Source organism: Trichosurus vulpecula, chromosome 1, assembly GCF_011100635.1.
Source record: "Trichosurus vulpecula isolate mTriVul1 chromosome 1, mTriVul1.pri, whole genome shotgun sequence".
Taxonomy (NCBI): Eukaryota; Metazoa; Chordata; class Mammalia; order Diprotodontia; family Phalangeridae; genus Trichosurus; species Trichosurus vulpecula.
In genome coordinates this window covers 2,863,732-2,935,820 of record NC_050573.1, presented here as the reverse complement: position 1 = coordinate 2,935,820, position 72,089 = coordinate 2,863,732, and the positions used below count along the sequence as shown (strand labels likewise).

General features: G+C 42.5%; 2 protein-coding genes and 1 long non-coding RNA gene across 4 annotated transcripts in view; all 3 read left to right on the top strand.

The window, feature by feature from the left end:
• LOC118854523 (zinc finger protein OZF-like) overlaps nt 1–19,033 on the top strand; it is a 35,754-nt gene extending 16,721 nt beyond the window's left edge. For both annotated transcript variants that reach the window (XM_036764892.1, XM_036764898.1), the window contains exons 4-6: nt 5,388–5,514; nt 6,960–7,055; nt 17,421–19,033. In XM_036764892.1, coding sequence (XP_036620787.1) covers nt 5,388–5,514; nt 6,960–7,055; nt 17,421–18,583 — 1,386 coding nt within the window. In that variant the 3' untranslated portion in view covers nt 18,584–19,033. The remainder of the gene's footprint in view (nt 1–5,387; nt 5,515–6,959; nt 7,056–17,420) is intronic.
• A 13,387-nt stretch (nt 19,034–32,420) lies between these two features.
• On the top strand, nt 32,421–39,072 carry LOC118854555. The gene is made up of 3 exons (XR_005010726.1): nt 32,421–32,443; nt 33,938–34,033; nt 39,008–39,072. It is a non-coding gene; the product is annotated as an uncharacterized LOC118854555 (long non-coding RNA).
• A 29,245-nt stretch (nt 39,073–68,317) lies between these two features.
• The window catches only part of LOC118854469 (zinc finger protein 260-like), a 14,891-nt gene continuing 11,119 nt past the window's right edge, over nt 68,318–72,089 (top strand). Inside the window, exons 1-2 of the mRNA XM_036764835.1 lie at nt 68,318–68,398; nt 69,549–69,732. Coding sequence (XP_036620730.1) covers nt 69,700–69,732 — 33 coding nt within the window. The 5' untranslated portion in view covers nt 68,318–68,398; nt 69,549–69,699. The remainder of the gene's footprint in view (nt 68,399–69,548; nt 69,733–72,089) is intronic.

Sequence of the window (72,089 nt, the reverse complement as noted above, 5' to 3'; positions counted from 1 at the left end):
AGCTGCTTTACCCCTTTCTTTTGCTGCTCTACATTCATTTTATGGTGATTTTCTGTCTCTTTGTTGAGAAAATCTGGGGAGCCTGGAAATTCCTGACCTATACTACCATCTTCCCTGAATGTATCCATTGGGTTTTTTTTCTGGACATGATCTGTGAATTCTTTGAATTGAAATGTCCATTTCCATATGCAGAAGTCCTGGCCAATTCTCTTTAAATATTTCCTTCATGGGGGGCGGAGCCAAGATCGCAGCTAGAAAGCAGGGACTAGTGTGAGCTCCCTGCCGAGTCCCTCCAAAAACCTATAAACAATGGCTCTGAACCACTTCTAGAACGGCAGAACCCACAAAACAGGAGAGGGAAGCAGGGCTCCAGCCCAGGACAGCCTGGATGGTCTCTGGGTGAGGTCTATCCCACACGGAGCTGGGAGCTGGGAGCGGAGCAGAGCAGAGCCCAGCGTGAGCAGCGCGGACCAACCAGACCAGGAGCCGGGTGGAATGTGCCCTACCACCCTGAATCAGTGAGCTATGGCAGTTACCGGACTTCTCAACCCACAAACACCAAAGACAGCCGAGAAGGTTAGTGGGAAAAGCTGCAGGAGTGGAAGGAGTGCGGGGGTTCAGCTACCAGCCCCGGGGGCAGCGGAGGTGGGGCAGCTACAGCTGCAGTTGCTTCCAGCCCCAGGCCCACCTGGTGGGAGGAATTAAGTGGCGGATCAGAGCAGGAGTGCATAGCCTGCTGAAGATCTAAGCCCAGTCCCGGTTGGGAGTTCTTGGGGAAGGAGCACTGCTGGTGTAGCAGAGCTGGCACATCACCCCCAAATGTGGAACATAGAACTCTTTAGTCTACAAGCAGTCATACCCCACTGAAAAATTCAAGGGTCAAGTCAGTTGGTTGGGAATATGGCCAGGCAGCAAAAACGCACCCAGATTCAGTCTCAGACTTTGGATTCTTTCTTTGGTGACAAAGAAGACCAAAACATACAGACAGAAGTTAACAAAGTCAAAGAGCCTACAACAGAAACCTCCAAGAAAAACATGAACTGGTCCCAGGCCATGGAAGAGCTCAAAAAAGATTTGGAAAAGCAAGTTAGAGAAGTAGAGGAAAAATTGGGAAGAGAAATGAGAAGGATGCAAGAAAACCATGAAAAACAAGTCAATGACTTGCTAAAGGAGACCCAAAAAAATACTGAAAAATACACTGAAGAAAACAATACCTTAAAAAATAGACTAACTCAAATGGCAAAAGAGCTCCAAAAAGCCAATGAGGAGAAGAATGCCTTGAAAGGCAGAATTAGCCAAATGGAAAAGGAGGTCCAAAAGACCACTGAAGAAAATACTACTTTAAAAATTAGATTGGAGCAAGTGGAAGCTAGTGACTTGATGAGAAATCAGGATATTATAAAACAGAACCAAAGGAATGAAAAAATGGAAGACAATGTGAAATATCTCCTTGGAAAAACCACTGACCTGGAAAATAGATCCAGGAGAGATAATTTAAAAATTATTGGACTACCTGAAAGCCATGATCAAAAAAAAAGAGCCTAAATGTCATCTTTCAAGAAATTATCAGGGAGAACTGCCCTGATATTCTATAGCCAGAGGGCAAAATAGAAATTGAAAGAATCCATTGATCACCTACTCAAATAGATCCCAAAAAGAAATCTCCTAGGAATATTGTCGCCAAATTCCAGAACTCCCAGATCAAGGAGAAAATACTGCAAGCAGCCAGAAAGAAACAATTTGAGTATTGTGGAAACATAATCAGAATAATCCAAGATCTGGCAGCTTCTACATTAAAAGATCGAAGGGCTTGGAATACGATATTCTGGAGGTCAATGGAGCTAGGATTAAAACCTAGAATCACCTACCCAGCAAAACTGAGTATCATGCTCCAAGGCAAAATATGGATTTTCAATAAAATAGAGGACTTTCAAGCTTTCTCAGTGAAAAGACCAGAACTGAATAGAAAATTTGACTTTCAAACACAAGAATCAAGAGAAGCATAAAAAGGTAATCAAGAAAAAGAACAAGAAAAAGAAATTGCAAGGGACTTACTAAAGTTGAACTGTTTTGTTTACATTCCTACATGGAAAGATGACATGTATGATTTATGACACCTCAGTATTAGGGTAGCTGAAGGGAATATGCATATATATGTTTATATATATATATATATATATATATATATATAAGTGTGTATGTATGTGTATATCTATGTGTGTGTGTGTGTGTATACATACATACATATATATATAGACAGAGAGAGAGAGAGGACACAGGGTGAGTTGAAGATGAAGGGAAGATATCTAAAAGAAATAAAATCAAATTAAGGGATGAGAGAGGAACATACTAGGAGAGGGAGATAGGGAGAGATAGAATGGGATGGATTATCTCGCATAAAGGTGGCAAGAGGAAGCAGTTCTGTGGGAGGAGGGGAGAGGGCAGGTGAGGGGGGAATGAGTGAACCTTGCTCTCATCAGATTTGGCCTGAGGAGGGAATACTATACATACCCAATTGGGTATCTTACCCCACAGGAAAGAAGAGGGAAGAAGATAAAAAAAGGGGGGGGAATGATGGAGGGGAGGGCAGATGGGGGTGGAGGTAGTCAAAAACAAACACTTTGGAAAGGGGACAGGGTCAAGGGAGAAAATTCAATAAAGGGGGATGGGTTGGGAAGGAGCAAAATATAGTTAGTCTTTCACAACATGAGTATTGTGGAAGGGTTATACATAATGATGCACATGTGGCCTAGGTTGAATTGCTTGACTTCTTAGGGAGGGTGGGTGGGAAGGGAAGAGGGGAGAGAATTTGGAACTCAAAGTTTTAAAAACAGATGTTCAAAAACAAAAAAAAAGTTTTTGCATGCCACTAGAAAATAAGATACACAGGCAATGGGGTGTAGAAATTTATCTTGCCCTACAAGAAAGGAAGGGAAAAGGGGATGGGAGGGGAGTGGGGTGACAGAAGGGAGGGCTGACCGGGGAACAGGGCAACCAGAATATACTTCATCTTGGAGTGGGGGGGAGGGTAGAAATGGGGAGAAAATTTGTAATTCAAACTCTTGTGAAAATCAATGCTGAAAACTAAATATGTTAAATAAATTTAAATTAAAAATAAAAAAAAAGAATATTTCCTTCATGATTTTGTCCAACTTTTTTTTCCATCCAGTCATGTTGTTCTGGGAGACAATGATCCTTGGGTTGTCTCTGCACAATTCAGTATGTTTTAAATTCTTGATGTTTGCTTCCTTACTCTTTCTTGGCTATCCTTCATTTTTGTTTATTTGCATTCTCTATTGTACTTTCTTCTGTTGTCTTTAAGGCAGATTCCTGGTTTTCTTTTCCCTTATACTCAAGATACAAACAATTAACTAAAGAAGGCAACAGGAAAAAGAGAATTAAAAGGGGGTCAGGGTGGGAAGCAAGTGCCTGATTCAGGGGCCTGGGGGAGAAGTCAGTCAGAGAAGTCCCCAGAAGCAGAGCCAGATGAGAAATGAGGAGATGGCTGAGGTGAGCTTCCTCCTTAACCCCAGGTTTGGAGTTCACAGCCCCACCCTGTGCTGGTGAAGGGGAGACCTAGGAGGTGCTGGAGAAAGAAGGAGGTTTGGGAGAGCTTCTGTAGGGTGTGAGTTAGGGAACCAGTTAGAGAGCAGTTATCCATCAATAAACGGACTGCCTCCCCCACACTGAGACTACTGTGCAGTGAAGAAGAGCCACTCCAGAGAGCTCATTGGAAAGGGAGATTTAGAAATTGTTGGGAATCTCAAAAAGTGGAAAAGCAATAAATTCCTCAATTGTTCAGACATCGAACAGTAGACTAAAGGAAGTGAAAAGGTGAAATGTGGATTCCAAAGAGACCCTAATTTGGTTGTTTTAAAGAAGAACTTCCAATGATGAAAAATGAAAGGGCACTTTTACGCCCGGGATGGAGGAGAATGGGTCCCAAATATCAGAATCTCTGATAAAGTGAAGACTTTGCTCATGATGGGAATGGAAGAGAAGACCATCAGATTCCAAGTGCATTGGCCACACATATGCTTTCCATGTAGCAGGTTGGAAATAGAGATGACCCCTTCCAGGTATCAAGGAATCAAGGAAGCTGTCTCTTACCACTTCTAGGCAGCTTCAAATTAGTGTGGAAGCCTCTTAGACCTGATTGTGGGGATTCAAATTGTCCAACTCACAAAAAAAGAGACAGAGGCAGAACTCGGAGCTGATGGCACTTTATTAAAGAGCACATAATTCCCTCTAATAAGTGGACCTCATATCTTCCTCAGGATCTGAGATTCACCCTTCTTCTGGGTTTTTATAGAATTTGATACCAGATTTGTTCCTTGGACATTCTAAGGCAGCAATATAAAATACAAAATTCATTGGTTGACAAGACTCTTTGGCTAAAAGAAGTAAAAATGATATGTCAGCATGGTCACGAGTTGGATGAAACAGGAATATCTCCACTGACTAGGGGGTCGCAAGATGGATGGGCTCCTCCTTCTCTTAGGCATGAGGAGATGATCCAAGTTATACACATGCTACAAGAACATATGGTGGAGAGCAGGGCAGGTGGGCAGGGGGGTGTGTGGCTTGGGGAGGATGGCGTGGCTTTCCATATCATGCCATCAACCATGCTTGGTTTGTTCAGGGAATTTGAGCAAAAGAAGATAGAGATATCTTTGTCAGCATTCTTGTGGTTGTGCAAGTAAGTTCCACAGCTGGTAAACAAGTGAACATTGCTTTAATGTTCAATGCCTATTATGGGGCTCTTCTATTAGAATCTATATATCTATGTGACATAAAGCATGGATTAATGCATTACTTATTCTTAGTTCTAGTATTTGGTGATTGACTAGATGAATATATTAAAATGATTACTAATAATCATTACCCCTTATAAAATTCTCGTGGAGGAGAGAACATGGAAATCATTTTGTACATATAACAGTTATTTGTTATATAAAGTATTATCATGCTTTCATGTGCATATGTGTATATATACATACGTCTATACCTGTGATATATAAATTTGTGGCTTCCTCTTCCTCTGATCCATATATTCTCTACTTTGGTCTCTGTGTCCTTTGGTTTTAATTAAGTCTTCCTATAATTCCATTCAGTATGAAAGGAAATAAATTCTAGAATTTGATTTGGATGTGCATGTAAGAGATTAAAAAATAATATTTCAAAAAAGAACAGATCACTTATATCAGATGAGGAAGATATTTCTTAATGACCATGGTTTTAGGAGTTGACTCTGATTCTCATAAAGAATCTGACCTTTCAGCAAATCCTTGCTCTGTGTTTCAATTTTGTTCTGTAAACTAATGAGGGTTGGGTTATTTAAATCTGAAGTTTCCTTCAGCTCTACATCCTGTGACTTAATGATTTAGGGGTTGGTGACATTCAAGGACGTGGCTGTGGACTTCACCCAGGAGGAGTGGGGCCTCTTGGACCATCCTCAGAAGGAGTTGTACAAGGGTGTCATGCTGGAGAATGCCCGGAACCTGCTCTCCCTGGGTAAGGACACGTCTTCTAATAATGCTGAGTCTGCAGTCAAAGGAATATCTTCATCCCCTGGTGCGCAGGGTTAGGAGCACTGATCAGTTATTAGAGAGAGAAAAGCGTTGCTCTCCTGTCCTGCTGCCTGGAGTTTCCTATAAAAGTCTGTGCATTGTGTGACAGGAACCTGAGGGTTTCCTTGTTGCTCCTGAAGCTGTCTCTCACCTCTTCTAGGCAGCTTCAAATTAGTGTGGAAGAATCTCAGACCTGGAACTAATGTCAGGGGTCATTTGGCCTAACCCCCACTTGGCCATGAAATCTGTCTGCCAAGGCTCTGAAAGCTGCTCAGGAGGCTTTTCCTTACAAGCCTGTCCTCTCTGGGATGGGTCTGGGATCTGGAATGTTCTTCTTTTTAACAGCATCATTTTGTAGCTCCCAATTTCTGCTCGTCCCTCGTGTAGTGAGTTCGTCTTTAATCTTCCTTCCTATTGCCCTGAAATTCCAGCACAGATGGTGGGAAAGGAAGGGAAGGGAAGAAGCATTTATTCTCACTTAGTATTTGCCAGGTGCTGGGCCTGGGGCTTTCTTTACAATATTATGTGACCTTATCCTCGCAATTGGGTGATACTATTCTCTCCATTTGACAGTTGTGGAAACTGAGGCAAATGGCGTTTTTGTGACTTGTCCTGTGGCACACAGCTAAGTAACTGTCTGAGGCTGGATTCAGACCCTGGCATGCTTCACTCTAGTCCCAGGGCTGTCTCCACAGCACCATCAGCTGCCTCTAATTTCTAGAGAATGGAAAGTGTGCAGTGAGTCCATCCTTCTATGGAGAAGGTGCACCAAGACCAGATTTTCTGATTCCAACTTGCTTTCCTGATCTTCTCCCCAAAGCTCAGAGAAGAAATGATATCAGACTATCCTTCAGGAGTCCTGGGAACCACCCTAGAGTTCTTACTTATATGTCCCTGGCTTTGCCAGGAAAAAGAGACTGGCCTAGAAATAGAATTTGGAACAACTAGGTTTTCTTGAGTTTGCCAGCAGGAGACTCTCACTTGAAGAGGCAAAGATTTCCCAAATGAGCAGTACACAAGGTTTCTACAGGTTTCAGGGAGTGAGGAACAAGGGAGGGGGACAGTATAAAAGCTGGCTGATCTGGGTCCTTGTTCTGGGACTCCACAGTCTGGTCTTACATAATAAGCCTTTTTAGCCTGCATTGGAATGGGGAATTTCTATCAGAATTGGGGAGCAGAGGTTTGGCTCTTTCTCAGAACAGGTTGTACAACAGGGTAACGTGACACATCCCTTTTTGGGTTACTTGCATTACAAGCACTAATGGGTGAGTACAGGCTCGTGTGTGAATCTCACAATGGAGCGGCTCTGGGTCTGAACACCTTTCCCTAAACAGAACTAGATGACAAGTTCATCTCCATGCTCATCCCTATCTCACTCCCCATGCCCAGGGCTGCCAGTTCCCAGCGAAGACGTGATCTCTTACTTTGAGCAAAGGGAAGCCCCATGGATGCTGGAGCAAGAAGGCCTGGGGAGCTGCTGTCCAGGTGAGTGAGGTGAAAGCAGGTCTATGAGAGCTGGGATTACAAGAGGCTGCTGTTCGTTGTTGTGAGGCAAGTGCTAGATCTGGGGGCAGGAAGGCCTGCCTTGGAATTCTTTTTCAGCTATTTCTCAGCAGTGGCTTCATGGGTCAGTCACTGAACCACTGAGCCTCAGTTTCTCCATTTGTAATAAGAGGGGTTTGGAGTCCATGGCCTTTCCCCTTCCTTCCAGGGATAAATATATGATCCAAAGTAAAGTCATTGTTTGTAATTTGGGGGCATGAAATTCTCCTGAGAGTATAAAAGGGGTTAGGCTCTCCTATATGAGCTCTTTCCTAGACCTTCTTCAAGTCAACCCACTTCTAAGGGCCTGCTCTGTTCCAGACCTGTACAAAGCACCAAGCACATAAATCAATGCAAGAGACATCACTTGCTCCCATGGAGCTCACAGTCTGGTGGGGCAGAGAACAGGGCAACAACTATGTGTAAACCTACTGTGGACAGGATAAATTGGAGCTAGTCAAGAGAGGGAAGGCCCTGAATTTAAGGGAAAGGTGTGAACAACCGTGCGATTGTGTGGATGGAGTAATGAAACACAAAAAGACAAAGACATGGGGCTAGACGAGTTGTATAGTCAGGCTGTAGACAAATTTTAATGGAGTTACTGACAGTACTCTATACAGGCTAATTGCTGAGTCATCCTGACTCTCAGAAGAGTACAGTGGAGCACTGGTTAATATTTTTATCTCTTTGTTCCTGGAAACAAGACTCTAGTCTCCTACGGGCTAACTGAATTGAAACATTTCTGTTCTTTCCCATGTGGATAATCAGCTACGAAGGTGGGTTTTCTTTGCCACATCTTCTTATCCTAAACATGGCCTTTTGCCTTGCATAGACCCTTCCTCAATTGATTCTGCCATGCAGAGATCTAAAAAGGCTGCTTTGCAGAGGTCTAGTGAGGCCTAAACAGGATATAGCTGGCTCTCCACGTCTCCCCCCTTTTTATTCTGTAACTTCGCTTCATGGGTTATTGCTAGAAGTGCCTGATCATGGTGTTCATTATCCTAAGGACACAAGGTAGACAAAAAATCAGTATGATCAAACAAAGAATAAAAGGTAATATGTGGAAAATAGTCAAAAATACATTATTAAATGGGTTAAAATTTTTTGAAAATATCAATAATTGTTTTTGCTACCTTCTCTTGATCAATCGCAGGAAGAGGGGCATTTCACTATTTCAGCATCCCAGTCCATCCCCCCCCTTTCTCTTTTGTAGGCACTTCACCATTATAGATACATGTGAATTCTTCCCCTTAACCATCACCCATTTAAGTAAATATGGGAAGGATTGATCGACACATTGACAAATCAAAGGGGGCCGTCCCCTTTATGAATATAGATACATAGACTCAAAAGAAATAAAAAATGCAATTGTCTCTTTAAGATTCAAAAAATCCTTTCTTATATAGCTGTTTAGCAAGGAACATCGGCAATGAAATCCTCTGGTCCTGTTATCTGTTCCACCATCTCCAGTACAGCATCTTCTTCTTCTTGTCTTCTTGTAGGAACCAGCTTTCTGTCCATTCTGCTACAAGAGTGATCTTAGCACAATTTTAAATTACCATTTCTGATCCTTATAACCCTGATCATTTTTACAAACTCAAAATTTGAACCATGGCAAATTGTCATATTTAAGAAATTCACATCAGAAGCCAGTGTCTTACACTTTACATACATCTATTATTAATTTCCTCACTAGGAGGATGAGATATCACTTAAGGAATTAATAACAGGCTTCAGTACATACATAGTCAATTTTTAACATAATGCATATAGAATCTTAACCTTTTAGTTGTGCCATGTTTCTTTGATGGCATTTACAAAATAAACCACAAACCATTCTTCTTTTTAGCGTTATTAATTGTAACAAAACTTTAAACAAACAAATAACAAAATAACATTCTCACATGGCTTAAGGAATATTTACAAAGTGAGCCCTAAGTGGTTCGCATACATTTCTACCCTTGTTGATAAAAGTTTACTAAGTTGGTGAAAAAGTCCTTAAGTAACACTAATTCCAGAGTATTGTAACAAAGTTTCTAGTTATTGCAGAATTCTTAGATATGACAAAGTTTCTTAGTCAAAAAGGTGTTGTCATGGGATCTCACATTGGTAGCAGTAAGAGAGTGATCATAGGAGAAATGCTACTGCTATTAGAATCCTTTTTATACAAAGGGAACATCTTAAGGTGAGTCTTAAGCAGGTTCTATAAACTTCTGCACTTGTTCTAGTTCTAGATAAAAATAAGATTAGATTGCCCAGTAAGATAACAAAAAAGAGCTTATATCTTATACTAACTACTTGTTCTGATCACAGAAATTTGCTGTAGAAGGAAAAAGCAGGAACATGTGACATATCCAATATGATAGGACAAAACATCTTTGCTTTATTTAAACTCAGATATAGTTACAGATCTTCAATGCAGATAACTATACCCAAATTCAAACTCAAAACAAAATTAGTTATGGTCCTACGTGCCTTTTGCCTTAAACAGCAAGTTTCACCAATCACAGCTTAGAGCCAGGTACAGAGCTGCAATAAGCAATAAAGATTTAACATTTTTCCTTCTCAACTTTAAACTTGTCCTGGTGTAAAAGTCAAATATTAGAATCCTTTCCATCTGTTGTACATAAACTCGCAATTTCACAGCAAGCCAAGTTCTTTATTTAGAATTTACATAAGTCAAACAAGTTCTTTTTCTGGGGCTGATGACCTTGCCTGTGCAGATAGCTTCCAAGGGCCTTGGCAATTTTACAAAATAAGGAGAATTAACAGGGATCTCAGGAAGGGGTTAATAGAAAAACCTTGGTCCTGTCTGCTATCTTTTGCCTTTTCTCTGAGCACACTTATTCAAGGTTGAGACTTTCTAAAAATCATGCAAAGGAGTCTACAAAACTTTTCTTCGTAAAAATATTTCCCTTTCTCAGAAACAGCTCACAATTTGTCCTGATATTATTATTAATTCCTAAGTATTAAACAGTTCTTAAATTTGATCACCAAACCTTTTCCACATAATTGAAGAGAAAAAAAGGAAAACTAAACATAGTTTTATAAATACTAGACTTAAGCTTAATTAACAATCTCACAAATTTCCTAAATGATAGCAAAACAATTAAAGACAAACCTTGGTAATTTGTGATTTTTTAAATTACAACACTACAAAATATTATAAGACATGGTCAATTAGAATGATTTAAAAGTTTTCTAACTCAGTACAATTCTTAGCCTAACAACATTTAGATTATAAAAGAAATTGCTTTTCTGACAACACAAAGTCTCAAATTTTACATACATAAATATATATATATGTATATATATATATATATATATATATATATTTTACTGGTATTTACATTAATGATAATAGTAATGGTCTCAATTAGTAAATCACAATAATTATGTAATAATCAGTAAGTCTCAATAGTTATGTCATAGTCTCAATAGATATCCAATATTACCACAATAGAATTTTCTTGGGGCTATATAGTTAATAAATTTCTCAATGCCAAATAACAATATGCACCCCTTTTTAAAATTATTCAAATATAGATTTCTAAGTTCCATTCACATTTTTCTTGGGAAAGTTTTACAAACAGTTTGGAATCACCTATTATAAGCGGGTTGGTTTAAAATGTGCTGGGCTTTGGGAAACTTGGAGCAAAAATTCCAGGTTCTGGTGGTGTGGGAGCAAGCACTTGGGGGCTTGAGAAGAGAGGTTCTTCTGCTTGCCTAGAAGTGTGGGCGTCAGGGCCTCCAGGGGTCCAGGGCTGTTGTCAGTGGGGTATGAGAGGGCAACAAAGTAGAGAACAGGTAGTAGAGCTTTTGCTGCGACATGTATTTTAATTTTCGTAGTTTCAATGTTATAATTTAATTTACATTGAGACTTTACGTGAAAAAGCATCAAAATAAAGGGCCTAAATAAGAAAAAGCAGCTAGTTAACAAGGCACTTACTTTGAAAAGGAGCCAACTCGCTGTTGTATATTCACAGCTGAATCACTTTTTAAACTTTCCAAGTAGCAAACATAGGAAAATCACGGCAAGCTAGAAATATATCTATTGAGATAGTTCCTATTCTAAGATGTATTTTTGTTTCTCAGGAATATAGTAAATAACAGTCTTTTGAGTAAAATATGTTCAGATTGGCTCTCATTCTCTGCTTATATTTCTCTGTTTTGGAAGCTTTAACCCACTTGTTTCAAACTCAAAATAGGAATGAGGGTCACTAAATTGCACATAATGTAGTTGTATATGAAAAAGTACTTATTAACGCTATAGATTTATTTAGTGCCTTTATTTTATTAAATGTTTTCCAATTCTATTTATAGGATCATTACTTAAGTTCTTAATTCTAAAAATTGGGAAAGCACATTCTAGATTTTTTTAAAATCTTTTTTCCAGTTTTTTATTTATACTAGTCTCATGGTGATTCTTATTAACCACACATGAATTGAAACATCTTTGTATATACTTCTGACATTGAGCTGGAATTCTTAACCCCCACCCCCTCAAGGAGTCTATAGATAGATTGGAGGGGGATATAGAAAAAATATATACTTTTTGTCACTTAAACTGAATTTTCTTCACGTTCATAAGTCTATTATTATTCTGAAGAAAGTTTCACATGCTTCACCAGATTATCTATGGTTAACAGAATCTGCTAAAGAATTTTTAGCTGCTCTAACATTTAGCGCAGCCCTGGCTCAGTCCGAGCTAGGTGAAAAGATCTTAATGGTTCTAATTTTAACTCGAGTAAATTTTACTTCTGTGTTCACTCCTTAAAAACTTATTTGAAAGTGAGAACCTTGAATTCTCCAGCCAAGGTGAGTGGGACTCTAGAAAAGATCCAGTGGCACCTTGTCCCTTCTCCCCCATACTGGGAAACTCAAAGTGTCTCTTTTTCAGATCTATCCATTTTCCGAATTTGCCTTAGTGCCAAAGAGCATAATAAATTCTGACTTTTATCTTAAACATCAAATTTAGGAGTAACACATTTCACTTAACTTTAAGGGGGAAAAATCCCCATTTTCTTTCTTATCTCTCCTCATATTCCAAATTTGGCCAGAATTGGCATGAAGGGAGAAAGAAAGAGCATTTTCTTATTTCAACAACTTTAACAACAAAGAGTCAAATAACACTCTCTTCACACAGAGACATATATGTGTTGGTAAGCAAAATGGGCTCCTTAGCACTTAGTTCAACAAGTGCCCTTGAAGAGTTTGGCTTTTATTTGCTTTGAGTAATTCAGTGTATTTCATTGAGTCTTACTAAGTGCTAAGCCCCAGGCCCAAACCCCTATTAGGTGTAAAACCTTAGTGGGTGTGGATTGGCAACTAAGGTGGGGCCCAAGGTGGGGCTAACTCCAGGGAGGGCCTAGTTTACTTGTCTGGGAGAGCAGAGGCTTTTAGACCACATGGGTTTAGGTTGCCTCTTTGTGACGATTCTAGGTCACGTGGGTGAGTCGCATGTGTGACTCACCCCTGACCCTGAAAAAGATATAAAAACCAGGGGTTGGCTGTCTCTTCTGTGGAGCTCATTCCCGCAGCAGTGGTGGCACGTGTGACTCTGGGCCAGCCCTTGTTCTGAGCTCCCAGGCTGAACCTAGATGTTGGTAACTATGAATTGTATTGGGTCTGTCTGTTGATGTTTGTAATTTGCTCTGAAGTTCAGTGTGCTGATCTCTTCCCCTGAACTAAGTGAATGATATTTGTATGCTGAATTAAAGTAAGCTTGTCAACCCCTTCACCTTGCTTTCCTTAGTTAAGCAGATCAAAAGAACCTGTGCTGTTGGCAGCTTTCTGGGTGCTGGCTGTGGGTGGATCTTATACCCCCACAGAAGCTGCTAGCCGGATTGTTGAAACAACATAACACAAAACAGATACAGACAGAAAATGACAGGATGCACAGAAAGGATTTCTAGAAATCCGGCATTTTTCTTTTCCCTTTCTACTTTGGTAACTCCCAATTAGCTAGTCTGTCCCCTAGTGGGTTATTGTCACCCATCCCTGGGCTGAGGCTCACAAGATCTCAACCCAACCCCAATATCATGCTTAACTGATCTTTGTACCATAGGAACTTTTCCTTCTGGAGTAAGACATATTTTTAAAATGTTCCATGTGGAAAAGGCTGACATTGGGAAGTGTTCTGGTCCATCCTCTCTTAATCTTTCACTCATTTGCTTTCCAATAATCTCCCATCTTTCTAAATCGATTGTACCTTCTTGGTTTTGCTCTTCTGTTATACAAAAATCTCTGTTACAGTTTTTTCTTAATACTTGCAGATACAGATCCCTATCCTTAAATTGTATCTGCCTCATATTTAAGTCTCTAAATCTCTAAATTTCTGAATCTCTGCAATCCCCCAGTAAGCCTCGTGGTAATTAATCCTCTTACCCCTTATGTGAATGTGCTCCAGAGCCTGTATTGGTAAGACGTTACTCCACCTCTTCCAAGTCCCGGACTTGTGGTCCCTGTTCCAGGCGCCATCTGTGAACAGCCGCATGATTGTGTGGATGGAGTAATGAAACACAAAAAGACAAAGACATGGGGCTAGGCGAGTTGTATAGTCAGGCTATAGACTAATTTTAATGGAGTTACTGACAGTACTTTATACAAGTTAATTGCTGAGTCATCCTGACTTCTCAGAAGAATACAATGGAGCATTGGTTAATATTTTTTTATCTCCTTGTTCCTGGGAACAAGACTCCAGTCTCCTACGGGCTAATTGAATTGAAACATTTCTGTCCTTTCCCATGTGGATAATCAGCTACGAAGGTGGATTTTCTTTGCCACATCTTCTTATCCTAAACATGGCCTTTTGCCTTGCATAGACCCTTCCTCAATTGATCCTACCATGCAGAGATCTAAAAAGGCTGCTTTGCAGAGGTCTAATGAGGCCTAAACAGGATATAGCTGGCTGTCCACAGAAAGGCTTATTGTGGTAGGTAGGCTCTAGCTGGGGATTCAGGCAAGCCAGCAAGAACATCCTAGGCAACAAAATGGATGACAACAAAAACCTCACAAAGTCTGAAGGTGGAATGACTTATTCCCAGAACAGAAAAGAGGCCCAAACAAGTGGATTGTAATATATATGGAGGAGGGGAGGGTGGAAGGGAGAAAGGAGACTGGAAGAGGATGTGAGGTTTAGGAAATGAAATGCTGTCACAGGCCTAGAGAGGGTTTTTATATTCCATTCTTTTGCTGGAGAGCCATTGGGGGCTGTTGAGTACGTGGTGACATAGTCAGGTGAGAGCTGAAGGAAGATGAATTTGAAAACTGGATGGGGGATTAGACACAACTGAGGGGAGAATTGAGGCAGCTGGACCAACCAGCAGGGTCTGACAAGATGTCAGTTATGGGGTGTCTGAACCAAGAAAATGACAATATTGAGACATAAAGTGGTCTATGGAATGATGTCATAAAGGTGGAATCAACAGGCCTTTGCAACAGATTGAACATGAGTGTCAGGAGTGTGAATGTGTGAGAATTGGTGAGGAGTGCATGACATTTCATTTCTGAGCCTAGACTATTTATTGGGAGGATGCTTTGGATAGCTGGGAGTTAGAGACCCATAGGTGTCCTATAGCAGGAGACTCTTAAGGAGCCTAGAAAGAAGCCTCTGTAATCTTCAGTATTGGTTCTGGTTTGGTTCCATTAGGTTTAGAACCTGACTAAGGTGATAACTTATAGGTGATTGAGTACAAGAAAGGGACAGAAACAGGGCTGAGGCCTGAACATGCATTCAACAACTAGGGGAGAGACTAGAATGCAGGGAGTAGAGGTAGAGGCTGGGGACTGCTATCAGCCCTGGGTCCAGGGAGGGAATCAATAAGCATTGATTAAGTACCTTCTCTTTTAGGCACTGTGCTAAGCCATGAGGACACAAAGGAAGGCAAAAGACAGTCTCTGCTGTCACAGAGTTGAGAATCTAGTTTACAAACAAATGCTAATACAGGGAAGAGAGGGTGTTTTAGAATGGGAATACATTTAGTTCAACAAAGAAATAAGGTAATGAAAGGAGTGAGGATGATACTGGTTTAAGAAAGTGGGAGGAAACAGTCAAAACCAAATGAAAGTAATAGGTAGCATTAATACAGCAGCCACTATGTGTCATTCAGTATACAAATATTGTCTCATATTATCCTTATTAGAATCCTAGGAGTTAGATGCTATAATTATGCCTATTTTGTAGATTAAAAAATAACTGAGGCAAGCAGATGTCTTGTGACTTCCCTAGGGTCACAGGACTAGCAAGTTTCTGAAGTAGGATTAGAACTCAGGTCCTCCTGATTCATGGCCCAGCATTCTGTCCACTGCACCACCAGTTGTATTCTGGTTATTTAACAGAATATGTTGAAAATGTTCACTTATGGATGAGGTAGAAAATGGAAGGTGAATTTGACAAGCTCTTTCCAGGTGATGGAAATTCTTTTTTTTTTTTTTTTTTTTTTTAATGTATAACCAGTCACAATGAATTACTCATTACTTTGTTAAAAATTTCTTTTTCTATTGGCTCTTGGCAAGTACCACTTTAAATGACAGATGCACTTGAAGGTCGATTGCAAATGTTGCTTTGTTGCTGTTTTTTTAAATTTAGTGTGTATATATAAAACAACCTTAGGAAGGATAGGATTTCTTCAGACATGACTTTATTATTTCTACCAGTGGTAAAGTGACACTTCTGAAACTCTACTGAATGACTAACCCATGTTGCCACCAAAGTCCTTTGAGAAGTTACCAGATAGGAGAAGAGTAACCTGAACAGAGGAGAATTTCAGATTAGAAAACAACCTCAGCATTTCAATGAGTGGCATTTTAAAGTCTGTTTTTGTAGCAAGATTGTGGTGATCTGTGATGGTTTCATAATGGACTCTACTGTGCATGCCTGATGATGATGGTTTTCCAATAGCCTGCTCTCACTGCTGCAAGAATGCCAACCCAAGTGAGATCTTCATCTGGTGATTTCAGGTTTGATGAGATGTGGTTACAAGGTAGAACAAGAAGGAGAGAACTCCTCCAGTGCAGTGATAGACAGCCACCGAGGGTCTTTGAATGCCAGTGACCATTTGCACATGAATGTATAACCTTCCTGGAAGTTTGGAAACAATTTGATGTCAAGTTGAGAAACTCAAAGTATATGTAGCATTTTATCAGAACCAGTCAGAGTTTGAGGTACTCACTGCATGATCCCCAAAAGCCATGTATTCCTGATCATGATAGTTTGGAATCACTACAAAAAGACAGCTGTTAAGATTGACAGTATGCACATATTTCTTTTCCCAGAAGATAAATATCTTTGTAACCAAATTGGAAGATTATTTACCACTTAAAATGCCACCTGCAAATTTTTAGCTCAGACCCCTTGGACAATTCTCTCATTCCCCTAAGGGTTTGTGAACCTTTAAAGGGGAAGGGATGCAAGATGACCGATAGTGAAACATGCTGTCCGCTTCCATCCCAAAGGGTGATAGACTCTTAATTCCTGTTTCAGACGTATTTTTCCAGACGTGCAAAGCCATGCATTTTTTAAAAATTATGTTCCGTAGAAGGGTTTTAATTTTTTTTAGTGAGCATAGGCATTTAAAGATAATTTTTAAAAAGAAATAAGTAATTGCTATCTGAAGAAATTAATGGGTCAGAACAAAATCCCCTCATGCCTTAGTTAAATACAAAAGAGTCTTGGTATTCTGCATGTGAACTCAGATAATGCAACAGAAAGTATAAGGTTGAAAATGATCCCTAGGGAAATTAGGTTATGGTTACTGGTAAAATAGATCAGGAAATAATTTGAACATTTAGTATATGTGCACCAAATGGCATGGTAGCTATGAAGAAAGGATTGAACATGTTGACAATGAAAGGGAAAGAGAAAGAGAAAGATTGAAAGTGAAGATAATTTGTCAAGTACTCTGGTCAGAGCAGACTCATTCACTGCATTTGGATTCCAGTCCCCGCTGCTGAGATTTGAGTCAAGTCACCCAGCCATTCTGAGCTCATGGTTTGAGTTGTGAATGTGATAAGAATTATGGCTCCACCTGTGTCACAGGTTTTTTGTGAGGATCCAATATAAATTCATGCATGAAGCTCTTTGGAAATTAAATTATCCTTGAGATGTGAGCTAAGAGCATGTTGGAATGATTGTTTCTTCCCTTTTAAGATGTTTTTCTGCCCGGGGAAATTGTAAGTAACTGAGTTTTTGTTCTGCCTATGGAACAAAGAAGATATTTGTGTGTGTGTGTGTGTGTGTGTGTGTGTGCGCGCGCGCACGCACGTGCATAGCATATTTGTTTTATTGTTGGATTTTTTTTTTTTCAGAAGGAGAGATCAGTCTGGAAATGAAGGAAACTGCTGCAGAGCTAACTCTTTCTGTGGAAGAAACTCACAAGCAAAGATTCATGAATGATGGTCCCTCTGACCATTGGACAGAAGTCTCCACAACACCTGAGAATATCCATACTGCAGAGAAATATGACTGTAAACAATGCGGAAAGGCTTTTAGGCACATGAGATCTCTTAATGGACATCAAAGAATCCACACTGACAAGAAACCTTATGAATGTACCCAATGTGGAAAAATATTTACACAGAAGGCCTCTCTCACTGTACATCAGAGAATCCACACTGGAGACAAACCTTATGGATGTACCCAGTGTGGAAAGGCTTTTAAAAAGAAGTCCTCTCTCACTGAACATCAGAGAATTCACACTGGAGTGAAACCTTATGAATGTACCCAGTGCGGAATGGCTTTTAAACGGAGGGAATGTCTTACCCACCATCAGAGAATCCACACTGGAGAGAAACCTTATAAATGTTATCAGTGTGGAAAGACTTACAGACAGAAGCACATTCTAGTTGAACATCAGAGAATCCACACTGGAGAGAAACCTTATAAATGTAATCAATGCGGAAAGACTTTCAGAGGTAGGAAGGCTATTGTTGATCATCAAAGGATCCACACTGGAGAGAAACCTTATGAATGTAATCAGTGTGGAAAGGCTTTTATACAGAGGGCTCGTCTTATTATGCATCAGAGAGTACACACTGGAGAGAAACCTTACAAATGTAATCAATGTGAAAAGGCTTTTACATGTAAGGGCAGTCTTGTTGTACATGAGAAAGTCCACACTAGAGGGAAACCTTATGTATGTAATCAATGTGGAAAGACTTTTACGTGGAAGGAGAGTCTTATTATACATGAGAGAATCCACACTGGAGAGAAACCTTATGAATGTAATCAATGTAGAAAGGCTTTTATAACGAAGTCCACTCTTATTCTACATCACAGAATCCACACTGGAGAGAAACCCTATGAATGCAATCAATGTGGAAAGGCTTTTACTCAGAAGCCCTCTCTTACTCTACATCAGAGAATCCACAGTGGAGAGAAACCTTATGAATGTACACAGTGTGGAAAAGCTTTTAAACGGAGGAGCCATCTTACCCAACATCAGAAAATCCACACTGGAGGGAAACCTTAAGAATGTAATCACTGTGGTAAAGCCTTCAGACTGAAGTCAGTCTTCTGTACCTTTAAGTATCCTGATTCAATTCTGGGCCATCTGTTGTTATCTCTACCAGCCAAGATGATGTCATTCCTGGAAATTTTGTCTCTAGGTGTTTTTGTACAATTGGTGGAAATTTGTTATCCTTAGTTATTTCTGCAAGATCCAGTTGGAAAGTATCAACATTTTCAAGATGAAAAGAGGGGCTGTTTCCAGCCCACATTTCAGAATTTTAGCCAATCATATTCTTCTTGCCCTCATGATGCTTTAACCACTTACATTGTTTTCCCCACCTACCAACTTCTGTTCTTTCTTCCATCCATCCATGACCCATGGGCCATAGCAGACCAGGCTCATCTGTGTTCCACTATTTCTCAAAGTCTGTCCAAGTTCATTTTTGTTTTTTCCATGTCACTATCCATCTCATCCTTGGCTTTTCCTTTTCTCTTTTTTCCTTCTGTCTTTCCCTATCTTTGCTAATGAATCCCATCTTCTCATTATGTGGCCAAAATATTTCAGCTTCCATGTTTGACCCTCCAGTGAATAGGATGAATTAATTTCTTTAAATTTTGCCTGATATCACCTCAAAAGTCTTCTTTAGCACCACAATTTAAAAGTATTCATTCTGTGACACTCAGCTTTCCTTACACTACAGAAAGAACCATAACTGTGACTCTATGAACTTTTGTTGGCCAGGTGATTTCTCTGCTGTTTAGGATGCTGTCCAGATATGCCATTGCCTTCCTTCAAAGAAAGAGGCACCTTTTAATTTCATGGCTACAGTCACCATCTGCAGTGATCTTTGAGTCCAAAGACATAAAATCTCAAGCTGCTTCCATTTCTTCTCCTTCTGTTTGCCAAGAATTGATTGGACCAGTTGCCAAGATCTTATTATAGATACATACCTGTGTCCATACATATTTTTTTCTTGTAATTTTTTTCCCCTCAACCCCCAACCTAGAAATGGCTACTATTTGGCACAAGTAGGTGTGTATGGATTATTCTACACATATTTCTATTTATCTCTTCTTTCTCTAGATGTAGGTAGTTTCTTTCTTCATATGTCCCTTAGAGCTTATTTGGGTATTTATAATAGACAAAATAACTTGTTCACTCAAAGTTATTCTTCCAATAATGATTTAGCTGTATACAGTCTTCTCTTGGTTCTGCTCATTTCACTCTTCAATATTCAATGCAAATCTTTCCCTGTTTTTGTAAACTCTTGAGCTCATCATTTGTAAAAGCACAGGTCACAATCATATAACACAATTTGCTCACATGTTCCCCAATTGATGACTCAAATAGGTTTACCATAAATATTTCAGAACATGTAGGCGCCTTTGCTTTTTCCCTAATCATGTTTGGAAATAGAACGAGTATTTGTATGCCCAAAGGGCATAAATCCATATTGGTGTCCAAAAGGTTTGAATCATTTTACAATTCTACTAACAATGAATTAGTGTCCTCAGTTTTCCACATTTTCTCCAACATTGGTCACTTCCTTCTGTCATTTTATCAAATCTGGTAGTTGTAAGTTGATATCTCAAGGTTGTTGTAATCTGTGTTTCTCTAGGCAATAATGACTTAGAACATTTTTATGTGACTATAAATTGTTTTGATTTCTTCATTGGAAAACTACCTATTCTCATCCTTTATCCATTTATCAGTTGGGGAATGACTCATCTTAGAGATTTGAGAAAGTTCTGATTGCTATTTGTGGATCTTACTATAGCTTATTTTTACTCACTAATTTCCTCCTCAGCCTCTCTTTTTACCCTATCCTTACTACCTTATCTTTTCCTTTTACCCTCTCTTTCCTTGTTTTACTCACCCCTCTAATGTCCCCTCCCTTATCTTCTCCACCCATCCTCCTAATCTTATTCTATACACACTTGCAAAAAACCTTCTCCAACCGTATCTCCTAGTTTTCTCATCTTTCTGGATATTCTGTAGACTTGTAAACCTCTTCTGATGTATATGTTGTTTCTTCATCCAACCCTATGAGAGTAAATTGCCAACATTACTAGCCCTCCAGCACCTGTTTCCTCTGTATTCTTTCTTCCATGCCCTGATTTTATGAGAGAATTGCTCTTTTTTATCTTTTCATACCTGGTTTTGTTTCTTAGACTCACTCCATCATACACAAGTCAGCCACAATGTTTCTTTCAGTATACCTTAGTAATGGCAATACTTTTGAGAATACTGTAACTAATTATACTAATATTAATAACATATATATTGTACATAAACAGTTTGATCTTAATCAGTGCCTTAGAATTAGTCTTTCATTATTTCATTATGGTTCTTCTGGTACCACAGGTAGCAAGCCATCTGTTACACTCTCCTTTTTCACCCTGATCAAGAGACTTCTTAATTCCTCTTCACTTTCTGTCATCAGAGTAGTACCATCTGTATATGTGAGACTGTTGAAATTTCTCCTCATGACCTCAGTTCCTCCATTTGATTCTGCCTGCCTGGCATTTCGCATGATGCACTTTGTGTAAAATTTAAATAAAATACATGACAACATACAACCTTGTCCTCTTTCACTCTGAAACCAGTTAGTTGTTCCACGTTCAGTTCTACTTGTTGCCTTTTGGCCCTCATACAGGTTCCTCAAGAGACAAAGTAAGGTGATTTGGTACTCCCATCCCTTTGAGGACTTGTCACATTTTGCTGTGATCCAGAGTCAAAAGCTTTAGTATGGTCAATGAAGGAGAAGTAAATTTTTTTTTTCCTGAAACTCCCTTGATTTGATCATAATCCAAAGAATTTAGGGTGAGGGTTGACAATTTGGTGTGTACTTTCTCTGCTTCTTTGAAAACCAGCCTGTTAATTCTTGGTTCACATGTTGCTGAAGCCTAGCTTGAAGACTCTTAAGCGTAACTTTACTGGCATTTGAAACGATATGTCTAGAAATGATTTTCCTGAAGAGATCTCTTTCCCATTTTATTGTTTTCTTCCATTTCTTTGCATTTTTCATTTAAGCAAACCTTACCTCTCCTTGCTCTTCTCTTGAATTTTGCATTCACTTGAGTATATCCCTTTCTCCTTTCCCTTTCACTTTCCTTCTGTCCTCAGCTATTTCTAGAACCTCATCAGGCACCATTTTAGGTTCTTGCCCTTCTTTTTCTTTGGAATATTTTTTTGTTGCTACCTCTTGTCCAATGTTGTGAACCTCTGTCCATACTTCTTCAGGCACTCTATCTACCTAATCTGATTTCTTCAATTTTTCGTCACCTCCATATGCTTATTCATAAGGTATGTTATTTAGGTCATATCTATATGGTCTGATGGTTTTCCCTATTTATAGAACATGCTCATGGAAAAATTCTGCCAATACCCTCCTTCGAAGGTTAGTACAGTTATGTGATCCTGTCAAATATCATCCTGTCAACTGCCAGAAGACCCTATCAACTCTGCTCAAGGAAGGAGTCCCACTTTGATTCAATACAAGGGTCTGCTGAGACTAAGGAGTCTCAAAGGTGTAACTTCCAAACGTACTCCTGGATTCAGTTTTACAGTTTTCATCATCAGTGCTCAATCTGTCAGATAAAAATCATTTCTTTCTTACAAATAAGCTTATAAACAACACCATCCCCTTGGCTACTGAGTTAGAATTGGATAACCTTCTTTTAGCAACTTCTTCCCCAGAGCTGATAAAATTTTATAATCTTAGTTACCTTTACCAAAGGACCACTCAGAAGAGGAAGATTTACAAGGTCTTCTGTACTTTTCCCAAACTTGTCTTTATTTATTTTAAAACAAAGCATACACAATTAAATATTTAAATTGTTAACCCTTGTTACCCCACTGTTGAATCACTTAATTCAGTATTTCTAAAGAAAAGTTAATTTAGTAAGAGTATAGTTACACCACGCTCTAGAACTTACTCTTTTATTAGGAACATTTCATACACAGTGGTTTCCCCAAAATCACAAACAAGAAAGAATAGAAGATTAAAAATAATAGATGGATTTCTAAAATGACATAAAATTATTGAGTCAAATGACATTGATTCAGTTGAATGTGCATGGTGTTAATCATGATTAAAGATCTTCCCTGTCCATTTAATAGACCTCAGGTGGAGCTAGTTATGGGAAGATTGATTAGGGGAGGCTTGTTTGTAGACAGGTCCATACTTTTGCTAAGTAGATGCTAAACCCCATGGCCCTAAACTGGGTATATATACCCTGAGGGGAGCCATTAAGGTAAAAATTCAGCCCAAGGAGAAGAAGAGAGAACTCAGACTAGAGAGCTGCAGAAACTAGAAAGCTGCAAGAAAAAGAAGACAGAGTAGAGAGAACTGAGGGAGATGGAGAACTAGAAGAGATGCAGAGATGGAGAGAGAACTGTAAGAGCTCTGAGAACTGCAAGAGCTTTCAGAACTGCTGGAGGAGAGGACATGCGCAAGCAGACAGTTAGGATTCATGAGTGAGTGTTTATGGGAAGGTCCTAGCAGAGGAAAGGGTGACAGGATGGCTTGGCTCCTTGCTGTGATACTGTGTTTTAATCTCCCTGTTACATAGAGGTGGACTTACTGGTTTTGGAGTACAATTACTGCTATGTTGAATTGGGGTTATTGGTTTGGGGATTTGATCCTCTGGTTTCTGAATAAATGTTTTACTTCTTCCGTCTTCTATACAGAGCATCTCTTGTACTTTGTAATTCTGATATATATAGGCATATTCATGGTCACCATCAATGTGTTTCCAAATTATGTGACATATAAAATCACATTATGCATCTACTCATTTAACACCCTGGAGTGATTGCATTCATTGACCAGTGTAGCAGACTTTAGGTCCAATTACACTTTTATTTCTTATATTGACATTTCAAAATAGGTGACCCTCATGAAATTTCATGCATAATTTGTATTCAGGTCTGTCTTACCTTTACAAGGTCAAATATCACAATTGTCCTAATGGCAACACACATGTAACTTTAAATGGTACCACATAGTTGGGACAAACTCAGTCCCATCCAATCTGGACTTAGTTATAAATGCTACCATACAGAATCTCAGTTTACCTGTCAGCACTTTCTATTATGGAACCCACTAATTGCAGTTAGCTGCTGCCCAAGTTTGATCCTGGCTGTCTTTCAGCACAAAAGGAGAAGGTTCTGAGTCCCAAAGCATCCGGAGTAAGGGAGGTGGTGGAGCGATGGGGGAGGCAGAGTTCTTTGGGATGACCAGGTTGGAGAGTAGTGGCCCAAGGTGGAATTTCAGCCCTGTAGTGGAGTTTGGAGGCCTAGGAGGAGTCTATGCAGGAAAACGTCTAGGGCTCTCAGATAGCTCTAATCGTTTTAGGTTCCACAAAAAAGCTTTTTTGAGTATGTGAGATACCGGCTGAGAATATTGAAGCCAGGAGGCTGAGGTGATGAGAGAGAACATTCTAAGCATAGGAGGCTGCCGTTGGAAGAACACAGTGTCAGGAGATGGATGTTCTTGACCAAAGATGAGCCAGGAGGCCGGTGGGTTTTGGTCAAAGAGTAAGTGGAGAGGAGTAAAGGAAAGGGGGCTGGGGCATTGAAACAGTAAGGCAATTATAACATAGTAGATGATAATTGTCACAATGCCTGTGTAGTTCTGTATGGCAAAGTATAGGAGACTCTCCACAGAGAAGGTGGAAGAGGTCAACCATTTATCCAGACACAGAGAACCATATCCCACAAGCCATTTATCCACTCTACCAGGGGTAAAACATTCCACACACAGTATCACAACCTGGAGCCTCGCCCTCCCAAAACCTCTCAGACTCCCTGCTGGTGTCTTCCCAAAACAAACAGTACAGCTGAGTCAGCCTGTTCAGTTCTGACAATCACGAGGGCGGCCATTAGCAGCCATAACATCTCCATCCATCTCTCTCTCCCTCTCTCTCTCTCTCTCCCTCTCTCTCTCTCTCTCTCTCTCTCTCTCTCTCTCTCTCTCTCTTCTCTCTCTCTCTCTCTCTCTTTCTCTCTCTCTCTCTCTCTCTCTCTCTTTCTCTCTCTCTTTCTCTCTCTCTCTCTCTCTCTTTCTCTCTCTCTCTCTCTCTCTCTCTCTCTCTCTTTCTCTCTCTCTCTCTTTCTCTCTCTCTCTCTCTCTCTCTCTCTCTCTCTCTTTCTCTCTCTCTCTCCCTCTCTCTCTCTCCCTCTCTCTCTCTCCCTCTCTCTCTCTCTCTCTCCCTCCCTCTCTCTCTTTCTCTCTCTCTCTCTCTCTCTCTCTCTCTCTTTCTCTCTCTCTCTCTCTCTCTCTCTCTCTCTCTCTCTCTCTCTTTCTCTCTCTCTCTCTCTCTCTCTCTCTCTCTCTCTCTCTCTCTCTCTCTCTTTCTCTCTCTCTCTCAGCATTTCCTGTGACACAGCTTCCTTTTCCTCTCAGCAAGCTCCTCTCACCACATGTGATTTAGGCTTCCTGTGATGTAAGTAGGTCACATGGCCTATTAATGGGTGGGAAAGATCTTCAAATCTAAATTGCTATTACTGGCATTCTCTGGGCTGAGGGGCAGGGCTTGGGGAGGAGAAGCAGGCAGGGTCCTGAGGTCCTGACCCAGTGAGCCATTGGAAGAAAGGGCTGGTCCTGGGATTCAGAGACCAGACAGGATTGGGCTCTTTAGGACTGGGAGGACCCACCCTTAGGCTGGCTATAAATAGGAAACCTGGGAGCTGAGATCACTCTTCCTTCTGGAAGCCAACTCCTCAGGAGCAGGTCCCAGGTATATCTAGGCCAGGATCCTACAAGGTGCCAGAGTCCTGCCAGCTCCCCTGCCTTTGGACCTCATTTTCCTCTTCTTATGTCCTGCTGACCATCCTCCATGGATGTCAGGAACATGCCTCCTTCCTAGGCCTAGCTACTGCCTGGGGTCTCTGTCCCTGAATCTTAACCAGACTCCCAATCACATCCTAAAAGCTCCAGGACACCATCCCCCATTTTATCATTGGCTCCCACTGTCTCTATCTTCAGACTTCTGTAGAACCCCAGGTGTCCTGTATCTCTTCCCCCTGCTCAAGATTGGAGGTTCAGTTGTCCTGCCTTCATGCCAGGCCCCCTGTGAATTAATACTTTATGAAATGGGGACAGGATTACAGGCACACCTTGCTCTTTGTGTACTCACTGGGAAAGACCACAAGGAGCAGCAGGAAATGGGGCAGCAATCACACTTTAGGAAGGCACAGAGACATGCCCTGAAGAGTGTGGAGCAACAGAGGGGAAGAGAGCAGAGCTCTCAGACTGGGAATGGGATGGGGAAGGGAGGCAGAATGAGGAAGAGAAGGGAGGGGGAGAAGCAGAGAACATCTCTCCCCCAACCATGGCTTAGAGTTGGGGTCCCTAGGCAGCTTGGACTGGAGATGGCTGGGGAGGCAGTGGATGACCTTGGCATCTTCCAGGTATACCCAAGCTACAAGCCCTCCACAGGGCCTACTTCAGCTGAGCTTCATGGCCGTTGGAAGAATTTGTTCTCATCTGCCTCTTCCTGGGTGGGAGAGGGTAGTTCTTGTGTTTGGGGTTGGCACCCCCTCCCTCACCCATGGTTTTGTGGCCTTTCAGTAACCCTCAAGCTGGCTTACCCAGAGGCAGTTTTCCAAGGGTGGCTGCTGGGCATGCTACAGCTTTTTGGGGCCACAGGGGAGAGTTGGGTGACAGGTAGACACCCAAGGAGTGTGAAAATGCTCAGCCAGGCCTCCCACCAGAGAGGCTAGTCCTCCTTGAACACCCACATACCTGGAAAGCAAGAGGGGTGGGGCTAAAGACACCCTAACAAGAGGGGGAGCATTCCTAGCATGGGGGACAGCCATTGGAAAGACAGAGTCAGGAGATCAGGTCTTGGTCAAACATGAGCCAGGAGGCCAGTGTCCCTGGGTCAGAGAGCAGGAGGAGGAAGAGAGGAATGAGGTGTAAGAAGACTGGAAAGGGGGGTGGGACTGGTTATATGTACCTACTGTGTGCCAGGCACCTTGTACAATTTAGGCCATGGATTATGCTGCCAGAATTCTCAGGGTCCTTGTTAGTGACATTCTGAATAAGGCACTCACACATAAAAACATATGCATACACACACACACAAACACACACACGAACACAAAGAAACAAATAGAGAAATATGCTCCTGCACACAAACACAGGGGCACACACAAAGACACACACAGCTACAAATGTAGATTCTTTCCTCCTGAGGTCTGAGACTGGCCCAGAGATTGGGGTATGATCAGTTAGGGCCTTTAGGCAGAATAAGGTAAAGAAAAGATTAATTTTTAAAAAAAGTTTGAAGTATTTAGTGGGATCAAAGGCCTTTAGTATTTGCAATAAACCCAAGGAAAAAAAAGTCTTCTTTGAGTTTAGTTAGCATTTGTTAATGGGCAGCTAGGTGGCCTAGTGGATAGAGTCCTGGGCCTAAAACTCTTCCAGAGTTTCAGAGTACCTGAGAACTGAGCTATTTCCTAGCTATGTGACTGTGGCCAAGTCACCTAACCTTGTTTGCCTCAGTTTTCTCATCTATAAAATGAGCTGGGGAAGGAAATGCAAATCATTCCGGTGTCTTTGGTAAGAAAACCCCAAATAGGGTCAGGAAGAGCTGGGCAGGGCCAAAGCTACGAACAACAAGCTCCTTGTCCTTGGAAGGCAGGGCTTGGGAAGGAGAGGCAGGCTGGGTTCTAAGGAACTCCCTGCCTCTAACTCTTTTCCAAACTCCAGATCATGTACAAATGTCCAGATCACCCTCCCCAGACTGACTATTTGGTCACGCTTTCTCCAACTTTAGTCTCGCCAATAGGGACCCAGAAGTCTTATTTTCAGCCTACCCATTAGGACCGACACGTCCTGTCTCCCTGTCTCTAGCTCCTGCCTTCAGATGGCCCCTGTAAGGATCCCCCAGTTCTGCCTGCCCTCGCGACCCCACCTTAGACACAGTTACCAGAGCTCCTTCCTGGTCCACTTTAGCTGCACCCATGGCTCTGGGGCTGGTTCCCTATCAGAACCTAGCCATGTGGCTCCCTACCTCCACTTTCCCTTTAGGGATTCCAAGCCTAAGCTCTATCAGCCTGTCTCAACAGTCCTCCCCAGCTCCTGGTTAGACCTCAGGACACAGTCATCCTGCTTTCCCAGGCTCAGTGTCCCCCTGGACCCCTTCTGTCACTCCAGTGTCCTTAACCTCCCTCCATGAGCTATGTTATATTGTCTTGATCCCCAGACCCTACCCCTGCTCCCCTTACCCAGACCTCCTGATTCTCTGCCTCCCCTTCTTTCAGAGCCCTCATGTCCCATGCCAGGGGGCTGAATCTCAGACTGTATTTTGTTTCCCAACCTCAGGCTTCCCCTGATCATTCCCTGGTGGCTCCATTCAAGAGCCCTCCCCCTCCTCAACCTTCCCTAGTTTCCCTCTCTCCTAGATCAAGTATTCAGTCTGCTGTCTAGTTAATGTGTGTTTTCATTAGGGAGGGGATGATTTGGAGGGAGAGCTCTGACTCCTAGGTCATTGAGGCTATGACTGGTCTCATCCCACCTGGGATCCCAAACCCCTTCTGCCTCTTGGGTCTCCATTGTTCATTCTTCTTCCTCTAAGAGGGCCAATGACATGAGGAAGGTGATGTCTTGACTTGCAAGTGAATTGGATATGAGTGGGGCAGAACTGTACAAAGTCATCAGCTTCACTCTCTCCCTCAGAGTCATTTAGAGTCCAGAGGCAAGACACAGGTCAGGACAATTTGGTGATGGCCCTGAGGGTAGTGGGAGATCTTGGTCTTTTTAGGCTAAAGTCTTTCTCAGATCTCAGTTTACCTGAGACAATATCCATTCAAAGACTGAAGGCTAGATAAGAAAGGAGGCTAAAGATTTGCTTTCTCAAAAGAATCAATTTAGAAGGGGAAGACCCTCAGGGTTTCTGACTAAAACAGAAAAAAAATTGTCATTTACACTCACCATCAATACTCAAAAATGAGTAAGTGAGGCTTGGGCTGAGACCTATTACTGGCCAATCAGTGAGAGCACATTTAGCCAGAGTGATTTGGGTATAATGGCATCATCAGTTAGCTCCATTTGAATCCCAGGTGGCTTTAACAAAGCCTGGCTTGTCAGAGCTAGATTTCAAGAAATCATAAATTAAGAGTAAACAAGATGAGAGTTAATTGTCCTGTTTTTTTCTTAAATCATAGAATAAGTAGGAAAGAAAAAAATCTAGCCCCCAAATCCAAGATACTTTGGGAGGTTTAAGTGATCAAAATTTATATTCCTCTGGACAGAACTCCCACACGTAAGGGTATGACTCCTGTGGACCTGGAACTAGTGGGATGTAAATTCATATTGTGTATTCCCTTAAGCTAGCCAACATGTATAAATATGGAATCAGAGCTTTCATTCTAACCGATTTAGGCAAATTGAGGAAGACCTAGGTATTCTTAGAGCAATCCGGACTAAGGATGTATGTGTCACTCAAAAAAATTATAGCTTCCATATATTTTTAACCATAGCATGGGAAAGGAAGTTTCTTCTTCAAATAGGTTGTAAATACAATAAGACAAGAATTTACAAAGTGTCAATTGCAGTTACGGTCCCAGGATATCTGTGTTTCCACTAGTTTCCACCAGTCTGTAGTTTATTTAAAGTGTGAGAGGGGATGCAGGGAGGGCAGAGGACCATGTGGAGGGACAGCTCTGATTGAGGAGCCATTGAGACTCTGAATGGTCTCATCCCATCTGGGATCCAAAGCCCCCTCTGCCTCTTGGGTCTCTGTGGAAGAATGGGGTTGGTGGGGGGAGGGGGGGGTGGAAGAAGAAGTAAGAGAGAGAGGAAAGTAGTCTTACTGTTCAGACCTTCTTCATTTCCAGCCTGACCCTCCCTGCTTCCTCCCTCCCTCTGTAGGGTGGAGTCTCTCACCTGAGGGCAGGGCCAGGGCCTTTGTGACTCCTGTGGGGCCTTACCCTGTAAATCCCTGTAGACCAGCCTGCTACCTAGGAAGAGAAGAGCAAGACCTCTCCCCCTCTGGGATCCTTCTCCCTGCCCAGCTCAGTCTGCAGAGGACCAAGGCCTGGCCCCAGCAGGGAGCCTGGAGCCAGAGGGAATGGCCCCTGGGAGCAGCAGCCCCCCTCCCCAGGTGAGTGCAGTCTGTGCACAGACATCAGCCAATGAGGCCATTGCCACAGACATAGAGGATGGTCTATGATGCAGACAATGTGTGCCTCATGGAGCATTTCTTAGAAAAATAGGCATTCAAACCCTTTATAACCTACCCCCCACTCCAGCCCTTCCAGTCTTCTGACAGCTTTCTTCCCAACATATATCCTTGACCCACTGGCCCTGGTCTCCTGGCTTCTCTCAGCGTAGACGCAGTTTCAATGGCTGTCCCCACACCTGGAGTACTCTCTCTCCCCAGCTCAGACTCCTAACCTCACTGTCTTCTTTTAAGTCCCAACCAACAACTGAAAAGCTGCAGGAAGTATTCCCTCACTCCTCTGAATTCTTACTCCTTCCCTCTTCTAATTATGGCCTATTTGTCCTGGACTTGGCTTGCTTTGTATGTATTGGTTTGCTTGATGTCTCCCCCATTGGATGGTGACCTCCTTGAGGGCAGGGGCTGCCTTTTGCCTCTTTTTCTATCCCCAGTGTTGAGCATTGTGCCTGGCACATGGTGGGTGTCCAATAAATATATTTGGGATTGAAGTGACAATTTCTAGTCCTTGAGGAGCCCTTGTCACATCACTCTCTTCTTCCCCTGCTGTCTTCTCCTCCTCCCTTTCCTGTGTCTTCCTTGTTGTCACATAGAGTCATCAAAGGACCTTCTCCTGCAGGCAGGATGTCAACAGACTCTGTCCATAATCCCCCCTGTCATCCTGTGCACTCTTACCTCCCCCAGAGTGACTCTTTCATCCCTATCTCCCTGTGGACTCTCAGAAAGAAACGTCTTCCTGGTCTGTTGTTGTCCACATTTTTTCACTGCTTCTACATTTCTTTAGTGTGGGTGTTTCAGAAGCAAATAATCTCTTCCTTTCTGGTTTTCTTTGTAGAAATGTTTCCAGCTCCTCTTCATTATTGGACATCCACTTTTTGTCCCATATCGTTAAGCTCCCATCTGCAGGATGGGTCACTCTGGGCTGCATCCTGGGCTCCAGATTGCTCTGGAACAGGGCTTCTCAAACCTTTATCCACTCTTGACCCCTTTGCAACTGAGAAATTTTTACAAGACCCTGGGCCTACAAAATAGGTATATAAATCAAAGAATATACTGATAATAAATTATACAATAACTTTTCTTTGGGTTATATATCATTTTACTGTTTACCAAAGATGAAAGTCCATTTGCATACTAAGGAGATGGAGGTGCTTGTGTATTTTAACCTAAAGAATTAAATCTTGGCAGAACTTTGGATACTGCAGCACATAGAGCATCTTCACCCTTTTTCAGAGTGGCGTGACCTTTCGATTTCATAACATCCAGTAATCTTGTATCTGAGCTGAGGTATTTCTGGCAGTGTTTTTGGCTTTGCATATTGTGACAGCGTGGGCAGTGCAAAGTGCACATGTCGTGTGTGTTCAGAACCAAGGCTACAGTGAAGATGCGCCATGCAGCATGGGCAAGCGATGCCAGCAACTCCTTGGATTCATTACCCGTTGGATTTTAAATTGATTTTTGCTCTTCCAGAGTTCAGAAACCTTTAACTGTTGTCCAATTTTTTTCAACCCTCGTATTTAGCTATGTGACCCCATGTAGTGTCCTAGCCTGCTCTTTCAGAAGTGCAGCTCTGGAACACATTCTTCTATTCCCTCCCAAAGTCCTTTCTATTGTGTATGAAAGTCTTTCTCCTAGCACCTTGGAGGACTTTTTGATTCTTAATTGAATTGGTAAATGTAATTACTACCACTCTTGGGGGTTGCAGCCTTGAGTTTGTTTTTGTTTTTTGAATCATTATTAAATTTTAATTTATGGAAGAAAACAAGCATTTCCAAAGCATAGTACAATAAAAAGAAGATTGCACATGAAATTGCAAATCCACTATGCACAACTTGCTATTCCTTTCCAATATACAACAAAATTGTCATGTATGTTTCTTATTTCTTCCCACACCCCCAGCCTCTGCCCTAGAGCTGGCTACCATCAGATGCAAGTAGGTATATATGTATATATAAAATTAATCTATATATGTAATTTCCATGCAATTCCTAGTTCTTTGTCACAAAGAGAGCTGCTACAATCACTAGAACAAAGAAGCTTCCTCTTCCTCTGATCTATAAGTTCTGTGTTTTGGTCTCTGTGTCCTTTGAATTTAAGTAAATCTTCCTATAACTCCATTCAGTATGAAAGGAAATAAATTGTAGAGTTTAAGTTGAATATGCACATATGAGATTGAAAAAATAATATTTTAAAAAGGAATATGTCACTTAAATCAGTTCTTATAACGAGGATGTTTCCTATCACCCTCTGTCATGCTGCCCCATAGATCTACCTGCCTCACGGATAGAACGCCACCTTTCTCCCTGATTCCACGTGGAGATTCATTTAAGAGGAAAGTAATTCTCAGCTTTATTTTAATTAATCATTGAAAATGCTATTCTCAAAATTCATTAGGGCCATTAATGACCATGGTTTTAGGAATTGGCTCTGACTCTCATAAAGGGTCTGACCTTTCAGCAAATCCCTTCTCTGTGCTTCAGTTTTGTTCTGTAAACTAATGAGGGTTGGGTTATTTAAATCTGAGGTGTCCTTCAGCTGTACATTCCATGACTTTTAATGATTTAGGGGTTGGTGACATTCAAGGATGTGACTGTGGACTTCACCCAGGAGGAGTGGAGCCTCTTGGACCATGCTCGGAAGGAGTTGTACAAGAGGGTCGTGCTGGAGAATGCCCACAACCTGCTCTCCCTGGGTAAGGACACCTCCTCTGGTAATGCTGAGTCTGCAGTCAAAGGAATACCTTCATCCCCTGGTGTGTAGGGTTAGGAGCACTGATCAGTTATTAGAGAGAGAAAAGTGTTGCTCTCCTGTCCTGCTGTCTGGAGTTTCCTATAGAAAGTCTGTGCATTGTGTGACAGGAACCTGAGGGTTTCCTTGTTGCTCCTGAAGCTGTCTCTCACCTCTTCTAGGCAGCTTCAAATTAGTGTGGAAGAATCTCAGACCTGGAACTAATGTCAGGGGTCATTTGGCCTAACCCCCACTTGGCCATGAAATCTGTCTGCCAAGTCTCTGAAAGCTGATCAGGAGGCTTTTCCTTACAAGCCTGTCCTCTCTGGGATGGGTCTGGGATCTGGAATGTTCTTCTTTTTAACAGCATCATTTTGTAGCTCATGGCTTCTACTTGTCCCTCATATAGCGAGTTTGTCCTTAATCTTCCTTTCCTATTGCCCTCAAATTCCAGCACAGATGGTGGGAAAGGAAGGGAAGGGAAGAAGAATTTATTCTCACTCACTATTTGCCAAGTCTTTGGCCAAGGACCTTCTTTACTGTATTATGTCCCTTTATCCTCACAAATACCTTCCAAGGTAGGTGATATTATTCTCCCCATTTGACAGTTGAGGAAACTGAGGCAAATGGTGTTTATGTGACTTGTCCAGGGACACACGTCTAGTAACTGTATGAGGCTGGATTCAGACCCTGGCATGCCTCACTCTAGGCCCAGGGGTCTGTCCATAACACCATCAGCTGCCTCTGATTTCTAGAGAATGGCAAGTGTGCAATGAGTCCAGTCTTCTGTGAAGAAGGTGCACCAAGACCAGTTTTTCTGATTCCACCCTGGTTCCCTGATCTTCTCCTCCACTTCTCCCCAAAGGTCAGGAAGGAAATGCTATCAGACTTTCCTTCAGAAGTCCTAGGAACCACACTGGTGTCCTTGCTTACGTGACTCTGGGATTGCCAGAAATAACAGACTGGCCAAGAAATAGCATTTGGACCAATAGGTTTTATTGATTTTACCAGCCCGAGACTCTCACCTGAAGAGGCAAAGACGCCCCAGATGAGCAGTACACAAGGTTTCTACAGGTTTCAGAGAGTAAGAAACAGGAGAGGGGGACAGTGCAAAAGCTGGCTCATCTGGGTCCCTGTTGTGGGACTCCAGTCTGGTCTTGCATAATAAGCCTTTTTAGCCTGCATTGGAATTAGGAGTCTCTATCAGAATGGACTTTACAGGAGAGGGGCAGAAGTTTGGCTCTTTCTCACAGCAGGTTGTACAAAAGGATGATGTGGCATATCCTGTTTTGGGTTACTTTCATTACAAGCACTAAGGGGTGAGTATAGGGTTATGTGTGTGAACATAACAGTGTGAATCTCAAAATGCAGCCACTCTGGGTCTGAAAACCTTTCCTTAAAGAGAACTGAATGATGAGTTTCTCTCCATGCTCATCCCTATCTGACTCCCCATGCCCAGGGCTGCCAGTTCCCAGAAAAGACATGATCTCTTCCTTTGAGCAAAGGGAAGCCCCATGGATGCTGGAGCCAGAAGGCCTGAGGAGCTGCTGTCCAGGTGAGTGAGTGAAGGCAGATATATGAGAGGTGGGATTACAAGAGGCTGCTCTTTGTTCTCGTGGTGAAGCAAGTGCTAGATGTGGGGGCAGGAAGGCCTGACTTGGAATTCTTTTTCAGATATTTCTCAGCAGTAGCTTCATGGGTCAGTCACTGAGCCACTGAGCCTCAGTTTCTCCATCAGTAATAAGAGGCATTTGGAGCCCATGGCCTTCCAGGGATCAATCTATGATCCATAATAAGTCATTGTTTGTAATTTGGGGACATGGGATTCTCCTGAGAGTAGTAAAGGGGATTAGGCTCTGCTGTATGAGCTCTTTTCTAGACTTTCTTCAAGTCAACCAGCTTCTAAGTGCCTACTCTATTCCAGACCCTGTAGAAAGCACGCGAGCACATAAATCAGTGCAAGGAAGTCCCCCAGCTCCCTTGGAGCTCACAGTCTGGTGGGGCAGAGAGCTTGCCAACAACTATGTAGAAACCTGCTGTGGACAGGATAAATTGGAGCTAGTCAAGAGAGGGAAGGCCCTGAATTTAAGGGAAAGGCTTATTGCGGGAGTTGGGCTCTAGCTGGGGATTCAGGGAAGCCAGGAAGAACATTCTAGGCATCAGGGACGACAACAATATCCCACAAAGTCTGAAGATTGCAAGACCTGTCCCTGGAACAGAAAAGATGCCCCAAAAATGGAGTATAACGTATATGGAGGAGAAAAGGGGGAAGGGAGAAAGAAGACTGGAACAGTAGGTGATGGGTAGGTAATGAAATGTTTTCACAGCCTAGAGAGAGGTTTGTATTTCATACTTTTTCTGGGGAGCCACTAGAAGCTATTGAGTACATGATGACATTGTCAGGTGAGAACTTAAGGAAGATGAACTTGATAACTGGATGGAAATTTAGACTGGACTGAGGGGAGAATTGAGGCAGCTGGATCAACCAGCTGGCTCTGACACCATCTCAGGCATGGGGTGTCAGAACTGAACCAAGAAACTGACTATTGAGATGGAAAGTGGTCTATGGAATGATGTCACAAAGGTGGAATCAACAGGGCTTTGGAACAGATTGGACATGGGCATCAGGAGTGTGAGTGTGTGGAAGTTGATGAGGAGTGCATGGCATTTCATTTCTGAGCCTGGACTATTGGGAGGATGGCTTGGATAGCATTAGGAATGGAAGAAGATGGGAGGGTTGGAGGAAAGAGAATGTGTTTCCTTTTGGAAATGATAGTAGAACCAGGAGAGAGTAATGTCATTAAATTGTAGAGAGGGGAGTATCAAGAAAAAGGGGAGATTGACAGTATCAAAGCCTGCAGAGAAGTCAAGAAGAATAATTATTAAGAAATGGACATTGAATTTTAGCATTTTGGAGATTATTGGTAATTTTTGAGAGATGTGTTTCACTTGAACAATAAATTTCAGAGGTTGTGTGCAGAGTTTCTTTTTTTTGACTATTGTAAATACCCAAATTAACTGTAAAGGACAAGTGAAGAAAGACGATATCCACATACAGAGAAAGAACTGACAAATAGAAATATGCCTAGAATAATTTTACATAGATATACATATTTGTGTCTAATTGTGACCGTATCTTGGGCAGTGTGGCAAGGCAGAAAAAAAGAAAGGAAAATACAAAAATGAGTTTTAAAGAAAGCCAGGGAAAGCAGTTGGAGACACCAAATGTAAATTCCCATCTCTGGCTGTTTAGTTATAAAATGGAGGAAAGATATTGGCCACCATCTCATGGCGGTACATGGGTCAAGTGAGAGTGTTCTAAGGATTAGAGAGAAATGATTTTATTTGTGGTAATAGGGAAAGAGTCATCAGTGTGGGAGAGAGTGAAAATTGGTGATAAAAAGATACTAGAGGAGGAATATGTGGAGGTAGATGAGGGGATAGAGTGAGATCATTTGCACATGTAAGGGATTTTTTTTACCAAGGAGAAGAATTATCTTTCCATGTGTATTAGCAAGGCAATAATTAAAATATACACAACAATTCTCACCACTGCACCATGTGATGTGCGGTCAAAGAGGAGAAGACATTTGATTTATGAGAGATGTGGAGGATAAGAAAGCCCTTGATAAATGTCTAGTTTTTTCAGGTGGTTGGGAGGGGAGTGCTAGCAAGCTATGATGGAGGGTTGGGGATGAATAAAAAGATGTGGAAGAGCTAATGTGGTGAGTGGCACAGGGAGTCAGGGAGATGGCAAAGGATTGCCTTACCCCAGTGAGGGCCCAGTTGAGATTACATAGCCTAAGTACATCCACTAAGTAGTGGATCTGGCAGCCTGGTTTCATGATTTTCTCTCTGTACATTTAGCAGCACCTGCAAAGGAGAGATGGCTGCTGCCTTACTCAGGGGTCTTCCAAGGCTAAACTCTGCATAAATCATCAGCCCAAATCCCTTTCCAAATTTATCCCTATTCTTGAAGACTCATTGACCAGTGCCTTGCACGTGACCACCACATCAGTTTAGGGAGCTGGGAGTGAGACCCACAGGTGTCTTATAGTACAAGACCCTTCAGGAGCCTAGAAAGAAGCCTCTGTAATCTTCAACCTTGGTTCTTGTCTAGTTCCATAATGGTTTGAACCTAATGAACGTGACTATTTACAAGTGATTGAATACAAGAAAGAGACAGAAATGGGTCTGAGGCCTGAACAACTAGGGGAGAGACCAGAATTCAGGGAATAGAGGTAGTGGCTGGGACTGCTATAAGCCCCGGGCCCAGGCAGGGAATCAATAGACATTGATTAAGTGCCTTCTGTTTTAGGCACTCTTCTAAGCCATGAGGATACAAAGGAAGGCAAAAGACGGTCTCTGATGTCAGAGAGCTCAGTCTAGTTTACAAACAAATGCTGATACAGGGAAAATGAGTATTTTGGAATGGAAATACATTCAGTTCAACACGGAAATAAGGGAATAAAAGGATGAGGATAATATTGATTTAAGAAGTAGAGAAAAATTGGGAAGGAAACAGTCAAAATAGGTAGCATTCATACAGCAACTACAATGTGTCATGCAGTGTACAAATATTGTCTCATTTTATCCTAATTAGAACCCTAGGAATTAGATGCTGTAATTATGCCCATTTTACAGATTTAAAAAACAGGCAAACAGAGGTCTTGTGACTTCCCTTGCCTCACAGGACTAGTGACTTTCTGAGGAGGAATTAGAACTCAGGTCTAACTTGTCACAATGAATTGGCTAATTACTATTTAAAAACTTTCTTTTTCTATTGGCTCTTGACAAGTACCTCATTAAATGACAACTGTGCTTGAAGGTCAGTTGCAAATATTACTTTGTCATTGTTGTTTTTTTTAAGTTAATGTTTATGTACAAAACAACCTTAGGAAGGATAGGATTTCTTCAAAAGTGACTTCATTATTTCTACCACTGGTAAAGTGGCTACACATTCACTGATAATCTACCGAATGGCTAACCATGGTACCAACCAAGTCCTTTGAGAAGCTGTCAGATAGAAGAAGAGTAACATGAACAGAGGAGAAGTTCAGATTAGAAAACAACCTTAACATTTCAATGCGTGGCATTTTAAGGTCTGTTTTTGTAGCAAGGTTGTGGTGGTCCACGGTGGTTGCCTGATGGACTCTACTGTGCGTGCCTGGTGATGTTTTTCCTATAGCTGCTTCAAGAATGCAAACCCCAGTGAGATCTTGATCTGGTAATTTCAGGTTTGATGAGATGAGGTTACAAGGTAGAAGAAGAAGAAGGAGAGAACTACTCCAGTGCAGTGATAGTCACTGATGGTTTTTGCATGCCTGTGACCATTTGCACATTAGTGTCCAACCTTCCTGAAAGTTTGGAAATAATTTTATGTCAGGTTGAGAAACTGAAAGAATATGTTGCACTTGGTCAGAAGCAGAGTTTGAGGTACTCACTGCATGATCCTCAAAAGCTGTGTATTCCTGATCATGATAATTTGGAATCACTGCAAAAAGAATAGCTGTTAAGGTAGAAACATACACATTCTTCTTGTCTCAGAAGATAAATATCTTGGTAACCTAACTGAATGATTATTTACCACTTAAGTGCCACTGAAAAATTTTTAGGTCAAATCCTTTGGAGAACTATCTCAATCCTTCAAGGGCTTTCTGAACCTTTGAAGGGGAAGTGCAAAAAGACCAATAGTGAAGAATGCTGTCCGCTTCTGTACCAAAGGGCAATAGACTCCCTATTCCTGTATCAGACATATATTTTCAGACATGGGCAATGCCATGCATTTTTTTATAATTGTGTTTTATGGAAGGTTTTTTATTTTTGTGAGCAGAGGCATTTGAAGATAATTTAACAAAAATAAGTAATGGCTGTCTCAAGAAATTAATGGGTCAGAACAAAATCCCTTATGCCTCAGGCAAATACAGAAAAGCGTTGGTATTCTTCTGCATGTGAACTTAGATAATGCAACAGAAAAAAGTAAGATTGAAAGGGATCCCTAGGGAAATTAGGTTGTGGTTACTGGTAGAATAGATCATGAAATAGTTTTAGTATTTAGTTCATGTGCACCAAATGGTATTGTATCTATGAAGAAAGTCTTGAAAGTGCTAACAGTGAAAGAGAAATATTGACAGTGGAGATAATTTGTTGAGTACTAGGGTCAGAGCAGACCCATTCACAGGGTTTGGATTCTCATTCCAACTGCTGGGATTTGGGTCAAGTCACTCAGCCATTCTCAGTACATGGTCTGAGTTGTTGAATGTGATGAGAATGATGGCCCTGCCTGTGTCACAGGTTTTTGTGAGGTTCCGATGTAAATTAATGAATGTAGCTCTTTGGAAATTAATTCATCCTTGGGATGTGAGCCAAGGGCAGATGATTGTTTCTGCCCTTTTAAGTTGTTTCTCTTTGTCCAGGAAAAGAGAAAGTAACTGAGTTTTTATTCTGCCTATAGAGCAAAGGGGATATAAATATATATGCGTGTGATGTATAGTGTCTGTTCGTTTCATTGTTGGCTTTTTTTTTTCAGAAGGAGAGATCAGACTGGAAATGAAGGAAACTGCTGCAGATCTAACCCTTTCTGTGGAAGAAACTCACAAGCAAAGATTCATGAGTGATGGTCCCTCTGACTTCAATTGGAGTGAAGTCTACACAGCACCTGAGAGTATCCACATTACAGAGAAATATTATGACTCTAAACAATGTGGAAAGGGTTTTACAAAGAAAAAATATGTTACTGCACATCAGAGAATCCACATTGCAGAGAAACTTTATGAATGTACTCAATGTGGAAAGGCTTTTAGAGAGAAGAGATGTCTTATTGCACATCAATGGAAACATACTGGAGAGAAACCTTATAAATGTTGTGAATGTGGAAAGGTTTTTACATGGAAGGACAGTGTTGTTAAACATCAGAGAACACACACTGGAGAGAAACATTATTAATGTAATCAATGTGGAAAAGCTTTAACGAGGAGGACTTGTCTTATTATATATCAGAGAACCCACACTGGAGTGAAATCTTATGAATGTGTTCAGTGTGGAAAAACTTATACGGTGAAACAGTCTTACTCTACATCAGAGAATCAACACTGGAGAGAAAATGTATGAATGTAATCATCGTGGAAAGACTTATACATCGAGGGATGGTGGTCTTCAACATCAGAAGATCCAAATATATCACCGAGGCAATATTCACAACAGTTGCGATCATTGTGAGTATGTCGGCATGGTTCTGTTTTGCAAAATATAACAGACTCCCTATGTAAGACAGAAGAAGCAAAACATTTATTCAGACACCAAAGAACCAAATCCCAAAACCAGCAACTCCAATCCAACCAAGCAGCAAGAAAATTAATACCCATCATCACAGCAGAGAACCACTCTATCCCAAATGCTCCATCCCCCTGCTGGGGCCTTTCCACAACCTCACAGCAGATCTAGCTTGCCTCCTCTCTCTCCCTCAGATCTAACTGCTCTGAGCATTTCCTGCTCCACTCTTTGCAGTTCCTCTTGTTTAGCAAGCTCTTCCTACCTCATGTGAGTTAGGCTTCCTGTGATGTAAGCAGGTCACATGGACCTATTAATGTATGGGGAAGATCTTCAAATTTACATTACAGTTCATTCAGCCCCAAGATCTTTCTTTTCCATTACATAGGTCGGTAGGAGTTTTGGGATAACATGTCAACAGAACTTTACAACAAGATAACAGGGATAACACAAACTAAGAACTCAAAACAATATCATCATTCCCCTCTTGAACAAATGGGGCTCAAAATCTTGGACTACGGGGTGAACATCCTGTTCTCCATAGCTTCTTTCTGCTGAAACTGGATGTAGAGTTGTCCCTGCCTCGAGGTCAAGAGAGAGGTCAGTTCTTTAGCTGGTATCCAGAGCTTGATCGACACCAGGTCCAGGGGTGACATCAGGGGATGACATCCAGCTCAAGCTATCAAGCATCTGCAGGTGGAGGGTACTAAGCCTACAGGAAACAAATCTAGCAAACAAATTTGACAGATTGTAAGGGCAAGGAAAGTGGGACGTTTTGCTCTTTTTCCTTTTGGAGTTCTAGTTCTCAGCACTAAAACAATCAAGTGCCTTTGACTGAATCTTACCTTTGATTGAATCAAGAGTCTTTGATAACTTGATTAAGTCACAATAAAGCCTAAGTAACATGAGTTTGAGTGACATGGTTGTGATGCCCTCTGACCCTGAAGAAGTGTATATGTGCTTTGGGGCTCATTCATTGGAAAAGTGTTTGTGTGATTTGGCTAGACAAGACTCTGGGTAACCGTTAAGGAGTCCTCTGGCTTTGAAAATCCAGATGTTGGTATTTCTCTCTCTGGTAACTGTGTATATATTGCTATGGACAGACAGAAATCCTGTTGGCTGATTTGTGTTATTTGCTCTGTTTATATGATTTGTGCTTGTAATTTCTGTTTGTATTCTCTCTGAAGTTCAGGGTGCTGACTTTTTCCCCTGAACTAAGTGAATGATATATGTATGTTTAATTAAAGTATAAAATGTATAAAAAGTATAAATATGTATGTTTAATTAAAGTAAGATTGTAAACCCCTTGGAGTTGCTTTCCTTCAGAAAAGCAGATCAAAGGACCTGTGATAGCAGCCTTCCTCTGTGCTGGTGTTGTTGGTCTTACACCTCCACAGTAGCTACAAGCAACGTTATTGTCAGAGAAAAAGCCAAAAAGAAACAAGGAAACCATAGCCAGAAGCAGGGTACTTCTGGAGTCCATAAACTCATTATCATAGTCTCATTCACAATAGAATACATGAGTCAGGGGTACAATTTGGTAATTGTCTTCTCCTGAATAAACAACTGTTACGGTATTATCTTTCCCATGTGCTATAATTTCCGCAGTCTTTGGAACATCGTCTGGCTCCCATTTAACCCATACTTCAGCTCCTATTTTTATTCTGTTAGTAGAACCACACCCTTCATTTCCTCTGCTAGTCATTTCAGAAGGAGGGTCAGTTTTCACAAGGGGTATTGTTTCACAAGGAATAATAATCAATTGAACTATTCTGTCACTTTTACAAAACTGTATAGGTTCTTCACCTATATTTTGGAATGTCACAATAATTTCTCCTTGATAATTAGAATTTATCACTCCAGCCAGTACATGTATTCCCTGAGCTGCTAATTCTGATTTAGGTAATATCCACCCAAAAATGTTTCTTGGGGATTCTCATACATACCCCAGTAGAGATTTTTCTTATCTCTTTTCTGTGCAACCCAAAGTCCTCTAAACAATGTAAATCATATCCTGCTGCACCAGGTGTTCTTGGATTCAGTACTAGAACATCTTCCCTCACAGTCTAATACTCAGTATTTGAGATCTTATGTGTTTCTTTGTAACGGGGCGAGTTAGAGCCGACCCCTGCCCTCCTTGGACCTCTGTGTCCAGGGCCTGCCGAGGTAAACTTGGGGCCCTGCGATATGAGAGGAACAGGAAGGGACCAGGAGGAAGGGTCTTGCCCTTGTTGCACATGGAACTTCCGGTTCTCTGCCTGGCTTGTCAGAGCACGTGGAACTTCCAGTTCTCTGCCTGGCTTGTCAGAGCACGTGGAACTTCCGGTTCTCTGCCCGGGCTTGCCAGAGCACATGATCTACCACCTTTGGCTCCCACCCCATACATTTTCCGTGAGATCAGGCCTTTTGCTAGGCAAAGGCCTGGGTCTTGGGGGGAACCCCGAGAAAGTTGCGAGGCCCGGGGGCCGCAACAAGTGGCGCCCAGAACGTGGGGCAACTACACGGTCAGGCCACACCCATGTGCACCCACGACACCCAAGGTGCCTCCTTCTGGGAGCAGGAAGGAGACAAGCAGGAGGGAAGACTTCATGCGTGCACAGCCTTGGGCCAGGTTCAACACTCAGCGAGAAACGCTTTATCTTCTCGTCTCCACGGGGAACCCAGTTTTCAACGCTGGTGAGTTAAGGAGACTTCCTTATCATGGGGCAGGCGGAATCCTTAGGAACCGCCGCAGATCAGGACACCTTTATTAGAGTCATATACAAGACAGCCAAGGATCAGGGATGTACGGATCACTCCCAGAATTATCAGGGGTTTTCTTAAAACAGTGGAACAAGTTTCCCCTTAGACCGCTTAGCAACCCCCTGTTACTGCAGGGTCTTGGAGAATTGCAGGAGAACAATTAACAAGCTATGAATCAGAAAATCCCGGGGCTTTAGAGCCCAGTACATTTTTCCTGTATAGAATCATAAAGGTGGCTCTTGAAGCTGCAGAAAGCCACTGTGAGAGACAGCCAAGGCAATTCGCAGCCGCCACTCAAACCACACCTTCTGCATCTCCTTGCTCCACCCCAAAGAGTCGCGATCTCCTTCCCCAGATCTCAGAGCTCTGCCTCCCCCGATCGCGATGCACAAATTTAGGGCAGTCTCAAAATCAAATGCCAGAGAGCGAGGAGAGACAGAGGTTTTTACGAGAGGTTGGGGAGCTGGGGAAAAGGTTGCAAAGGTTGTTAGCTCAGTCGGCTCCACAGGAAAAGGTCTGTTTTAAAGAGGACCTTGGCCATAAGCCGCTGGGGAACAAGGAGAGAGCAGAGGTTCCCGAAACAGGGGAGATTAAGGGAGAGCGGGCTTTCAAGGATTGGAATTCCGGCGCCCCCTGCTGGCGGTTTGTAGCCATTACAACTCATGATACAAAAAAATGAGCGAGCAGGCTGATGAGCACGTGTGGGACCTCTTAGGAGTAGGAACTTTCCCAGTTATGGAGGACCTCGGTAGCCAGATAGAGGAGGATGATCCTGATAACCCAGGGTAGACAAGAACTAGACAAATTCCACCAGTGAGGAGGCACGTCCCTGTGTCCCCTTTCCTAATAAAGGAACTAAAGAAATCAATTAGGGATTATGGTTTGAAATCCCCCTCTATTAAGATTAGCCTAAAAGATCTGGCTGCTTACTTACTTACTCCTAATGACTGGAAGCTTGTGATGAGAGCTATTCTATCCCCAGGGGAGATGGTGGTCTGGTCCTCCTTATTTTCGGAAGAGTGCCGGGATATGGCTACTCGGTATAATCCAGGCAATCCCCAGGGGGCTCAGGAATATCTTCATAGGTTAGCAGTGACAGGGGATTTCCTCACAGATGCTCAACAGATTGATCACCCCGCTGAGCTATATGAGAGACTTGCTATCTGTGTGGAGAAAGCCTATGATAAGATACCTGTAAAAGGTGAACAGTCCCCACAGTTTTCTGCCCTAAAACAAGAGCCCGATGAATCCTTCCCTGATTTCTGTGCCCGGGTCCAGGATGCAGTGACTAAAATGATGGGGGAAGTAGAAGGCATGATTATAGTCATTAAGCAGATTTTAAGGAACAGTTGTAATGCTGATTGCAAAAAAGCCATGGCTGGACTCAAAAAAGATGCAGGAATAGAGGAGATGCTCCAAAAGTGTGAGATGGTGGGTACAGAGGTTTTTACAGCACAAGTGAGAGCAGCAGCTTATGGGTTTAAGCCCCAGCAGTCCAGAGGCAAACAGGGAGCTAATCGAGACAAACGGTGTTTCCAGTGCGGGGAGCAGGGGCACTTTAAGAAGGAGTGTACAGCCTCCTCGGGAGATAAAGGAGGGGCTCACCCAAAGACACCTTGTCCCAAGTGTAAAAAACTGGGGCACTGGGCCTCTGAGTGCCGCTGGGGCTTACCACCTCCTCAGCAGTATTTAAACACCTTGTCGGGCCCCCTACCAGCCCAGGGCCAATGGTGGGACCAGCCGAACGCCAGTACCCTGGCGCTCTGCCAGCAGTACCAGCAGTTGGCGGCTATGCGGCCCCCTACCGGACTATAGATCTCCATAGTATTACAATATTAGCCCTCTTACCACTGCTATGACACCTATGCAAGAAACTATTACTATGAAGGCAGGGGAGCTTGGTCTTTTAGTGGCTGCTCCAGCAAATGAATACACTGGCTTAGTTCCTGTAATTCACCTTTTTCCCAGTAATTGTCCGATTACTAAAATACCTTTAATGAATACCACTAATGCAGAGAGCACCCTAGATGCTGGTCAAAAGATAGCAGTGCTGTTAATATTTCATAATGAGGGAGCTCCTGTTACATATTTCACACAGACACTGACCACCCGCGCCCACAACTCACTCTTAGGTTGGGTGGCTGCCTTCTCACGGGCCTTATGGACACAGGGACTGACCGTACTGTTATCCCCCTCGAGTGGTGGGATCCTGCTTGGCCTTTAGGTCCTGCCCAAGACCTTTATGGGATAGGGGGCATACAACCGGCTGCTATGGCCCTCAAACCTCTCACATGGGAGTTTGAAGGAAAAAAGGGTCAGATTACTCCTCATGTGATTTCTGGCCTCCCTGTAATTTTGTGGGGGCGAGATCTTTTATCCCAACTAGGTATTACCATCTCCACCCAACATTTTTCATAGGGCCCCCTGGTCAGGCTGCACCACCCATTCAAGTTCCAGCCCTCACCTGGACAAGTGATGAGCCAATATGGGTGGACCAGTGGGCCCTGTCTAGTGAAAAAATAGCAGCCCTTAAGGTGATTGTTCAGGAACAACTGGAGGCTGGTCACATAGAACCTTCTATCAGCCCATGGAATTCTCCTGTATTTTGCATTAAGAAAAAGTCTGGTAAATGGAGAATGCTTACTGACCTTCGCCAGGTCAATGCCTCTATGGAAACAATGGGGGCCCTTCAACCTGGGCTCCCTTCACCCAACATGGTCACCAGAGGATTTAAAATTTGGGTTATTGATATAAAGGATTGTTTTTATAGCATTCCACTGCATCCTAATGATACTAGGCGATTTGCTTTTTCCATCCCTTCACCAAATTTACAGGAACCTTATATTAGGTATCAATGGAAGGTTCTCCCTCAGGGCATGAAAAATAGTCCCACCTTATGTCAATGGTATGTTCAACAATTATTTGCCCTGTCCGTAAGTGTTATCCAACTGTGCTTTTAATACATTATATGGATGACCTCTTGGCAGCTCATCCCAATTGTGACCTTTTAGAAGAGGTCCTGCAGGCCACTGTTACACAGTTACATGCTTATGGTCTGGCTGTAGCCCCAGAAAAAATTCAGAGGGCATTGCCCATAGATTATTTGGGAGCAAAGTTATATGAACAGGAGGTGCAGATGAAAAAAACCCATTTAGATCCTAGTAAGGTCTGCACCTTGAATGACTTTCAAAAACTTATTGGTGATATTCAATGGCTCCGCCCCCAGTTGGGGCTAACCACTGAGCAGCTTGCCCCTTTATATGAAATGCTCTGGGGACCATCTGACCTTAAATCTCCCTGTCATTGGACCCCTGAGGCCCTTCAATGTCTGAAAGAAGTCCAAGCTGCCATTCATGCAGGATCCACTGTGAGGTTCTTGGCAACTAATCCCTTAGAGCTTACTATCCTTAATACTCCCTCACTCCCCACTGGGGTTCTTCACCAAGGTACTGGAATTATTGATGGGTACATTTACCTCAAATTAAAAACAGAAAGTGCTCTCCTTATACTAATCTTGTGGCTCAAGTTGCCTGGAAGGGCATAGTCAGAGCAAGAGCACTTACTGGCAGAGACCCTCAGGTCATTCATACCATGTATACTAATCAACAGTTAGAAAAATGTTTTCAGGAGGACCCTGATCGGCAGCTTATAATTGGGCACAGTTTTCACCATGGTACACCTCTTTCTCTAGCCCCCCAGTTTATCAATTGGCCTGGGCATGGGGGGAAAAATTTTCTCCCACACCTGTTGATGGCATCAATGTATTTACTGATGCCACGAAGCTGCATCGGGCCTCTATATACATACCTTCTAAAAAGAGTGTACAAGTTTTTGCGACTCCATTCACCTCCACTCAGCAAAATGAATTATTTGCTGTCCTTCAGGCTATGCTTATGGACACTCCCATTAATATCATTACTGATAGTCATTATGTTGCAGGTCTTATACTGCATTTGGAAACAGCCTATGTCCCTTTTCGTTCTGATTCTATTACTCAGCTCACTTTGGAGATGCAGCGTGCGGTGCGAGAGTGCTCCTTTTCCTTTCATATTATGCATATCCGTTCCCATTCTGGATTGCCTGGCCCTCTTGTGCATGGCAATGCTATAGCTGATGCTGCACTTCAGGGGGTGGCCCTAACATCACCTGCCCAATTGGCTCATTCCAAATTTCACCTATCTGCGTGCTCTCTCCGGCACCTGTATGGTCTTGGTAAGGCTGAGGCGCGGAGGATTGTTAAATCTTGCACCAGCTGTGCTCCTTTTCTCCCTCCTCCTGCTGTTACTGTCCGGAACCCTGTAGGGGACGGGCCTAATGACATTTGGCAAATGGATGTCACTCATTATTCCCCCTTTGGACGTTCTCATTTTATTCATGTGTGTGTGTGGACACATTTTCTGGCTTCACTATGGCCACTGCCAGAACTGGTGAGGCGGTCAAGGATGTGACAGCACACCTCCTTTCTTGTTTTGCTAATCATGGCATCCCCAAAATTCTCGAAACTGATAATATGGTCCTGCATATGCTGCAAACGCTTTTCAGACCTTTTGCATGGAATAGTCTATTACCCATATTACCAGGATCCCTCACAATCCCACTGGACAGGCTATTGTGGAGCGAGCTAATCGCTCCCTGAAGGCTTTCCTTGCTAAACAACAAGGGGGAGCTGGACTTGGTCCACAGACTAGTCTGAATCTGGCTATATACACTTTGAATTATTTAAAATTTGATGATTACAACTTGTCCCCAGCAATGAAATACGTCCTAGGCCCATCACAGAAGCCACGATCCATGCCTCAGTCCGGGGACCAATCTGCACTTGGAGGTGCTGGGACATCGGCCATGTGGAAGGACGTGGATGGACAGTGGATGGGACCAGGAACCATAACTGTCTGGGGTCGAGGCTATGTTTGTATTTCCACAGGTGAAGGTGACGAGGTGTGGGTCCCTATCCGCAGGATCCGTGTGATTGAGATAACAGAACAGAAAATCACGACGGGGTGGAAATCGCAGGGACTATGACAGAGACAGGTGCGGAGGCAGTGGAAGCTACGCCAAGGAGTAACCAGTGTCCACCTGCATCATGATCCTGTACCTACTCTCCTTGATCTCCCTGATAGATCTCAGCAAGGGGACTCAGTTGCCAGCCCAACGACATCACTGGGCGTTCATCAGCAGTCCCCCTTGGCTGAGGGTGATAAGCTGGGGTGAGCCCATCCCACAACCCATATTACAAGGGAACCTTTCTTACATGTTTAGACAACCCTTTCCTTATGAGGGAAATCAGACTAAGAAACCCCCTCGAATGAATTTTACTGGCTTAGTTGCTGGTTTTCCCTTATGTTTACAATGTGAATGGGAACTGGGATGGTTTTAAATGGAATCTCACAGGGGTTCCTAACACAGTGCCTTGGTGTGCCAATATCACTCAAACCCATGATACATTGCAATACAATGGTGATGTGCGGTATTTTCATTTATGGAGTTGGGCATTGCAAGGGGAAGACATGTCTCCCCTAGAAAGCTATCACGGGCCACGCCCTCTGTGCAAACCTGCAAACAATCCTATTGTCAAGCTTTGGAAAAATTATACAGGTTTTCTGTCATTTATAGACTGTCACTCACAACACTGCCAAAAGACTGTTGTGAGACTGAATGGGATTGATCAGACTCTTAGTTCTTGCCATAACCTTACTCAATTTGTTAACAATCGCTATACTACTGGATACCCAATGCCCTTCTATACTACTAGAGAAGGCCGGTCTACTACAGGACTGGTACAGATAATCATTGCTCTTGGAGATCCGAGTGTCTAGGGGTTTTGTGCTCCAAAACCTTTGCCAAAGGGATTAGTGAACTAGTGAATTAGTAACCCTTACTGGACGTGTGTGTTTAGAGACCTCCCCTGCCTTCCTGTGGGATAGCCACAGCTATTCCACCCTTACCCCCCACCACAACATGTCAGGGGTATTTCAATTGTCCTGTCCTAAATGCTCGGTACATGCATGCATGGGAAAAAATTTTACTAAGGGACGGGTTTTTATTGTTACTAGACCTCGATATGCCCTCACTGTAGTACATACTGATGGATGGTATCGTACCACGGCTGGTCATGTTCTCTCCATCCTAGACCAAAAGATAATAGCCTTGACTCGCGCTAGGTGATGCATCTCATGTGTTGTGCTTGGAATCACCTTGCTGGTGGAGCTTGTTCTTAGTTCCATGGCCTTAGCAATGGCAGTATCAAACGTGCAGAACAAGGTTAGGGAAGCCAGCGAGTTACATGACCTCATGCTTAATGTTTCCCTTGGTTTTAAGCATCAGGCTTAGATAGATGAGGATTTTTATCAAGCTATTAAAACTTTACAACATGCTGTACAGGTTTTAGGGACAGATGTGGAGTATCTAGAATCACAAACTAACATCTTTTGTCTTACCTCAAAACAATATAATGATACTGAACATGACTAGGATATAATTCGTGTGCAGGTACAAGGAGCTGTTTTGGACAATGTCACACTTGAACTCCAGAAACTAATAAGCTTGGCAGAGGACATTAATCTTGTGTCACATGATGATTTGTTTTCTGAAAAAACTGCTCAAAACATCTTGGACTTTTTTCAACGGGCTGATCCTTGGCACTGGCTGAAGCAATGGCTTATTCCTCTTGGTATGGGTTTTCTGTTTCTGACTCTGGGTCTTTGTCTCCTCCCTTATATTTTCCGTTGCCTCCTTTCCCTAGTGCACCGTTCCCTGTTTGGCATGAAGTGAGACATCATGGTGCTTCGTGATCAGTCTACTTCATTGCAAAACAAAAAGGGGGAATTGTAATGGGGCGAGTTAGAGCCAACCCCTGCCCTCCTTGGACCTCTGCGTCCAGGGTCTGCCGAGGTAAACTTGGGGCCTTGCGATATGAGAGGAACAGGAAGGGACCAGGAGGAAGGGTCTTGCCCTTGTTGCACATGGAACTTCCGGTTCTCTGCCTGGCTTGTCAGAGCACGTGGAACTTCCGGTTCTCTGCCTGGCTTGTCAGAGAACGTGTAACTTCCGGTTCTCTGCCCGGGCTTGCCAGAGCATATGGAGTTTCCAGTTCTTTACTTGGACTGCCTGTCCGCAGGGAGCTTCGGGAGAGCGTGGGAAGGGTATGGGAGGAGAGCAGGCGGAGTCAGGGCGGTCCTAGCACCCAGGTGTCCTGATTTTACATGTTCTTTTTACCCATGTAACCAAAGAATGTACCTACGTCACTAAAGATATAAAAGTTTGCTGCTATCCTGAATAAATTGGAGTTATCTACCACCTTTGGCTCCCATCCCATACATTTTCCGTGAGATCAGGCCTTTTGCTAGGCAAAGGCCTGGGTCTTGGGGGAAACCCCGAGAAAGTTGCGAGGCCGGGGGCCCGCAACATTTCTTGTTTTCTAATTTGCAGATTCAGGGTCATCATTCTGGCTAATGATGTACTTCCTCCTAATGGTTTTTTATTCAAATTATGTAAAGCTGTGGACAAATTATCCCTCCAATGTTGATATGAATTGTTAGAACTTGAGAAATGCTACAGATCCTTGTATCCAAGTGAATCACATCTTCAAGGAGACTAGGGAATAGACTGAGCCCCAGCACAGATTAAAGAAACACAGATGGAATTACAGACCCCATGTTAATCTGACTATATGTTGGAAAGATTGATTGAATACTATGACTAGAGCATTGATGGATACTGGGGTAGAGGCCACTTTGATATATGGAAACCCTGACAAATTTAAGCATGGAACTCCTATTACTATCACAGGACTAGGAGGGGCTGAAATATCAGCCAAACAAGTTAAAATAATGATGAAAATTGGACAATTGGCTAAGAAAAAATATACTGTGGTCATTGTATCATTCCTGAATACATCATTGGAATAGATATATTGAAAGGTATGCCTCTGAATTTGCTCAAGGGTTGATATCAATTTGCAGTTAGGAAGATAGGAATTAATACAGTTTTAGTGGGAAAAATAAAAATGGACCTAATCACTTTACCTGAACTTTCTAAAGTACTTTGAAGCAGTATCATGTGCCAGGTGGTCAAGTTGAAATTGCCAATACTATAAAGGAATATATTGAAGCAGAAGTGTTAGTCCCTACAGTCGCTCAATGGAATAATCCTGTATGACCAGTATGAAAGTCAGATGGAGAATGACAGTGGACTACAGACAATTGAATAAAGTGACTCCTCCCTTGTATGCTGCTGTTCCAGAGACTCTTACCTTAATAGAAAGGATCTAGAAATATGGGAGTTAGTACACAGTTATTGATTTGGCCAGTGCTTTATAATCCCAATAGACTCCAAATAATGGGACAACTTCGCTTCATGTGGCAGGGCTGGCAACCTGATTCTCACAAGGATATCTACATAGCCCAAATATTTGTCATAGGATTGTGGCTGAACATTTGAATGAATTGAAGTTATCTGGTGTACAGCTTACCCACTACATAGATGATATTATGATACAGGGAGAAAATGTAAAAGAAGTGGAGAAGAGTTTGATACTTTTAATTGAGCATGTGAAAAGTGAAGGGTGGGAAATTAACCCTGCAAAGATTCAAGGCCCAGCTCAAACTGTAAAATTTTTGGATATACAATGGGATAAAGGACTGTGAGAAATTCTCCCTCAAGCTCAACGGAAGATTCAGGATTTTCCTATACCCACCAACAAAAAAGAGGTCCAAAAGTTCATAGGATTGTTTGGATATTGGAAATACCTTATTTCACATTTAGGACAGATTTTGAAGCCCTTATATAAAGTTACCAGGAAAAAAAAATATGAATTTGATTGGGGACTAAAGCTTTTGAAGAAGCCAAAGCTGCTATACAATTGGCTTTGGATTTATGTCCTATGCAGTGAACCAGTGGAATTACACGTGAGTGTATAAGATGACTATGTGAATTGGAGTTTATGGCAGAAACAACAAAAACCAATTGTACCCTTAGGATTTTGGTCAAGGAACCTACCTTCATCTGGAATACAATATACACCTTTTGAAAGGCAGTTGTTAGCTGCATATTGGGCTTTGGTAGAGACTGAACAACTGAATCTGGGCCATGAAGTGATATTAAGGCCTGGAATCCTGATCATAACTTGGGTAATGAGTACCCCAGCATCTCAGAAAACTGGACATGTGAAAAAAGCTGGCATAATTAAATGGAAATGTTATATTCAGAATAGATTGAAAATAGGCAAAAGTGGAATTTCTGCTCTACATGAATCTATCACAAATATAGACATTGATGGAAATGACAACACCCCTGAACCAAGGCAACAGTTGGTACAATCCTTGGTAAAATGGAGAGATGGATATGATAGACTAACTGAAGAACAGAAGAAATATGCATGTTTTACTGATGGGACAGCAAAATATTTGGGCCATAAAAGACATTCGAAAGCAGTAGCCTAAGAGAACTAAGGGAACTTTTGACAGTACTGGGATAGGTGGAAGTAGTCAATATGCTGAACTTATGGCAATACATCAAGCTATTAAAACAAAGAAAGGACAATGTCATATATTCACTGATTTGTGGGCAGTAGCTAATGGATTAGCTACATGGATACCAATGTAGAAAAATCAAAAGTGGGAATTTCATGGTAAACAAGTTTGGGGCAAAAAATTATGGGAAGATATATGGGACATGTCTTTGGTTACTAATTTGTCAGTTTTTCATGTAGATGCTCACATAGCCCTCACTACACCAGAACGTGAGTACAATGCACATGCTGATCAACTAGCAAAGATTGCTACTGAACATATTGTCCCTACTCCAATACCAACTGATGATCTGGTACTGGCCAAATGGGTCCACCAAATGGCTGGTGATTTAGGGGTCCAGGCCATACACCAGTGGGCACAAGATCAAGGTATTAGTATCTCTTATTCATTGTTAAAGCAAGTAACAGAGGAATGTCATACATGTCAAATGGAAAAGGAATAAACTGTTTCTTGGGTAGTAACAGGAAATAGCAAGGGGAAAAGTTCCAGCCCAGATTTGGCAGATAGATTATACTGGACCACTACCCCAAGATAAAGGGTGCAAATTTATATGTGCTTGTGTTGACACCTATTCAGGTGTACTAGTGGCTTGTCCTTATAAGAATGCAACTCAGAAAAACACCTGTAAAGGTCTAGATATTATAAATCTATAATTATGGAACCCCATTATGAATCTAATGCTGATTCACAGTGACAGTGGGTCACATTTCAAAGGTAATGAGATGAAGAGATACTGTGTATGGAACAATATAGGGTGGATATATTATATTCCGTATTATCCATAAGCACCTGGGTTGTTAGAAAGAATGAACAGATTTTTGAAAGAACAGTTAACAAAGTTAAGTTCTAATGATTCATATCAACATTGTTAGGATAATTTTTCACTGCTTTACGTAATTTGAATAATAGATCATCAGGAGGAAGTACATCTCTAGCCAAAATGATGACCCCAAATCTGCAAATTAGAATACAAGAAACACATAAGATCTCAAATATTGAGTACTGGACTGTAAGGCAAGATGTCCTGCCACTGTGTACAGGAATAACTGGTTCAGCAGGATATGATTTACATTGTTTAGAGGACTTTTGCTTGGATAGAAAAGATAAGAAAAATCTCTACTGCATTATGTATGAGAATCCCTAAGAATCATTTTGGATGGATATTACCTAAATTAGGATTAATAGCTCAGGGAATACATGTATTGGCTGGAGGGATAAATTCAAGTTATCAAGGAGAAATTATTGTGACACTCCAGAATTTAGGTGAAGAACTTACACAGTTGTGGAAAAATGATAGAATAGTTCAATTGATTATTATTCCTTGTGAAACAATACCCCTTGTGGAAACTGACCCTCCTTCCAAAATAACTATCAGAAGGATTTGGTTCAACTAACAGAATAAATTTGGGAGCTAAAGTGTGGGTAACGCAGAAGCAGGAAGATATTCTCCACACGAAGTTCAAATGGCATTGGATTATACACCATCAGTAGGACTTCACAAACATCTCCTTGAACTCACTGGAAATCTATTTTCTTGTTTCGCTCTTCTCCATGGTTATGTGCAATAATTGGAGAGTAAATGAAGGGGCTCTTGGTTGACATGTTTTGACCCAGTAAGCTTTTCATTTTCTGGGGCCGAAGGCTGGCTGGGAGGTTCAAGAGTTTCACATGCCTTACAATGGGATGTTTCGTAAATGGGACAAGAGGCAAGTTTAGTCCATCTGGGAGAGAAAGAAGCTCCAAAGGCTGCAGAAATTATAGCACATGGGAAAGATAACACTGTAACAGTAGTTTACCTAGGGGAAAATAGTTATGAAATTGTATCCTTGTCTCATGTATTCTATCATGAATGAGGCTATGGAAGTCTCTTTGTTTCTTTTTGGCTTTTATCTATTAAATTTGTTTGTGAGATTTGTTTCCTGCAGGCTTAGTGGATGGCTGATTGCTTAAGCCAGATGTCACCCTCCTGTGTGTTTGGATGTCACCTCTGGACTTGTCCATGACTGTAATGTGTCATCTCAGGGCCTGTCCATGACTGTGACGTGTCATCCCTGGATCTGGTGTCAACTGAGTTCCAGATACCAGTTTGCTAAAGAACTGACCTCTTGAATAGGACTCTTTTTCTTGGAACAGGGACAGTTCTACATCCAATTTCAGCAGGAAGAAGCTTTTGAGGATGAGACCTTCGCCCCTTACCCCAACATTTTGAGCCCAGTAATTCGAGAGGGGGATGATGACATTGTTTTATATGCTTATCTTGCGTTATCCTTGTTATGTTGTTGTGTAAAGTTCTGTTGACACCAGTTATCCCAAAATTCGCATTGCCCTGTGTAATGAATAAGAAAGATCTTGGGGCCAACTGTAATAGCAATTTAGATTTGAAGATCTTTCCCACACATTAATAGGCCATGCATCATGCATTACATCACAGGAAACCTAAGTCACCTGTGGTGGGAGGAGCTTGCTGAGAGGAAAAGAAAGCTGTGTCACAGGAAATGCTGAGAGAGAGAGAGAGAGAGAGAGAGAGAGAGAGAGAGAGAGAGAGAGCTGTTATGGCTGTTAATGGCCGTTGTGACTGTTAGAGATGAGGTAACGCAAGTAGACCTCTGATAGCTGAACAGACTCTGACACTTGTATTGTGAGTTTGTTTTGGGGAAGACCCCAGCAGAGGGTCTGAGAAGTTTTGGGATGGCAAGGCTCCATGTTGTGATATTATGTATTGAATGCTTTGCTGTTGTGATGGATTGGGTAGATGGCTCATGGGATATGGTTCTCTGGTGTCTGAATAAATGATTTACTTCTTGTACATTCTATGTGGAAAGTCTTGTATACTTTGTGATACAGAACCACAGAGGTATTTTGACAATTATCATCTCCATTGTTATTATTTCCTTAGTGATACAACAGTCTTTTACATCATGAGTCTTTTGGAGATGTCTTTGAACCTTGCATTCTGAGCCAAGTCTATCAAAGTTAGTCATCATGGAAGCAATGTGTCTGTGGTTGTGTACAATGCTTTCCTGGTTCTGCTCCCTTCACTCATCATCAGATCATATAAGACTCTCCAGGTTATTATGAAGTCTATCTGCTCCTCATTTCTTATAGCACAATGGTATTCTATTACACTCATATACCACAATTGGTTTAGCCATTCCCCAATTGATGGGCATCCCCTTCATTTCCAATTCTTTGCCACCACAAAAAGAGCTACCATAAATATTTTTGTACATACAGGTCTTTTCCCCCCTTGTATGATCTCTTTGGGATACAACCCTAAAAGTGGTATTGCTGGGTATGCACATTTTTACAGCCCTTTGGGCATAGTTGCAAATTGCTCTCCAGAATGGTTGGATCAGTTTACAACTCCACCAACAATGCAGTAGGTTTCCAATTTTCCCACATGTCCAGTATTTATCATTTTCCTGTTTTGACATGTTAGCCAATCTGACAGGAGAGATGTAGTACCTGAGAGTTTTTTTAATTTGTGTTTCTTTAATCAATAGTGATTTAGAGCATTTTTGATATGACTATAGATATCTTTAATTTCTTTCTCTGAAAACTGCCTGTTCATATCCTTTGACCATTTATCAATTGGGAAATGACATCTATTCTTATAAATTTGATTCAGTTCCCTGTATATTTTAGAGATGAGGTCTTTTCAAAGACACTGGTTGTAAAAATTCTTTTCCAATTTCCTGCTTCCCTTCTAATCTTGGTTGCATTGGCTTTTTTTGTACAAAAACTTTTCAATATGACATAATCAAAATTATCCATTTTGCATTTCATAATGCTCTCTATCTTTTGTTTAGTCATAAATTCTTACCTTTTCTGTAAGTCTGACAGGTAAACTATTCCATTCTCTCCCAAATTGCTTATAGTATCAGCCTTTGTACATAAGTTGTGAACCCATTTTGACTCTATTTTGGTACATGGAATAAGATATTGGCCTATGCCCAATTTCTCCCATAATATTTTCCAGTTTTCCCAGCAGTTTTTGTTAAATAGTGAGTTCTTATCCCAGAAGCTGGACTGTTTGGATTTATGAAAGAGTAGATTACTATATTCATTGACTACTGCTTCTTGTGTAGCTAACCTATTCCACTGATCTGCAACTCTGTTTCTTAGCCTGTACCAAGTAGTTTTGATGACTGCTGCTTTATAATACAGCTGACTATTTGGTGTGGCTAGGCCTCCTTCCCTAACATCTTGTTTCATTAATTCCCTTGATATTATAGACCTTTTGTTCTTCCAGATGAATTTTGTTATTATTTTATCTAGCTCTATAAAATAATTTTTGGTACTTTTGCACTGAATAAGTAAATTAATTTAGGTAAAATTGTCATTTTTATTATATTAGTGCCACCTAACTGATGGTTTTCCATTTATTTAAATCTGACTTTATTTGTATGAGAAGTGTTTTGTAATTGTGTTCATATAATTCCTGGGTTTATCTTCGCAGGTAGACTCCCAAATATTTTATACTGTCTACAGTAAATTTAAATGAAATTTCTCTATCTCTTGCTGCTGGTCTTTGTTAGTATTATATAGAAATGCCTAGGATTTATGTGAGGTTATTTTATATCCTGCAAGTTTGCTAGAGTTATTTATTATATCGAGTAGTTTTTTACTTGATTCTCTAGGATTCTCTAAGTATATCATGATATCATCTGCAAAGAGTGATAACTTAGTTTCTTCTTTGCCTCTTCCAATTCCTTCAATTTTTTTTTCTCATTGCTACAGCTAACATCTCTAGTACCAAATTGAATAATAGGGGTAATAATGGACATCCTTGTTTCACTCCTGATCTTATTGGTAATGCATCTAGCTTATCCCCATTACATATAATGCTTGCTGGTGGTTTTAGGTAGATGGTATTTATCATTTTCAGGAAGACTCCATTTATTCCTATGCTTTCTAGTGTTTTTAATAGGAGTGGGTGTTGTATTTTGTCAAAAGCCATTCTGCATCTATTGAGGTAATCATATGGTTTCTTCTAGCTTTGTTGTTGATATGATCAATTATGCTGATAGATTTCCTAATATTGAACCAGCCTTGCCTTCCTGGAATAAATCCTACCTGGTCATAGTGTTTTATTCTTGTGTAAGTTGCTGCAATCTTTTTGCTAATATATTTTTTTAAATTTTTGCACCTATTTTCATTAGAGAAATTGGTGTATAATTTTCTTCCTCTTTTATTTTTCTTCCTGGTTTAGGGATTAGTACCATATTTGTGTCATAAAAAAAATTTGGTAAGACTCCTTCTTTGCCTATTATCCCAAATAATCTATAAAATATGGGAATTGTTCTTTAAATGTTTGAGAGAATACACTTGTAAATGAATCTGACCCTGGAGATTTTTACCTAGGGTTTTCATTGATAAATTCTTCAATTTCTTTTTCTGAGATGGGGTTATGTATTTTACTTTCTCTTCTGTTATTCTGGTCAATTTACATGTTTTATAAATATTCATCAATTTCCCTAAGATTATCAAATTTGTGGGCATACAATTGGGCAAAACAATTCCTAATTATTGTTTTAATTTCCTCTTCATTGGAGGTGAATTCACCCTTTTCATTTTTGATACTTGTAATTTGGTTTTCTTCTTTTTTTTTTATTTAAATTGACCAAACGTTTATCAATTTTATTGTGTTTTTTTCATAAAACCAGCTGTTTCATTTATTAGTTCAGTAGTTTTCATGATTTCAATTTCATTAGTCTCTCCTTTGGTTTTCAGTGTTTCTAATTTGGTATTTAATTGGGGATTTTCAATTTGTTCTTTTTCTAGCTTTGTCGGTTGTTTGCCCAATTCACTGATCTTCATTTTTTCTATTTTATTCATGTAAGCATTCAGAGATATAAAACTTCACCTAAGAATGGCTTTCACTGCATCCCATAAGTTTTGGTATGATGTCTCATTATTGTCATTCTCTTGAATGTTATTGATTGTTTCTATGATTTATTGTTTGACCCACTCATTCTTTAGGATTAGATAATTTAGTTTCCAATCAATTTTTAGTCTATCTTTCCATGGTCCTTTATTACCAATAAGTTTTATTGCATCATGATCTGAAAAAATGCATTGACTATTTCTGCCTTTCTGCCCTCAATTGTGAGGTTTTTATGCCCTAGTACATGGTAAATTTTTGTGTATGTGCCATGTACCACTGAGAGAAAGGTATATTCCTTTTATCCTCATTCAGTTTTCTCCAGAGGTCTATCATATCTACCTTTTCTAAAATTCTGTTCAACTCCTTAACTTCTTTCTTGTTTATTTTCAGGTTACATTTATCAAGGTCAGAGAGGGCATGGTTGAGGTTCCCCACTAACATAGTTTTGCTGTCTATTTCTTCCTGTAACTCCCTTAACTTCTCCTCTAAGAATTTGGATGCTATAACACTTGGTGCATATATGTTAAGTAATGATATTACTTCCTTGTCTATGGTGCCTTTTAACAGGATATAGTTTCATTCATTATCTCTTTTAATTAGCTCTATTTTTGCTTTTGCTTTCATTCATTGACTGCTACTGACTATTGTCTGAGATTAGGATTGCTATCCCTGCTTTTCTTACTTACATTGAAGTATAATATATTCTATTCCAGCTTTTTACTTTTACCCTGTGTGTATCTCCCTGTTTCAAATGTGTTTCTTGTAAGGATTATGGTTTTTTGGAGTTTTTTTTTTTGACAAAGATACTGGAGTGGTTTGCCATTTCCTTCTGCAGTTCATTTTGCAAATGAGGAAACTGAGGAAAGCAGGGTTAAGTGTCTTGTCCAGTGTCACACAGCTAGGAACTTTCTGAGGCTAGATTTGAACTTATGAAAATAGTATCTTCCTGATACCAAGCCCAGTGCTCTATGCACTCTGCCACCTAGCTTGCCCTTCACCACAGTTGCTTTTCTTTCTAGGTATTTAATTTTATAATTAAGGACTGTATGTTGTAGCCAAATGAAAGCACTCAGAAAGGAAAGGCATAAGTCATTCTGGCTATGGCACATCTTCTCTGGAGTAACCTCCAGCCTTCAGTGTAACAATAGTTAACTCTCTTTAACTTGGCTGTGGACCACCTCTTACAACTTACCACAGTCCAGATTCCAATGAATAGCGCTTTACAATCCTCTTCCAGATAAGACTTTATTTCTGCCATTCAGGAAACAAACTAGATCTTTTCCTTACCTTTCTTCTCTTTCAAATGATCACATTAAATGCCTTCTCCCAGAATGCCATGGAACTGCCAGCTTTTCAAAGAATTTTATTTAGAACATATCATAATATATAAGGAAAACATTAAAGACTGATTAAAAGGCCTTCATTAAGATCAAAATTGTTTACTTATTATTTATGCATGGAAAAGTTATCAGTATTCTTATAACTGTCATCATTATTAAGGTAGTTTGAAAAAAAGCTGGTGACTGAATTGTGTATGGTGGGGTGATGATAAAAAACAAAACTGCGTAGGGAAAGTTGAAACGGAGAAATGATATTGGAAAAAGGGAGTATGAAAAGAAGAACTCAGAGAGAGGAAGCAAGTAGGGCTGGAGGGCTGGTAATATTGGAACATTACTCTCATCTGGGTTGAAAAAGAAACTACATGTAAACGTGAAAGGGTGTAGAAGTCTCGATGTCTAGAGAGGTGAGAAAATTGGGGAACAGGGTCAGGGAGGGACTTTTCAGAGGCGCGTGTGGACTGGGATTTGGGAAAGTCAGGGAGAGGATAGGGGGACTTTTGGAGGCCTTGTGGACTAAAACTGAGGGGAAGGAAATGGGGGACTCTTGGAGTGGTGGGTCAGTTGAGGGATAGGAGGGTACATGAAGAAGGTAAAGTAAAGGTAATAGGGTAAAAAGAGAGGTCAGAAAAGAAAAACATGAGTAAAAATAAGACAAAAAGAAATTCACAGACAGTAATTATCACTTTAAATATGATTGGAGATGTTGACAGCAACTTGATTTGTGGTGCCAAAGAACTGAAATTGCAAGTATCTAAATTGTCATTACATCCCCATCTTTAGGAGAAAGGCTGAACAGTTTGTGCTATGTGGTTGTGATGGAATGCTATTGTGGTCTAAGAAAGGATGAGCTCAATGATCTTAGAAATGCCTAGAAAGACTTGCACAAAATGATTAATTGCAGAACCAAGAGAACATTGTATACAATAACAGCAATATTGTGTTTAGAAGAGTTTAAGAAAATAAGTCATTTTGACTATTCTAAAGACACAAATTAAAAATAAAAGAACATGTAAAGAGTGATGCTATCTGCATCCAGAGAAAGAACTGACAAATAGTGGTATGTGTGGAATAATTATAAGTAAATATATATGTATACATATACATATAGACATACATATGTGTGTATGTGTGTATGTGTACATATACACATATATACATACACATACACACATATATGTACATGGTAGCTATGTCTAGGGTTGGGGTAAGGTCGAAGAGAAAGAAAAGAAATTTGCATGGTAACTACTGTACATTTCAAGGAATACCAAGTTGTACATGGCAGATTTACAGGTTCGTGAGCAATAATTTTTTGTCTCTTGCATTCTTATGGAAATGCTTGTTTTGTTCTGTGAATTTTAAATAAATTTTTTTAAAAAAAGTTAAACACAGTTCCTAATCCTAAGGAGCTCACATTCTCATGGAGAAGAGAAAAGGGAAGTCATTTTTTACATATAAGATCTATTTGTTATATAAAGTATTGCCATATATTCATATGCATATGTGTATATAAACATATGTATATACATAAAATATAAAAATTTGTCTGTGGTTCCCCATCCTGTGATCCATAAGTTCTCTGTTTTGGTCTCTGTGTCCTTTGAATTTAAGTAAATCTTCCTATAATTCCATTCAATATTAAAGGAAATACATTCTGGAGTTTACCATGGATATACATGTAAGAGATTAAGGAATAATATTTAAAAAAGAATATATCACTTATATCAATTCTAGTAAAGACTATATTTCACATCATCCTCTCTCATGCTCCCCCACAGATCCACCTACCTGACAGCTAGAACATTAACTTTCTCCCTGATTCCACAGGAGACACATTTCAGAGGAAAATACTTCTTAGTTTTACTCATAGTGATCATATAAAAAGCTTCTCTCAAAATTCAATTGGTTTCTTAATGACTCTGGTTTTAGGAGTTAACTCTGATTCTCATAGTCTGACTGGCAAATCCATTCTCTGGGCTTCAGTTTTGTTCTGTAAACTAATGAGGTTGAGTTATTTAAATCTGAAGTGTCCTTCAGCTCTACATTCCATGAATTTTAATGATTTAGGGGTTGGAGACATTCAAGGACATGGCTGTGGACTTCACCCAGGAGGAGTGGGGTCTCTTGGACCATGCTAAGAAGGAGTTGTACAAGGGGGTCATGCTGGAGAATGCCCAGAATCTGCTCTCCCTGGGTAAGGACACTTCCTCTGGTAACACTGAGTCTTCAATCAAAGGAAAATCTTCATCCCCTGGTGTGCAGGGTTTGGAGCATTTATCAATTATTAAAAAGAGAAAATTGTTGGTCTCCTGTCCTGCTGCCTGGCATTTCCTGTAGAAAGTCTTTGCATTCTGTGACAGGAACCTCAGGATTTCCTTGTTGCTCCTGAAGCTGTCTCTTACCTCTTTAGGTAGCTTCAAATTAGTGTGGAAGAATCTCAGACCTGGAAGTAATCTCAGTGTCATTCAGTCTAACCTCCACCTGGACATCAATTCTGTCTGCCAACCATCTGGAACCTGCCGAGGAAGCTTTTCCTTACAAGCCTTTCCTCTCTGGGATGGGTCTAGTATGTGGAATATTCTTTTTTTTTAACAAGCATCAATTTGTAGCTCCTAACTTCTACTTGACCGTTACATAGAGTTTTTGTCCTTAATCTTCCTCCCTATTACCCTCAAATTCCAGCAGACATGGTGGGAAAGGAAGGGAAGAGAATAAGCATTTATTTTCATCTATTATTGGTCAGGTTCTGAGCCAAGGGCTTCCTTTCTAATATTATGTCACTTCATCCTCACAATAAACTTCCAAGTTACTTGATATTATTCTCCCCATTTGACAGTTGAGGAAACTGAGGCAAATGGAGTTTATGTGACTTATCCAGGGACACACAGCTAGTTACTGTCTGAGTCTGGATTCATACTCTAGCATGCCTCACTCTAGGCCTAGAGCTCTCTCCACAGCACCATCAGCTGCCTCTAATTTCTAGAGAATGGAGAGTGTGCAATGAGTCCATCCTTCTATGAAGAAGGTGCACCAAGACCAAATTTTCTGATTCCAACCTGGTTCCCTGATCTCTCCCACCTCCCCCCAAAGCTCAGAGAAGAAATGCTATGAGACTATCCTTCAGGATGCCTGGGAACCACCCTGGGGTCCTTGTTTACATGACCCTGGCATTGCCAGGAATAAGAGACTGGCCAAGAAATGGAATTTGGACCAACTAGGGTGTAGGGAGTTAGTGCCGACCCCGGGGCTGCTCAGACCCTAGCACTTGGCCTGTTTCCTGGGTAAAACCAGACAGGCTTAGTAGGAGTTGGAACGGTGAGGCACCCGGAGGAAAGACTTCCATCCCTAGCAGGCCCCCTCCCGCTCTGGTAGCCATCCTTTCTCATGCAGGCAGAGTCCTTTCACCAAGGACTCACAAGCCCAGAGGAGGAACCCAGCTGGCCATTACCGAATGCTCTTGAACCAGTGCCTAACACAAACATGCTTTAATTAATGGGAACTTCTTGGATACTTTACAAGGGCATCCTGCCCCATGCCTCACATAGCTCATACAGTTCTGATACCAGTTTGTATCCTGCCCAAGCCTTCCCATGCCTCTTTAGATACTGTAGAACAGCACTCTCCTTCTGTTCCCAGCCTTCCCAGATACTGTAGAACAGCACTCCCCTTCTGTTCCCATACTCCTTTGGAAACTACCTTACCACAGCCCCAGTTTTTCCCATATGGTTGCAGGCAACATAATTTACAATAATCCAGATTCTTCCCACCAGATATTGCTACTTACATCTAATCTAAGTGCAACAATACATTACTGAAGCACATCTCTTTTTTCCCATGCTCTCATCTCCTTGGACACCTGCTTCTGCTTATGTAGTGCAAAAACCTATAAAAATGGATAATGGCTTCCAATAAATGGGATTTGTATCCATCTTTGACTCCCGCCTCATCATTGCGTACTGAGATAGGGATACTTGCTGGTCAAGGACCCCTAACACTAGGGTTTATAGATTTTGCCAGCAGGAGACTCACACCTGAAGAGGCAAAGACGCCCAAATGAACAGTACACAAGGTTTCTATAGCTTTCAGGGAGTGAGGGACAGGGGAGGGGACAGTACAAAAGGAACATCATCTAGGTTCCTGTTCTGGAATCCAATCTCGTCTTGCAGAGAAAGCCTTTTTAGCCTGCGTTGGAATTAGGAGTTTCTATCAGAATGGACTTTACGGGAGAGGGGCAGAAGTTTGGCTCTTTCTCACAGCAGGTTGTACAACAGGATAATGTGGCACACCTTGTTTTGGGTTACTCACATTACAAGCACTAATGGGTGAGTACAGGCTCATATGTGTGAACATAATATTGTGAATCTCAAAATGGAGCAGCTCTGGGTCTGAATGTCTTTCCTTAAAGGGAACTAAATGACAAGTTTCTCTCCATGCTCACCTCTGACTGACTCCCCATGCCCAGGGCTGCCAGTTCCCAAAGAAGATGTGATCTCATTTTGAGCAAAGGGACGCCCCATGGATCCTGGAGCAAGAAGGCCTGAGGAGCTGCTGGCCAGGCGAGAGAGGTGAAAGCAGGTATAGGAGAGCTGGGATTACAAGAGGCTACTTTGTGTTGTGGTGAAGGAAGTGCTAGATCTGGGGGCAGGAAGGCCTGTCTTGGAATTCTTTTTCCAAGGGGTTATGACTTCTAAAGGGTGACCAAGTGTGAACTTAGACTCTCACTCAATCAGCACAGCCACTGCTGTACAGCCCAGAGGCATAAGGGCCATCCAGCAGCCACAGAATCAAGTTGTTTTGAAAAGTAAGCAACTTGGGGCAGCTACATGGCACAGTGAGTACAGCACCAGCCCTGGAGTCAGGAAGACCTGAGTTCAAATCCAACCTCAGACACTTGACACATGTACTAGCTGTGTGACCTTGGGCAAGTCACTTAACCCCAGTTGCCCTGCCTCCCCCCCACAAAAAAAAAAAAACAAAAGAAAAGTAAGCAACTGTCCTAGGGACTGAGTTAAGACACCCAAAGCCTGACCTCTCCTTACATACAAAGTAAAAGGCTTGTCTAAATTGGGTAAAGCTAGTGCTGGAGAGGAGGTGGGTTTAGATTTCAAAGTATCAAAAACCTTAGCCTCGTCCGGTCCCCAATCTAAAGGACGTGTATCAGGACCTTGAACAGAATCATAAAGAGTCTTAGCAATAAGCCCAAAGTTGGGAATCCAGAGCCTACAAAACCCAGCAAGGCCCAGAAAGTTACATAGTTGTTTCTTAGTGGCTGAGACAGGAATGGACAGTATAGTCCATTTCCTCTCTGTTGTTAGGGAGTGAGAGGTGGGGGTTAACTCAAGGCCCACACATTTAACACTCTGACAAGCTATTTCAACCTTGGCCAGGGAAAGCCTCTAGTGTCTAAGAAATTAGGAGTCTCTGTGGCAGTACTAAGAGATTCCTCCTGAGTAGGGCTACGGATAAGGATATCATCTACTTATTGGATTAAACTACTGTTAGGTAACTCCAGAGCCCTTAAATCTTTTCCCAAAGCCTGACCAAATAAATGGGGGCTTTCCCAGAAGCATTGTAGCAATACTGCCTAGTTCAGTGGCATGGGTTTGATTTCTCAGGGGGTGTCCATTCCAATGCAAATATAAATATGGAGTCCTTGTGGAGAGGTATGCAAAAGAAAGCATCTTTGAGATCCAGAGTGGAGAACCATTGGATATCCCCTGGGATTTGGGTATGATACACAGATTAGGGACTATGGGGTGAATAGGAATCAAGAGGCTTTCTTGACTGCTCTAAGATCCTGAACCATGGGAAACTCCCCATTTGGCTTTCTTACAGGAAGAATAGAGGTGTTAGAGGGGGACGGGTGAGGAACAAGAAGCCCATAGTTTAGGAACTTATCAATCAGGGCCTGCAATCCTTCCTGGGCACCATGTGATTGGGTATTGGCACAGGTGAAGGTACACACTAGGATCTGGCAAGCAGACAAAAACCAGGGTGGCGTGTGGAGCACCCCAGGAATCCCCTGGTCCCACACACAGGCTCAACCTCTTCCCATACCCCTAAGGGAATATCAGAGGGCTTGGTAAGCAGGGTTAAAAGGGAGAGGAAAGGCTTGACTAGGGAGCATTGGCTGCCCAGTTTCCCCATCAGATCTCTTCCCAATAGGGGGGCAGGACAGGAAGAGAGGAAGAGGAAGGAGTGGTTCGACAACACATCCCCATGTTGGCAGGGTAAGGGATGTGTCTCAGACAATCCCTCGGTTTTCCTTCAATGACCACCCCTGTAATAGTAAGCAGGGTGGGACTTTTTTTTTTTTTTTTACTGTTTTCTCTTTTGGAATGTTAAGGAAATCAAGTGCCTTTAATGAGTCTTGCCTTTGCTTGAATCAATCAAGTGGGACTTTTTGGCATCTTTTGTTTTGGAGTGCTCCTCAGCATTGAGGTAATCAAATGGTTTTGAGTCTTGCCTTTGTTTCAATCAAAATCTTTGATGACCTGTTTAAATTACAAGAAAGCCCCAGGACCATATCCTTTCACTGAATGGGTGTGGAGCCCTCCGGCCTCTAAACAGAGTATATGTGCCCCAAGGTTGGCATTTTGCTTTTGGGGGCACACTCATTGGAAGTGTTGGTGATGAGACTGGGTAGCTGTTAGAGGCCCCCGCCTTTGAAAACTCAGATATTGGTGCTTCTCTCTGGTAATTATGTATGAATTGCTATAGTCAGACCGAAGCCTGTAGGTGGATCTGTTTATATTTCCTGTTTCTGTAATTTCTGTATTTGCTCTAAAGTTCAGAGTGCTGACATTTCTCCTGAACTAAGTGAATGATATGTCTCTTTAATTAAAGTGAGATTGTAACCCCCTTGAAGTTGCTTTCCTTAGAAAAGAAAGAGGGGTGGGGCCAGAATGGGGCAACATCACAGAGTGGGGGCCCCCATCAATCAGAAAATCGATAGGCTTGGCTGCCACGTGGATCATGCTCAGGGCTCAGCCAACGATATGTATGGGCTGGGAGCCAAGCTGGACCCAGCCTTCACTCTGGGTCACTCTGAGCCTGGAGAGGACTGGAGAGCAGGACTGGGAGGAGGCTGCTCCACCACCCACCCACCTACCTACCAACTGCCCCACCTCCAGTGCCTTGGTGGTCTGCAGACGTGGCAGGGTCTGACACTTTCTGCAGGACCCAGAGCCCTTCCTAGGGTTTCAGAGGCAGGTGCCCAGGGATCCAAGTCCCAGGAGCACTGCGGGGTCATGGGCCGAGGCTGGGGTGGAGCTGATCCAAGAGCAGGCCTGCTCTCCTCCTCTAGCTCTGGCCCCCAGCTTTCTCCTGAGCCACAATCAGGTCTAGTGAATAAAGACTCCAAAGGGGCCTCCAATAGTGCAGTCTGAGGGGTTTGGGGTCCTGCAGCCATGGTCCCCAGTTTTCTCTGGATGTTGGGGGTGGACTGACTGATAAAATGCCCCAAGGCTGGCCCCTCCCTCAGGGCACTGGGGCCCTGGTTAGTGAACCTCTAAGGTTCCGCTGAGCACCCAGGAGAAGGGCGGATGTGCCTCCACTGGGGGTGGGGATCTCTCTGGGGTGATCCCAGCCTCTGTAAGTCCATCTTCACCGTCCAGGGGTGTTTTAACAATATGGCTAGCAGCTTCTGGGGGGCATAAGACCCCCCCTCCCACAGCCAGCACCCAGGAGGCTGCCGGCACGCCAGGAAAGCACACGTTCTTTTTAATCTGCTTAAACAAGGAAATCACGGTGAAGGTGTTGACCAGATTTCTTTAATCCAGCATTCAGTTAGTTCAGGGGAGCATAGAGACAAGCATCAACAGCCAGACCAAATACAGATTCATTCACTTACTTCAGGGGAAAAAGCCAGCACCCCTAAGTTCAGTGCATTCATTTAGTTCAGGGGAAAACAAAACCAGCACCCCAAACTGCAGAACAAAATACAAACAAATTACAAATATCGACAGACCCAATACAATTCATAGTTACCAACATCTGGGCTCAGCCCGAAAGCAAGGGCTGGCCCAGAGTCACGCTCACCACTGCTTCCGCGCCAACTGGAAAAGGAAAGAGGATCTTCAAGCCCTCTTCTCCCCTCTTATAGAGTTTTTGACATCATCAAACGCTGCCTGAATGACCAGGGCCGATTGGTTCTTGAGTTGGCCCCTTCCCCTAGGTTAACACCCAATAGGGCGTGGCTCTGGAGTCAACACCTCCCCTCAGCCAGCCCCATGACTCATTACACAGGAAGTTCTCTGCTCCCAGGCATGGTCTCTGGGCTTCCTGCCCCAGAAGAAGTCACACAGGAAGTTCTCTGCTCCCAGGCATGGTCTCTGGGCTTCCTGCCCCGAAAGAGGAGCAGCAGGCCCAGCACCCAGCAAGGCCCAATGAGATAAACTGAGCGACCCAAAGAAAACAAAGGCCACTCTGGCCACAAGGGGGCGCAGCAGTGCATGATCCTGCTCCTCCCTTTCTCCGTCCCTTTGGTCATCCCTGGCCCAGGGGCGAGGACGAGGCCGATGGTCCCCAATTTCTGGGCTGGATCCCGGATCCTTGTGTTCTCCAGGGGGTGCCACGGGTGGAGAGAAGGATCTGAATGTCTCCTGTGATACTCAGAGTGAAGGGGGACCGCTCCAAAGCCCTCAACCGGCTGAGTAGGATTTGCATCGGAACTACCGAGCTTTGCCTTAATCTGCAGAGATCACTTCTACGGAAAGGAACTTGTGCACGGATCATTCTCCCACAGGAAGCCGCCTCTTTCCCTTAAGAAAGCAAGCGGGTGGGAACGCACGAATCCCGGACCGAGACCGATAGGAAGTCCCGCCCCACGCAAGGGAGCGACTAGGGAGTGCGGGATTCTGGGAAACCGAGTCCGACTGCGTAATTCTGAGCGATTAATGAGCATTCGAGTCCTGTATGCGCAAAGCCTCCTGGGAAATGGAGTCTGGAAGTGCCGCTAGCATAAACTCGCAGGAAGTGGAGGTTGAGTGGACCATTGGGAAGGCGTTGCCGGCCGTGAAGGGGGCGGGACATCCTGTAGGAGTCGGCTAACTTCCTGGTACCCAGGAAGGACCGGGTCAGTTGCAAAGGTAGGAGGCTGTGGAGGAGCTTCCGGAGCTCGCGGTCTGAAGGGAGGGAGTCCCCACGAAGGTCTGGTACGTCTGCGTCCCCTTTCCCGCAGTCACTTGGGCTGGGGGCGCCCGCGTCGTTCCCGCAGGTTTGGGCCCGGGGGGAGGCTCAGAATTCCCGTCACGGTCCCTGGGGCCTGGGAGCTCCGGCTGTCCGGGGGGTCTGGTGCCGAGCTCCGGCCCGGGCCGCCTCTCCTGGGCCTGCAGACTGTCCCGGGGCCGGCAGAAGGCCCGGGGGCGCGCGTTCTCTGGGTCCTGCAGACCGAAATTGTCACGGGGGAGGCTTGGGATGGTAACGGAACATCGGCCCCCCCGGAAGCTCCTGGCCCCCTTTGGTCCGCTCGCCCTACCAGTGTCCTGGAAGAGGGACAATGACCGGCAGGGGTTCGGGGCAGCCCCGCTCCGGAGGGGATCCTGCAGAGCCTGTGCAGGCTCGACCCGGCGTCGCTGGGAGCCTTCGGAGGGGCTTGAGGGATAACCCGCCTCTGGGGCGAGAGGAAGCTTGGGGAGCCCCTCGAGGGGACGTGGGAGGTTGGGTAACCCGTCGAGGGGGAGGGGAAGCTTGGGGAACCCACTGAGGGGGATCTGCAGTGAATTCACAGACTTGAGTAATCTTCAGGTCAACGTGGCAGAGGTTTGTTGTTTCTCGGATATAGCGGGCAGAGCCCCTGAGGGAACCTGCCACTTAACCGGAATGATGCTGAAGCTTCTCTAGGAGAGGCTGAGGATCATCGGGCAGTTGTGCTGATAAGGTGATGCGGTACAGCCTGGGTCACTGGCCTCATTTCCCACTGGAAACGAGGGAAGGGGCTTTTCAGGCTGTACTTTCAGTCTCTTCCGTCTGTAGCAAGACAGTGCGGTGAGCTGCCGTCTATAGCTCGGCCTCTGGATTGAATCAATAATCGATAATTCTGTGGTTACAAGACAGTTCCAGTTCCTTCAGAGGCCAGCTTGTTCTTGTGATGGGGAAAGATAGTTTGTTTACTGGGACCCAGTCATGAGTAAGTGCTGGGCACAGTGTCCTAGGGCTGGGGAGAAACCCGTCAGGGATAGTGTTTTGAGGCCAGGGAGAAATGTGACCTTGGAATTGGGGTCCAAGCACAAGCAGCCAAACACCCCATCAGGGTCATCTTCATTTCCAAGCCTGACCCTCCTTGCTTTCTCCCTCCCTCTGTAGGGTGGAGTCTTTCTCCAGTGGGTCCTCACCCTGTAAATCCCTGTAGGCGAGCCTGCTGCCTAGGAAGAAAAGAGGAAGACCTTTTCCTCTCTGGGATCCTTCTGCCTGTCCAGCACAGTCTGCAGAGGACAGAGGCCTGGAGCCAGAGGTAATGGCCCCTGGGAGCAGCAGCCCCCCTCCCCAGGTGAGTGCAGTCTGTGCACAGACATCAGCCAGTGAGGCCATTGCCACAGACATGGAGGATGGTCTATGAAGCTGGCAATGTGGTCCTCATGGAGCATTTCTTTACAAAAAATAGGTATTCAAAGCCTTATATAACTCAGCCCTACTCCAGTCCTTCCAGTCTTCTGACAGCTTACTCCCCCACATATATTGATGACCCAGTGGCCCTGGCCTTCTGGCTTCTCTCAACTCTAGGCATTTTCAGTGGCTGTTCCCACTCCTGGAATACTCTCCCTCCCCAGCTCAGACTCCTAGCCTCACTGCCTTCCTTTAAGTCCCAACCAACAACTGGAAAGCAGCAGGAAGTATTCCCTCACCCCTGTGAATTCTTACTCCTTCCCTCCTCTAATTGTGGCCTATTTGTCCTGGACTTGGCTTGCTTTGTATATATTGTTTTGCTTGATGTCTCCTCCATTGGATGGTGACCTCCTTGAGGGCAGGGACTGCCTTTTGTCTCTTTTTCTATCCCCAATGCTGAGCATTGAGCCTGGCACATGTTGGATGCTCAATTAACATATATGGGATTGAAGTGACAATTTCTAGTCCTTGAGGAGCCCTTGTCTCATCACTCTCTTCTTCCCCTGCTGTCTTCTCCTGCTCCCTTTCCTGTATCTGCCCTTTTTGTAATGTAGAGCCACCAAAGGACCTTCTCCTGCAGGCAGGATGTCAGGAGACAGTCCAAAAATGATGTGTTAGTAGAGTCACAAGTTGGGTGAAGCAGGAATATCTCCACTGACTAGGGGGTTGCAAGGTGCATGGGCTCCTCCTTCTCTTAGGGATGAGGAGATGGTCCAAGCTATATATACATTGCAAGAACATATTGGGGGGGTGGGGAGGTAGGACGGGACAGTAGAGGATTTTCCCTACCATGTCACCACCCAGGCTTGCTTTGGTCAGGGAATTTGAACAAAATAAGATGGAGAAATCTTTGTTCGCATTTTCCAGCAAAGTTCTATAACTGATAAACAAATGATGAACATTGCATTAAAGTTGGAGGCCTATTCTGGGTCCCTTCTATTAGAATCTATATTCTTCTGTGACATATACAAAGTATGGATGAATACATTGCTTATTCTTAGGCCTAATATTTGGTGATTGAGTAGATGAATATATTAGAAGCATTACAACAATCATTACCCCTTATAAAATCATAATGAACTGACTAATGCTGTTCGAGTACGGGTACTCAATGAATCATTTCTGTCATATTCTCAAACCTGGCCAACTGCTTGTTTATATGGTCCATCTGTAGGCCTCTTACTTATCCTCTTGATTCTTGTGTTATACTGACAGCGAGCAAGACACACCACAGGAGTTTAAGTTTTAAATGGAGAAGTTTATTAGCCGGCGACTGTTTGGGGAAATAGAGTCTCCCAAATCAAAACGGCCCCATTTGAAGAGAAAGGGCAGTTTATATAGAGAATACAGGTTCAGTGGTTAGTTATCTCTTGAAGTTTACATACGTTACTTTGCGGACTCAGCAAGCCTGTGTTATTTCACTTTTTATGACCATGATACAATAAGAGGAACCTCCTGAATAGATTGTAAATACAACATATCAGAGAGCTGACAAAGTGTCAACTGAAATTACAACCCAGGATCTCTGTGTCCATCTTGCCATAACTCCCACAACAAGGAAGGCTCAAGATAAAGCAAAAGTCATATAGTTCAAAGGAATATCTGGGGTTGAGGCTTTCATCCTTCAAGGCCATAGGCAGACTGAGGGATGCTCCAGCTGGGTTTGTTGAGACGAGATAGAGTAGTCTCTCAGCCCACTCAGTTAGACAAAGGAAGATCGTTAGGCTTTTCCTGGTAATTAGCTTACATTCCTTGGAAGAGTCTTAGGGGCCCAGGACACTCGACAAATGGCAGGAACTCAGTCTGTTTTTTTTTATGCAGACTGGGGTTTGTAGTTAGAGGCTGGGGGCAGGGTTTTTTCAGCAATAGCTGGCTACTCAGGTATCACAATTTGGGTTTTTCCAGCAATAGCTGGCTACTCAGGTATCACACTTGTTCTGCCAAGTTTGTACAACTCTCCTTGTGTGTTTAGGTCATTTGTTTCTGATGAAGAAATTGTCAATATTTTTCTGATGAATTAGCTCATACAAAACCCAACTTAATTGAATACTGCTTTTTTTTTTTTTTAGCCAATGAAGGAACCCCCCTCTCTCAAATGTTGCTTACTCATATTCAAGACTTTATAAACCATTTGGAGTTTTTCTTGACAAAAATACTGGAGTGGTTCGCCATTTCCTTCTTCACTTCATTTTGCAAATGAGGAAACTGAGGCAAGCATGTTTAAGTGACTTGTCCAGGATC